Here is a 69,277-nt window from a genome sequence, read left to right as displayed (position 1 = left end):
GACTTATGTGACGGCTTAGACGAAGAGATTGACATCTATCACAAACCTACTAATCCAAATAGCAAGCCAACAAACAATTTGTCAAGACCCAAAGAAACAAAATAATTACCAAAACCAAATTACTCCAATTTCTTATCCAAACACAACTCCCAAATACTCATAGCCACCTCCAAAACCTTAAACCACATACCTTCAAAATATAAATTTTTCTTCGTCCTCTTAATTTAACCCGAATTTTAGAAAAAATCACAGCTAAAATCTTCTCATTAGGATTTCATTTTAAACCAACAGCCCCTAATAAAATCAGATAATTTTACGAATTTATACTCGTAAATTTTGATTCAATTTTAGCGTCAAACAGTATAAAGATTCTAAAGATTCCATAAACACAATCCACTCCACAATCCAAATATTAAAAATCCTTACCCCAACCAAATTTTAAAAAAATCCAAACAATATAACAAAATTTTCTCAACCATTTAACCTAATGGAATATGTAAAACCTGTAAAATTAATAAGTAATTAATCAATAATTAATAATTAATTAGAGAATTTAAAAATATAAATTTTATAGTTTAATAAGATTGAGCTTATTAAAATAAGAATGTTGACACTAATTTTAAAAAATTTGACCCAAAATTGAATCGAACGAACCGAACAAAACGAACGGGTCTATATTGGACCCAAGACTCAACCCAACACATAAAAGTCTATGAGTTTCAGCTCATTTACTCCCCATGCAAGCCAAACACGCTGAATAAGTTTAGCACGGGGAAGAACACCCTTCAAAGACACAAACCCTCACTTGATAATCAAATTCACATAACTTTTGATTTGAAACTCCGATCGCCACACTATTTGCGGCTACATGACTGCAGCATTGAGTTCTACAAAGTCCAGTGGTCAATTTGGTAAGGAAGTCTCAATCTCAATTTTTTCTTCCCTAATTTTTGAAATTAGATGAATTGGATGTTGAAACTTTGTTGATTTTAATGTTTAGCATCAAACTAGCTTAGCGAACTTGCCGAATTTTGACCCAATTCTCTATTGGTGAGGTGAGAACCCTCAAATCGTATTAGATTTCTTGGTTATGTGTGTTGGGTATTAAGTGTGCATGTATGGATATTCATGATATGATATAGGTGAGGTGTATATATGTGAATTAGAGCTTAATTGTGAATATTGGAGGTTTGGTGGAGTTTTGGGTGCCATTATTTTGGAGATTGAGAATTTTGGAGCTGGGTTTTGTGCCAACTGGGGTGCCTTTGACTTAGGAGAGAAATCGGTCAGGTATGATTTTGGTTTCTCGTATTTAATATATAATGTCTTGTGAAAACTTAGGCTAGATGACCATAGGATAAGCGGGAATGCATTAATATGTTAATTGCTTAGTGCCTTGATGATGATTGTTGAAATAAGTTGAGCATCGGCTTAGTGATTGATGTTGGTGATGAAAATAGAATGCAATATGATGATTTAGTGATGATTGACAAGGTGTTAAGAATGAATATGTATATGTGATGAATTATTGATGATCTTATTGGTTAATTGAGGAATTTATGTATGAGATTATGTAATATTGAGGTATGGTTGATTGTGGTAGGATGTGGAGATTGTGGTGCTGTAAATGGTATATTGTGGTGCTAATTGTATGAGTGGAATGTTGGTATTGAATTTGATTTTTGTGAAAATAGAGGTTTATGATCTTTTATAAAAATTTGAATTTTGGCCGAACTTCGGTGAGCCATAACTCAGCTTTCGGACCCCTAAATTGTTTCAAACTTGTTTCACATGAAAATTTGGGTCCGTGAAGTTTATGCCGTTTGAAGAAAAGATGAAAAATATTTTAAAACAAAAAATTTATGCCCGTCGCAAGTTCAGAGTGAAAAATTAAAATTCTACAACTTAAACATTTTTGCTGGGTCTACAGAACTTGAGTACATGGCCACCGCACGCGACGCGACCGTTTCATTTGGGTTGGGTGTCTCGCGTATGCGGGTTGGTGCATGCGTACGTGAGCAAAGGATTTTGAGGGGTTGCGTACGCGACCACCTGCACGCGACTCGCCCAACCCTTTCGGGTTTGGTATCTCGCATACGCGAGCAAGGTGCATGCGTACGCGAGCAAGGCGCGACACCCCTGATTCTAGCAAAGTGAATTTTTGTACTTTAAAACCTAATTTTGAATCTTTAAACCTCTATTTTTACTCTTTTAGCCCTTAGATCTTAGGGGTATGTCTAGTAATAAGATGAAGCTAGGAAAATGTAGTAACTTGGGGGTGAAGTAAGATTTAAAATGATGAATTATGTATGAAAATGCAAAGGTATGAAGTATATGTGTGATGCCATGGCTATACTGAATGATTATGCAATGATTATGAACAAATGTGAAAAGGTAATAATGACGAATTTGAGAATGAATGAACATGATGATGGTATGGATATGTTGGATGTGGGGAAGGCGGTAGGGCATAATCTCTCGATTCTTTACCCCTACATTCCTTGTGATTGTGCTTTGTGGGATGTGAGGAAGGTGGTAGGGTACTAATCCCCGAAGTCTTCCCTCACGTTCTTTCTCTCTCTGTCTGCAAGCTTGTAGGGCACTAATCCCTCGATCAGTATGACACGGCCTCACTAGGGAAAGGTGGCAGGGCACTAATCTCCCAATTTATTTCTCCCTGGTGTATGCCTTCAGGAGAAGGTGGTAGGGCACTGATCCCTCGATTTTATGCCTCCTGGAGATGCGCAGTCGAGAGACAGTATCCGGGTTAGCTACCGGGTGTGTTGAGTTCTGGCAGTTAACTGACACATGAGCTCACGGCCAGTAGGATAGACATACATCATATGCATATGTTTGAATTGCTTGCTTATGCTTTAATTGGGAATGCCTATGTGAATTTAATATGCTTAACTGTTATACATGCTATTTGTATTACTTGTATTCTAATTGTGTTTGCCATTGTCTGCTTGCTTATTTGTGTGTTTCCATCGATGTTGGGGGATTGGAGGAAAGGCAGAGGATTTGAGGATTTTAGTACGGTTTTGGTTAAGTTTAGAACCTTAGAGAACCACCTGGTTTATGGTTTCTATTTTAGTTCTTTAAGTTTTATAATCTAAGTATCAGAGTCCTAGGATCGCCTCTTGCTTTTCCGAGACCTTATATCTTATGTATGCGATACCATTACCATGCTGAGAATTTCTGGTTCTCATTCCATAAATATTTTGTGGTTTTCAGATGCAGGTCGTGAGACACCTCGTTGAAACATACTAGGAGCTTCTGAAGGCGAAGATCTTTGTGTTTTGGGATTTTATTTTGAATTTGATGTATATATAGATACTTGTATACCTCTACTATATATATATATATATATATATATATATATATATATATATATATATATATATATATATATATTGCTTTATCCCGCCTAGAAGTTAATTTGGAGAAACAGATTTTGTAAACTGTCTTTTGGGTCTTTTGTGTTTCATATGTATATATGTATGTATGATTATATGCTCATGGCCGGTTTAAACTCCGCGAGCCGAGTCAGAAGTTTTGTTATTTGTATCTTTCGAATTCTTTTCCTATGTATCTATATATATATGTCGCTTTACTCTTACCCTATCCGGTTTTATGTTTATCATTTTTTTCGAGAGTGATGCGCTCTTCTGTTTAACGTGTTTGTTTAATACCTATCTTCAAAGGCTCCGAGATAAAACAAATTTTCATCTATATTATATATAATTTTACTTTTAGAGGTCGCAGTGCCACGCTACCTCTGTTTTACATCCTAGATGTAAAGCTCTATGTGGTAGGGTGTTACAGAATACCTTTATTAGATTTACCTGGATACATGAACGAAGATTTTTTGCTTTTAAAATAAACAAAACAGACACTCTTGGCTTATTTACTTCAAAAGATATATCAATTATTATTTTTCAAATTGATTTTCTCAATGGTGGGACTATTTCGTCCCACTACCGGAAATTTTACCCTCAGCTACTGATGAAGGGTTCAAAGTTTTCAAAAACAAATTCGATAAACATGAAGGCTGTGTCCTTGTTGACCTAAAATTTTTTTCTACTTTTGCTTTGATATGGGTATTCTCGTGGAAAACAAGATCATCCAAAGTCACCACCAATACTCTAAAAAAATGCATACATCAAATGGTGGTTCCAATTCGATTCAACCATAGATCATCCCGATGAAGTTAGGAAATGGTTCAAAGAACATTCTAAATTTGTCAAGGTAATTAACCAGGAAACATATGTTTTTCTCAATCAGAAAGCTCAGATTACAGCAGGTTTAATAGGGTCTCAATCCAAGAAATTATTTACAAAAAATCTACAACAAACCCTATAGCTGCTCTAAGCATAAGAAGACTAAGAAGGAAAACAAAATCCTAATTCTTCAACAGCATCTTCAAGCAATTACAATCAAAATGAAGACGATTGTTTTGGAATTAACCTAGAAGAAGATTTGGTGTTATAGATACTGTAGGAGTAGTTTACGAAATGAAAATTGTACTATTTATACAGTAATTTATAACCTGTCAACCGGTACTGTAGCTATAGTTTAGGTCAATATTACATGTACTGTAGAAAAAGTAATCCTTAGGTCTATAAAAGTACGCTTCAACAACATTTTACAGCAGAGTTTTGAGATACACCAATTATAAAAAGATAAATTAAAGAGAGGTTCTGAGACCAGAAGTCCCGAAGTAGATCTAAGAGGGAAATGGGAGTTAGAAGTAAGTTATGTTAAGATATGAAAATATGCAAATGATAATGTAGAGGAGTAATATATAAAAATTAAAGTATAAAAAAAAAAGTTAGATGTGGCGGTAATCCGTTCCAACTAGCTTAAGGGGAGAAGAGAAGAAGACTGGAGTGACAGTAGAACCTGCATAGGACTAGTCAGAGAGAGAGCTAAACCATGGAACAGAGCAGAAAAATCAACTTTAACCTAAAACCCTAAAAACCTTCTAATCAGAAAATCTGCTTTCATCAAATAACAACCATATGAACTACTAATTATACTAAATTCAATCTGAACCCCTAATTCAACTAAATATAAGGTATAACAATAAGAAGACATAAAATCTTTCAATAGCAACATTCATTAATCAAACAAAAATCATGGAACATTGATAAGAAACATACTTAACTTGAACGAAATCAATTAAATTCAGTTACTAACAACTATATATAACACCCTACCACACAGAGCTTTACACCTAAGATGTAAAATAGAGGTGGCGAGGTGCTACGACCTCTAAAATAAAAAGTTATATATATAATATAGTTAAAAAAAATTTATTCTAGGAGCCTTCGAGGAAAAGTTTAAAATCGAAACCGATAAAGCGAAAAGCGCAACACTTACGACACGTAAACGATAAATGGAAAAGGTAAGAGAAACTAACATAGATATAACCAAAAAGAGTTCCAAGGTACAAATAACAAAGCTTCAGACTCATCTCGTAAAGATAAATCGGCCTGAGCACATAAGTATTTATACATAAATATAGGAGAACCCAAAATAAGCCCAAAATACAAAGTTACAGAACCTAATTCTCCAAAATAGCCTTTAAGAGGAAGATAATACAACAAATACATAGGCAATAGAAATAAAAGTATCTATCTATCTATATATATATATATATAAGATAAATCCCCAAAGACAAGGATCTCTACTATCAGAAGCTTCCAGCATGCTTCAGCGAAGTGCTGCCTGTCCTACATCTAAAAACCACAAATATCCGTATGGAATGAGAACCGGGGGTTCTCAGCATGGTAAAGGTGTCACGTACATAAGATATAAGGTCCTGGGAATGCCAGAGGCAATCCTAGAATGCCGGCACTCAGATTATAAAACTTAAGAATTAAAACTGAAACCATAAATAAGGGTGGTTTTCTAAGGACTCCTAAACTTAACCAAATACTTTAACCTAACTCTCCATCATCCTATTTCCTCCAAAACCTCCAACACCAGTAGAATCATACAAACAAGCAAGCAGACAATAACAAACACAATTAGGATACAGGTAATGCAAGTAGCACGTATACAAGTAAGCATATGAACGTCACATAGGCATTCCCAATTAGAGCATGAACAAACAATTCAAATAATATGCATATGATGCATGCCTGTCCTACGGCTGTTGATATTAACTGTCGGTTACTTAGCCAGTCGACATATTCTGGTAGCTAACCGTGGACAGAATACCAAACACAGAGCAAGTGGGACAACGCCGCAATCCTTGCAACTTACCCGCGTAACCGGAGCAGGGGGACAACTTCACCCTGCCTCTTACCCAAGCAGTGTTACATTCTTGACCCGGAGCAAGTGGCAATAGAACACAGCCCTTGCGTCTTACCCGAGCCTTGAAATTTTCTGGAGCAAGTGGATAACACCACTACATCTTACCCGGAGTCACATACGGAAACACACTTTCATTATCATTACCATTCATTCATTCATCCATTCATTCACAATTTATACCCGGAGCAAGTGGATAACACCACTGCATCTTATCTGGCATTCTCGCCTCTTATCCGGAGCAAGCGGATGACACCACTGCATCTTACCCGAAGGCATAACACAATTAATTTCAATTTCATTATCATTATAATTCATTCATAATCCTTCAATTTCACAATCCAATTCAGTTTTCATCATTTTTCAACCTTACTTTACCCCCAAGTTACCACTCTTTCCTAGTTCCATCTTATTATTAGGCATACTATTAAGATCTAGGGTTAAAAGAATGAAAATAGAGGTTTAGAGGTTCAAAATTGAATTTGAAACGCAAAATATTCATTTGCTGAAAAACAGGGCTATGCGTATGCATGTTATATGTATGCGTACACATACGTGTAATTTTGCCCAGGTCACGTATACGCGTGGGCGGATATTTTGGCTCATTTCACGTACGCATAGCCTTATCTGCATACACATATGCTCGAGGCAGAAACGACCCTTCGCAAATGAAGGGTATCCATACGCATATACTGCAGACTGACCAGAAATGGCTAAGTCTGCAGAATTTCAATTTTACCATCCAAACTTCCGACGCGCATAACTTTTTTCTTTTAAAATATTTTTCACCCGTTCTTCAAACGGCATAAATTTTACAGTCTCAATTTTCATATAAAATAAGTTTGAAACAAATTGGGGATTTGGAAGCCAAGTTATGGCTCACCGAAGTTTGGCTAAAAATCAATTTTTTACAAAAATCTCAAACCTCAATTTTCAATAAAAACTAAACTCAAATCCAAACTCCTATGTCTATATATTCAGCTTAACAACACATCATAGCACACCAATACAATACCAAAATTCCTACATCATACTACATTCAAGCATGCTTCAATTTCACACAATTTCACACCTAATTTCCTTAAGTTACTCAACAAGAATATCCACAATCCATCATTTATGCACAATCTCTACTATCAACTTATAAACCATCATTCAATCTCCAACACATACTCAATTCATATCATCACTCATAATCAAAGGTACTAAGCATTTAACATACTTTATTCTTTCAACCTATCCTTTGGTCATCTAGCCTAAGTTTTCACAAGACATTATATATTAAATACGAGAAACATAAACCATACCTTGGCCGATTTCCTCGTATCACCAAGACAACCCACAAGGAAAAATTGCAAGTCTCAAACACCAAAATTCAGTAACTAGATTTCACTTCAAGCTTCCAGCATACCCAATTGCCTCATATCACATATATACATACACCTAACATATTCATCACAAATATATACCCAAAATTCAATACCCAAAACATATAAACAAGGAATTGACTAGGGTTAATAATCCTTACCTTGGATGTGCCTCAATTTAGCAAAAGCCAACTAATCTCTCAAGTCAATTTGATCCTAAAACATCAAATTAACTAAATTTTAATATCCCAAAACCTTGACATTTTCAAACTGAAGAAGAGATATTAGGAACTAGAAATATGATTCCCTCACCTTATAACTTACTGGGCTTTGTAGAGCTCGACGCTGCGGTCGCGTGACTGCAAACGGTGCAGTAATCGGAGCTCGGAGCGGAAAGTTATGTGGGATTGAATTGGATGTTAGGGTTGGAAGCTCTCTTCCCTTGCTCTCCCCTCCATGAACAGATTTCATGTGATTTGGGAACAAATGAGCTGATGCTCATGTGGCTTAGTGAAGTTGGGTTGGGCCTTGGGCCCATTTTGGGTCCGGTTTGACCGGTTCGGCTTAATCTTGGACCAAATTCTTTGAAATTAGTGTCAAAATTCTTATTTTAATTAGTTCTATCACATTTCTAATTCTTTTATTAAAGATTAATTTATTGATTATCTATTCGCTAATTTTACGGGATTTACACTATACATATAATCTGAACAATGGAACAGAACAGAAAACTCAACTTTAACCTAAAACCCTAAAAATCTTCTAATCAGAAAATCTTGTTTCATCAAATAAAAAAGCATATGAACCACTAATTATATGAAAATCAATCTCAACCCCTAATTCAACTAAATCTAATGTACAACAATAAGAAGACATAAAATCTTTTAATAACGACATCCGATCCATTAATCAAACGAAAATCATGGAACATTTATAAGAAACATACCTAACTTGAACGAAATCAATTAAATTCAGTTACTAATAACTATACATATAATCTAAACCATGGAACAGAGAAAAAAAATCAACTTTGACCTAAAACCCTAAAAACCTTTTAATAATAAAATCTACTCTCATCAAATAACATCCATATGAATCATAATTACACTAAAATCAACGATCACATGTAAATAACTACTAACCAATAAGTTGAATCAAGAGCAACTGCGTGTGATGGTAAAGGAAAAAACTCGACGCGACGTGCGTTGAGACAGAGCAGGGGATGCGCAATCGAATGGTCCAACGTAGATGGCGACACGACTTCAATAGAGCGGCAACGATGACCTATGTCAGCAGCAGTGGTGGTGCTGAGCTGCTGTTCCGAAGACCCGCGGTTGCTTGCGAACTGAAGTGACGGCGAAGCTTATCAATGTTGTCCTCAGCGATGGAAACGATGCTCGAAGAAGGCTGTTCGGTGGCGCAACCTTGGGGGGTGAAAATAATCGGCAACGGTGAAAATGGGATTAATCAGAAGTTAATAATAATTCCTAAAATAGGGTAAATTAGGGTTATTATAGGTATAATTGGAGATGTGTTTTTTAAAGTAATAGAATATGGAGTCTAACCCAATAGAAGTTGGCAGGAGTTGGCTTAACCCCTTTTGATTACCTAGCAAAATTGAAATATATATCATAAAAACTTTATTATATGTTAGACACCTCAGGAATACGGCATTAATTTGATTCTCATTTAACATATATGTGTTTTGTATTTAACTAATGGAAAAGTTTAGAAGACCAACAACTTTATTAATAATTTCACATTATTAGATAAAATTTCATACCATTAAAAACATCATTAATAACTATTTGATGGTTACAAATCATAAAAATTGCTGGCCCCTAGCACTCCTTTAAATTATGTGTTAACAAATTAAAGGAGAAAAAATCGTTGGACATATTTTAATACTTAAATTCTATCATATTGGTATATTCAACTTAATATATATTCTTAGTACAATTTTTAAAATAAATTTAAAAATAGTATATATATTATTATTTTTAAATTTAAAAATAATTTTAAATGTTTTTATTTATATAATTAAAAAAGATATTGAAAATTAAGTTGTACTTTAATATCCTTAATATATCACAACATTATTATAATTTATCTTATATATATATATGTGTGTGTGTCAGTGTGTGTGCGCGCGTGTGTGTCGTTTTTATATGTCTCATAATTAAAAAGATAAAATTAGTATGAGTATGTGTACGTCATGTGTTGTGTATACGAGCTTTAAACGATAAATTGAATTGCTTAGCTTGATATGAGCTTCTTGCCTGTTTCTTTCAAGATTTGTTTGGAAAAATAAGAGGTTTAGTTAATTAAATTTTTTACTTGACCAAGCACTGAGATCATTTTTTATTTTATCTTTTATTTTGACGCGCTAAGATAATCGTCTTTTGTGTATATTAGTTTAAAACGGTGGGTGGGGCAAGACATAGTTAATATATTTAAGAGTAAAATCTCTCTCCGGTCCCTAACCATTTACAAAATTGACCTGGCGCCCCTTAACCATTGGAAAATAACAACGTGGTCCTCATCGATTTTCTCCGTATGACCAATAGGTCCCTCTCCGTGAAATGTAACCGAGAAATCCTACGTGTAACGGTAATTATCTGACGTGGATTCAAACGATTTGATGGGACAATTGGGTCCTTGCACAATCATAAAAAACGTTGCCGTTTTGAATCACGATGGAATCAGATTCTAACATACATTCCTCATTCTCTCCCTGAAGTATCACACACTCTCACTCTTTGCCCTCATACACACAAAGAATTACCGTAAACCCTAAAGACTGTCAAGCTTCCCATCAGATAACGACGAAGAAGGAGAGCCGGCGAGGACGACGTAACTGTGCAGTAACGTGGCGTTTGCTGACGGAGGTGGTGACGTGCTACTGACGGAGCTGCACTTCCGTTTTAAGAGGTGAGTTTGTACAACCGTTTGTAAACGACATCAATGTGGTCCTTCATTTGTTTATCTGAATGAAGTATTGTTACCATGGACCACCATAAAGTACGATATGCATACTTTGTTTACATTTGTGAAGAACAGTCACTTTCACTAGGGTTGGGTCATCACTTGGAGTAAAGTTTTTTTTATCTGTTTTGAGTATATTAATGTCTGTTAACAATAATTTAGTTATGGGTTATTGAGTAAAGTTTATATATTGCAGATGGCTGTTGAGATTATACCAGTATTTCACCATGGGGGTGGTTTAATAGAGACGATAATCTAATGCTCAGTTACCTTGGTGGTAAAGTAGAGAGATTCCCCAAGTTGGACATTGACTTTGTTAATTTTAAGGATTTTGAGGAGATGTTCAAAGGGTTAGGATATACAGAGTACAAGGCTATGTATTGGCTAGACCCCGGTGCCCCTTATCTAGAGGCTGGACTACACATTTTAAAAGGTGACAAAGAAATTAACCAAATGTGTGATAACAAGATGGCAAATTTAGAAACTAATGAGTTGCATGTGTATTTTGAGCATCATGTGAGGCAGGCAGATGTGGATGAAGCAAGGGTTGTTCCTGTAGACTTGAATTATTCCTCCACTGATGAGGGCTATGAGAGTGCTGAAGATGAGGCTTATAAGCCTCCCCCACCTGGTTATGAGACACTAAGCAGCAGTAGTAGTGAGGAGTTAAGGCCAAGGAATAAGAGTAAGAAGGACACACCGAATAAAAAGAAAATGACACATAAGAAGAAGAGAGCAACACCTAAAAAGAAAACTGTGACACCTGTGAAGGAAAAAGTTAATGATGATGATGGCCTATCCCCTAAAACGAAGAAGAAAAAGAATAAGAGATAATAGGAAATGAAAGAGGTTGTAAGATTGTAATGCGTTGAAGGAGTCTACAATTATGAACAATTATTTTACCACCGTATAGCCAGACTCATTTATCAAGTCATCCAGCCACTTAAAATATTTGCAATACGTTGAAGGAATCTACAATAATGAACAATTATTTTTTAATCAATCTAATTACAGAAAAGATTGTAAAATGGAATAAACCCTAATGTACCTTGAAATAACTGCAACCAAAGAACAACCTATTTGGATTACTTGATGTGGTTGACTCAAAGAGAATCGCATGAGCTCCACAATAACATATTGGATGTGTGAACTTCTTCCTTGCCATGCCAACATTGCCAGAGTTATTGCTTGAAGCTCCCATCGACTTCTCTTTCCATGAATGACGGATTGAATCTGATGAATGTTCTTCCGTCTTCATCACTGAAGGCAAGGTCAGATTTGATAACTAGGGTTCACATTAACATTTGGGATTGCTCTTATTAAGAACTGGAATCAAAACTGCAGCGTTTTTGATGATTGTGTACATGGCTTCTATCCTATTCACAACACTCAGTCCACGTATAACAGCTACCGGTACAGGTAGGATCTTCCGGTTAATTTTTACCTGTAAACCGACGAGAGGGACCTATTGGTCACACGGAGAAAATCGATGAGGGCCGCGTTGTTATTTTCCAATGGTTAGGGGGCGCCAGGTCAATTTTGTAAATGGTTAGGGACCGTGGAGGGATTTTACTCTATATTTAAGCGCACTATAAAACTTATCTAATAATATAAAACACACTAGTGCTAGGAAGTAGTTAAAATTGCCTTCTACTACGATATAATTTCAACAGGTTTTCCATTGAGCAAAAGGTATGTTAGTTTTTAGAGGATGTACACGAAACAATAATGATAATGGTAAATAATAGATAAAAAAATAAATTTAAAATTAAAAATAAATTATTAATTAATTATTTAATTTTATATATTAACATTAAAAAAAATTAGGATTAATAATTAAATACATTTACATTATATATGGTTATTCTTAATTTTATTATAATCTCTCAATTTCTGATACACGTCTAAAACTCGTTGTTATCGATATTCGGTCAACGACAAAAATTTGCCGTCGTTGTTAGTTACAACCGTTTCGACGGAGTATAAAGCCGTCGTTCCCCCTCAAGCCGGTCAGACGCAATCAAAACACCATAGTTCGTGTATGTCGCCGTAATCTCACTCCGTGCCGCTACACTCCCGTCGGGCATACCGACGCCACCGCAACCTTTCGCTGACACCGCCGAAGCCTCACCTCGCATGGCTGTCCCTCCGATCCATAGCAAAGACAGATCCTTCCACAGCCGCTCCCATGCATCCCCTTTGCCGCTGCAACCCCTCGGACCCTGCCGGATGTTCAATTCACTAGGTTGGCGGATGGTTATTGTAATTCTTACAAGGATGGTTAGTTTAAGTAAATACAAGTAAAATATATTGGATGTTCAATTCACTAGGTATGCAGATGGTTATTTTAATTTTTAATTAGATGATTGTTTTGTTCCATTCACTCAACCAAATGCATTTCATGAACACCCATTTGAACATTAAAATCTTGGCCATCAACTAACCTATTGAAGCAGCGATTAGGGAGAGTGCGACCCTGATGATGGTGTCTACCGTGCCAACCAGCAAGTCAGCGACGGATGCAGGAAGGAGTGTAGCAATAGTTTCTTCGTTGATGGGGGGTGCTGATGACAGTGGATGGTGAGCAAAGCAGCGTCGGCGAGGGGGAGTATGGACGCGTCGTTCGTTTCTAGTGTGGTGGTGTTAGAATTTGGTTGAATTAATCCCACACTGCTTAGGATAGCAAATGGAGTGGGTGGCCTAGGCTATAAATATGAGGCTAAGTTCTCCATATTTTTTGCACCAGTCGGAAACACTTAAAGCTTGTATCTGACTTTTCTTTTCCTCTATACCTTTTGATTAGAGAGTGTTGTGAGGTGTAGTTAAATATTTGCTTTGAGAGTGTGGGTGTACTGGGGTGCCGGTGTTAGAGAGAAAGGAGTCTATGTGTTGTAACAATTTTCACATAGTGATATTCTATGGTTGTCATTTGACAATGGTCGTGGTTTTTTTCTCTAGTAATTGGAGTTTCCACGTTAAATTCTTGTGTTGTGATTGTGTCTATTTTATTTCTCTGTGAAAGGTATTTTCTCAAGGGGGAATGGTGTATTATTCCCAACAAGTGGTATCAGAGCTTCGGTTCGGTGGGATTTATTCTTAGTATACTCTGTAGTTGCAGCCTAGTCTGACCTTTCACATCAGAAAAGAATTTTATCCTGTGGCTTGAGGTTGATCTTTGGTTGCTGTTGTTGTTGCTAGAAGGCAGTGTGACACTGTGAGAGTGCAGTTTGGGAAGGTTCTGGCTAAGGAAAGACTTAGTATTTAAGTGTGTCCATTGTGACCCACCTCTCTTTCCTGGGAACTCTTCCTAGTGCACGGTCTACAATTGAGTTATACTATTCTAGTATACGGTTGCAACAATGTCAGGATATTCAAGTGCTGTGAAGCTTGAAATAGAGAAATTTGATGGAAGAATCAATTTTAGCTTGTGACAAATACAAGTCAAGGATGTATTGATACAATCAGGTTTGCATAAGGCGTTGAAGGAGAAGACAAGAAGTATCCTCATGGTATTACCGCACTACCATGGATAAGGATAAGTTGTGGCAATCGGGTCCACAATTGCACACGGGCATTGGTTGGCGTTGAGATGCAAGGTGTGTGGTGGAGTTATGTCGATGGCTGAAGAACTTTCAGGAAAAGCCAATTCGGAAGTTGCACCATGAATTTTCAGTAAGGTTTCAATCTGTACCAAGGCGAAATGCTTGGAGTGGTCTAATTCCAAGTGAGTATACTTTCATGGTGGAGTATGATAGTTCTCTGAACTATGATTGTCGGTATAGACAATGGCAGCAAAGAATTGTCGGTGTTGACTATGGAAGATGAAGATGTGTGACTATTTCAATCAAGGTGGAGATTGTTAGAATTTGGTTGAATTAGTCCCACATTGCTTAGGATAGCAAATGGAGTGGGTGACCTATGCTATAAATATGGGGCTAAGTTCTCCATATTTTTTGCACCAGTCGGAAATACTTAAAGCTTGTATCTGACTTTTCTTTTCCTCTATACCTTTTGACTAGAGAGTGTTGTGAGGTGTAGTTAAATATTTGCTTTGAGAGTGTGGGTGTACTAGGGTGCTGGTGTTAGAGAAAAAGAAGTCTATGTGTTGTAACAATTTTCACATAGTGATATTCTCTGGTTGTCATTTGACAACGGCCGTGGTTTTTTTCTCTAATAATTGGAGTTTTCACGTTAAATTCTTGTGTTGTGATTGTGTCTATTTTATTTCTTTGTGAAAGGTATTTTCTCAAGGAAAAATAATGTATTATTCCCAACAGGTGGAGACCGGCGCTGAGAAGGGGCTTGGTTGACGATCCCACGACGGTGAGGAGACGACCTACGCAACTTCGGTTTCTGGTGAGGGAGAGAGTGATGTCGACAAATGGGGTGGTTGATGAAGCGGTGACGGCGTGATGGACCCAAGAGGCGATGATGATGTTCGGTAAAAGAAAAATTGACATCGGTAAAAGGGCTAGTTGATGAAAGGATGGCGACAAAAGATTTAAAAAAAAAAGATGTTGATTTAACAAATTAGATTATAAAAGATCGTTAAAATTTTAAAATAACTGAATAGAATTTTTGGTTGGAATAATTTAAATAATATTTTTTTTATTTTTGTTGAATCAAATTCTCAGTCCATTATTATTTATATTATTCATAATTTTCATTGTTTACCAAGCACAACTATAATTTTTATCAGCGGCATGCAGGAGGACGTTTTAAGAGAACGAAACAAACAAATTAAATTAAAATACTACCAACGGGATACTAGTAGCTACAGTAATAAAAAATTTAAAATGAAAATGATAGATATAAGGAAGAATTTTTATTTAAATAAGCATTTATTATATGCTACAGTATCTGTCGTTAGCTGCTGTGACTTGTGAGAATTTTCTACACAAATAAAAGAAAGTTGATAATTTTCTTCAATTTTTTCCATATCGTGGAATAATATTCTTGTTTTGTAATTATGGACCATTAACGACGTTACATCAAAGTAATTATAATTAATGCACGGTTGAGAATGGACCTACAGATTTTGTTGTTTTGCATGAATCTTAAACTATACTTAGCTGTGGGTGTGGCCCAAACTTGTCCATATGCAGAATTAATTGAAGGCCATCTTAAGCACTAAGGAAAACAAAATTATATGAGAGAATTCCGAGTACTGCTCACCACAGAATGATAAATGAAACTAATTATTAAACAAATTCATTAATTAATGTGGTCAAACTTATTCATATACAATATGTCTGATGTATTCCAAATGTTGGGAGGAAAAAAAAATATTTTTGGCTTTTTTTTATTTCTAAATCAAATGGAAATAAGATCTTATGTTTATTGAAGTGTTATTAAAAAACTATGCTACGCCGATGTCATATGATTTTTTTAGCACATCAAATCTCATGTTTAGAACGTTTCATTATTAAAAAAATTGAAAAAAAAATTCAAGATTCAACAGAAATTATTATTTTTAATTGTTATTTTAATTTTTTTAATTTTTTTAATTTAGTAATTTAATAAAATATTTTTAATTTATATTTTTAAACATTATTCGTTAATTACTAATTAAAAATAATAAATTCTGTTAATTCTTTAATATTTAAAAAAAATATTAATCAGATTGATCTAAAGCTACAATATACTAATTAAAAAGCCGAAGCAACGAATCCAAAATAAGTTCTTAATAAACAAATAATTTAAATCAGTTAAAATAATTTAAATTTTTAATAATAAAAGTTGAAACGTAATAAAACTTGATTATATTCTTCTAACATCAGATACAATCATTTTCTTCAAGCACAGTCTTTTGATATACCAAATGTAATAGTGAGAGTGAAATGTTGTAAATAAAATTATTGGGATCATCACATATGAATCAATAATCATTAATGAACGGTAGATCAGATCATATCATAGCTAAGTTGGGCACATATGCATCTCAACAAGGAAGTCAATCAAAATGCATCAAGGATCGGAAATCATAATATAAATTTCATATTCTTGTTGAGTAATTATTTCTGAGAAACAATAATGACTGACTAGAGAAAACGAATTAATATATGAGTTCTTCAATGATGAACATTTCAACAGAAATGGACTCAACAGCAAGTATAACGGAGGAGAATGAATCTTTTCAATTTTTTCAATTGATTTTGTAAATGTTAGAATATAATTAAGATTAATTAGCATTATTTAGTATATGAATATTTATTATAGGATATTACGTTTTTATTATTACAATTCTCTTAGCACTTATAAATACATTTTTATATTGTATCATTCTAAACAACTTGAATACACGAAATAATACACAAGTTCTTTCTCTAATTTAGTCTCTTGTTTCTAACAGTAAATTATAATCTTATAATTTACTCTTTAAATAAGATTAAAGAGAGAAAAAAAATTTTAATTCATAATATCATATATGAAAATTCATCAAAACATGAGAAAATTTAAATAAATGACAGATATAAAAAATTAAATATTAAATAGATTCTAACTAACTTGGAAGTAGTTATTGTTTTGGGTACCATGGAAACTTAAAATTTTTTGGATCCTTGGATAGATGTAAATAATTAAGTAAAAGCATAAATATTAATAAGGTGTGTATATTGGAGATAAGATTGAAGTGGTGGGAGTACACTGATGTGTTGAACCAATGAAAGTAGAGACATGTGATACATCTATCTATGTCGTCTTTCTGTATACATACATACTCCTCCAACCGTGTGAAACACATTGCATACATATTAATTAGCAGTCAAAAAAGGAGTATTAGTGTGCAATTGGAAAACCTACATGCTTCTTTAATTTACATCACTAATCTTACTTTTTAGCAACCTCATCATCATATCATATCATATATATATTATATCTGTTCACACTCCTGTACTAGCTACTTAATTAGTTTGAACGTTACTACGGATATACACATGCTTCGAAGAGAGTGGTATATATAGTTTTGTCTTGGTTGGAATTAATTAGGACTGGTGGTGGCGGTTTAGATGGGCTTGCATGGATTATTAAAATGGTGGGACGTGATGAGTGGAAGGGTTTTGATTATTGCTTTTTTTCTCCTTGTTTCTTCTCCTTCTTCGTCTTCTCAACAAAATAACACAGCACCACCATCATCCAATGAAATAAAAGGGTTTCATCATGATCCACAATCATCATTTTACAAACACAAATGGCCGGTACGGTAACTACTATTATGAAATTGTGTAGAATTAATGCATAATAACAATTTGTTGTGTTGATATGTATGTATCAGGGGATGGAAATTGGGTGGAGAATAGTAGTAGGGAGCATAATAGGGTTCCTTGGATCAGCATTTGGTACAGTGGGAGGTGTCGGTGGGGGTGGCATCTTTGTTCCCATGCTAACCCTTATTATTGGATTTGATGCTAAATCGGCCACAGCTATATCCAAATGTAAGCAACCATCTATCTATCTCAAATATCATATTTAATTAACATCTATTATACCGTTCATCATTCATTTCTTCTTCTTCAACAATTCAGTACTATTGTTATAGTACTTCTACCTACCTACCTAGGTTGCTTAGTGAGAATTTTTAAATAAAAAGGACAATTTTTTGTATTAACATTATCTTAATCTTCTTCTTTGCCTCATTAAGACTGATAAGTACATAACTACATATGCTACATGCTGGTAAACAATTCTAGTCTCCTAACTAAGCGGCAGTTAGATAGGTTCGAAAGTGAATTTTGTTTTTTACTTTGAAAACTTACAGAATTAATGTTTAGTATAATTGTTACAATTAATTTCTGATTCTTTTAAAATTATTTAAAGTATTTATGAAAAAATAAAAAAATTGTCTTTTCTTTTATATTTTAATTTTTTTAAAAAATTAATTAAATTATTTATTCAAATTGGTCGTAATAATGCTTTTATTTTTTTTCGCTTTTTATTAATCCTCTTATCTCTTACTTAGGGCTAGTGTAGTAATACTATTATGTATTCTAATAATAAAAAAATTTGTGAAAACTCAGGTGAAATTGACTTTTAAGTATAACTTCACGTAAAATTAACTACACCTTAGTTTCCACAAAAAAAAATTATTTTTCGATCTCCAATAAAGTTATCCCATAAAAGTGATGGACTAGTGAGGGCTGTGAGACACTCTCAAAAATTATATTTTTATTTTTTTTAACCAACAATGCTAATTTATAAAAATAATTATCTTACGTATATATAAAAAAATTAATTAATAATAAAATTAATTATTCATATAAAATATATACATTAAAATATAAAATATAAAATATAAATTAAAAATATATAAAACAATACATATAATTACACATAGTGACTAATTTTTTTATGTATTTCATTATAAAAATTTAGGAGAATATATAATAGTTGAAATAAATAATAATTTGCTGTTATCGTTTTTCTTATTATTTTCAAGAACTTAATTTAATTTAAATCTTAATTCTACACCACTAAAATGAACCATTAACATTAATTATATGGAAAAAAAAATTTGAAGTACAAGTGTTTACGTAATTAAACTTTTTTCCCTTCTTAACAAATCAAGTACCACTACTATACAAATTAAACTTTTAATTTTACAGGATAATTAAGCATTCTCTTTATCCCAAAAAATTGAAAAATAACTACACGTACGTTTGCATTATTAGTAGTGTCCTACTGTCATACGTATGTTAATTTGTTGTATATATGTTCACCATGTATATATAATTTCAACGACATAAATTAACATTATTGATTAATTAGTAATTAATAGACGAGCACATACATGCATGCATGGTCTACTTTTTTTTTTATCATGATATGCTGATTAATCCCTTTGATTAACTTAATTAATATATGTATATTCATGGTGATGAAGGCATGATTACTGGTGGAGCAGGAGCAACAGTTTTCTACAATCTAAGGCAAAGACATCCAACACTTGATTTGCCTGTGATTGATTATGATTTAGCACTTCTTTTCCAACCAATGTTGATGCTTGGAATCAGTATTGGAGTTGCTTTCAATGTCACTTTCCCTGATTGGATGCTAACTACTTTGTTGATTATAGTTTTCATAGGTAATTAATTAATTAACAATTTCATTATTAATTATGAACATCTATATATCTTCCATGATATTAATTCTAGTAGTCTTGAATTATTATTTCATTGATGAAACAGGCATTTCAACTAATGCATTTCTAAAGGGTGTTGATACATGGAAAAAAGAAACCCGTCTTAAGCAGGTTTAATTTTTTTTCTTAAGAAACTTAGATCATCCTTTTATATTATTGAATCATTTTACTAATTTGCACTTGATGCTCTGGTTTAGTTTAATGCATTATTATTCTTGTTATGATTCCAGGAGGCTAAGCAGAAATCACAACTGAATGGTAAGTAATTAAGTTGGTCTGGTATTTATTCTGTCGTTAATATATAAAAACGATTTATCAATATATATGGAACAACGAGATTAATTAAGCTAATTAATTCTGTGTCTAATCAGATATTGGGAGGGCTGAAAATGCTGCAAATGATCCTCAAACAGGAGTAGGCTTGGTCAATGAAAATCTCACTAACAACATTAATAAACAATCTAAGAAAAAGGTAGTAAGAAAATCAAGCTATGAGCGAGGTTGTTGCTTGCTTCATTCCATGCATGCATGTTTAGTACAATTTGTATTCTTCTTTTGCAGGTTTCGGTTATAGAGAACATTTATTGGAGGGAGCTTGGACTTCTTGTCTCTGTGTGGATCATGATTCTTGCATTAGAGATAGGAAAAGTGAGATATTATTGAATTCTTAATTAATTAACTTGTGTAGATAGAAGATTGATCCCTGTTGATTATATATTAATGTTAATATGATGATGTGCCTTTATTGTGAAACAGAACTATACAACAAATTGCTCAGTGTTATATTGGGCATTGAATATACTGCAGGTAATAGAATTTTCTTTCTAGAAGAGTAGAGTGACAATAATTGAATCCTCAAGGATTTCGACCTCGAACTAATTAACCCTTAAAGAAAAAAATTTACTAATTAAGTTCTTCACGAACATGTATGTTCTTCCTTCCATCCATAGATAGTGCAAAACAAAATGTGTGTGTTCTGATGCTGCTACATGAGTATGACAACCATGTAGATTTAGATAATAAAACTTCATTATTTTTTAAGTTTTTATATAACTTTTATCAACTGTTCTTTATTTACCATGAATCCTATATAAAAAATAAGTGGAGTTTTATTTCAAACATTATTATCTACACGATGATTTTTCATAAAATAGACACGTCACAATAGTTAATGCTATATACAAGCACCATCATTAAGTTTTATGTGATGAATTGATAGAAAGACATAATGTCCATTATTTGCTATCTTAAAAGATCAAATTGGCATTTTTTTCCCCTTTAGTAAGACTAATTAATCCAAAGGCAAAATTTTCAGGAACCTAATTATCACTTTACTCTTCTTTTTCTAACCATGAACAAATGGTTAATGTTGATGAATGTGATGGTGATTAATTTGACTTGGTCCATGTCCCTTAAGGTGCCGATAACAGTAGGAGTGAGTTCATATGAGGCAGTACTTCTATACAAAGGGAAGAAAGGAATAGCCTCAAAGGGAGACAAAGAGACACATTGGAGAGTGCATCAGATAATTCTATACATGGCTTGTGGCATTCTTGCTGGCATAATTGGTGGCTTGCTTGGCCTTGGTGGTGGTTTCATCTTGGGTCCACTCTTCCTTGGCCTTGGAATTCCACCTCAGGTAACTAAACACTATGTTTTATCTGTTTTGGAACTCACTCTGATGATTATGTATGTGGAATATAATATTAACTTCCCATGATGATGATGATGAAGGTGGCAAGTGCTACATCCACTTTTGCAATGACATTCTCAGCATCTATGTCTGTGGTCGAATATTACCTTCTTAAACGTTTTCCTGTTCCTTATGGTAAGTGTCGCGGAATATAATTGGAAAATAACTCGCTTACACCCCCCTAAAGAAGAGATAATCATATATATGGTTGAGCTTGTTATTTATGTTTGCATGGCAGCCCTGTATTTTGTAGCTGTAGCAACTGTTGCTGCACTTATTGGACAACATTTGGTGAGAAAGCTCATTGCATTTCTAGGGAGAGCATCTCTTATTATTTTCATCCTATCACTTACAGTTTTTGTCAGTGCAATATCATTAGGTAAGTCTACTATTATTGTAATTAATATGCTTTAGTTTATATCAAAATATACAAATTATTATTCTAAATAAATAAACTACATGTGCAGGTGGAGTAGGCATAGCAAACCTGATTCACAATATTGAACAAAAGAAGTACATGGGATTCGGAAACCTTTGCACTCTAAGGGTTAGAAATTAGAAAAGAAAAATTAAACTTCCATGTCTCTGATCTTGGACTGCGGTGCTCTTTGCTAGTTAGTGTTGTTAGGGATTGAATCAATAATCAAACTTCCTTTTTGTGTTTGCTCTACTCCTTTCTCTTCTCAGTTTGATCATATTGTAACACATATAAAGGGACAATGCTATAATATTAATGTATGTATTGTATACTTAGGTATACTAAGGTAATCTAATGGTATAAATTTGAATTATAAAAAAAATAGAATTAGATTTAAACCACTAGATTACCTTAGTGTTTGATGTACTAGTTCAATCTGGTACATGTAAAATGTTGCTTTTTTTGGCCTTGATGTAAAATGATGCTTAAATCATCATGACATTCGAGATTTTATTTAAATAATACAAAAAAAAAATCTTCAACAGGTCAATCATGTTGTGGTCCTTATTTTATTTTCCTTGCTCTAAAGGATTGTTTACATTGTTTTTTCTTTTTGGTTTTGTTATCCAATTACGCTCATGAAAGTGGCTAGACGATACATTAACCAGTGAATTGGGTCTACGCAGATGATCTTTCTTTGAGTAAATTCTCATAATAGACTCTGAGCTAGATTCACGAAATTACTTAATTTGATCATCGAAATTTCAATTTCCCCATAGTAATAATCTTCCAGATTGAGTTCCGGGCTCCGCCTCCTCACTCCTGACTCCTCCGCCACTGTGGCCGCAGCACCACCACCTCCACAAAACAAAACTCCGGTTATAAAGCAAACAAATACTTCAAACATGCATGCTTACAGCACTATGCATTTTCAAGAACGGGTCTTTGAATCATTACTGGCCTGTAGTACCGCCAACGCCCTTAGATTCTAACAATAACAATTCAGTTTTATTGGCCAATACTTTACCATTACCGCCACCGCCATAGCCACCACAAGAGAAGCCACCTCAGCAACCTGAAGAAGATCTTGTTACAGCACTGGCAACCACCACGAGCACCACCACAGAAATGGTGAGCTCTTGCTTCGGAATCTACGCAACGCTTCCAATCGTTCCTCATAGCCAGAAAGTCCTTTCCGCCTTCCAAGTCTTCAACGGAATCAATATTAAACGGAAATGCCGAGCTCCTGTTATAATTATATTGCTTTCAAATTAAATGAGTCAATATTAAACGATGTTAGGCTGGCTCCAAATTTGTAAAAACATATTCGGTTAATTCTAATATATTTTACATAAAATTTAATTATAAAATTAAAAATAATGTAAGTCTTTAATTAAAAGAGAAAAAATATAAAAATTTAATTATAAATTTTATAATTTTATAAATTTATATAAATTAACAGAATAATTAAACTTACAATATTTTATATTTTTACTTACTAATTATTCTGGATCTGACTTTCGAATCTTGAATCGGAGCAATTACAACTCAGTTAGACGGGCCGGGCCACTAATATAGCTCAGATCGGCTTAGTAACTTCAAATAATTCTTAACTGAACATTCCAATTCAAATACTTTTTTTAGTCCACAAGATAAAGATAAGATAAAGACACAAACTATATAAAGGAAGGCTCCCTCAGGTATGGTACACATTCCTAACCCCTTCCTATACCTCTCAGATCCATTCTGACTTGAGTATTGGAAGTGTCTTTACAGGTACCACCCTCGCCGCTCCAAGAAGATCTGATCCCGTCACCACCCAAGGCCGGCGAGTCCCTGATCTATCTCACAACCCGTACCAACAACTTCCAGTACAATCGCGCCATCTGTGGAGACTTGCCAAGCCTCAGCGACATGACGGAAGAATTCGATGAGCGATCCTCAAACCATCACCATGAGTCAGACCCACGCAACTCGACGAACGAGTCATGGAATGACATCCCCCCGCCGACCCATGGGAGGATATCCAGTGTCGTACACTGCCAGCCGACTCCTAACAAGCAACAACCAAAAAAAGGTAATCACCAACTCAATAAAACCAGAGCAATCGACGGCCTAGGAGAGAAAGCAGTCCAAATTATCCAAGAGCTCTATTAAAGGGTACAAACCTTTGAAAGCCGGGTCACTTCCAAGGAACGATACCAGCCAGAACATACAAGCCAAGCGACCTCCAGAAGCCGTTCATGGCGAGAAACCCATAACAAAAGGTTTCCCGAACGACGACATGGGAAATGGTGGGACCGCAATGTTTCCCGAGAGCCAGAGCATCGACACACGACGATGGTATAAGGCACCAGCGGGACTCCAAACGAATAAGGAGCGAGCACATGATAATGGGAGCCACCCTATTCACTGAGAGAATTCTAAATGCCAAGCTACCGAAGGGTTTCTACAAGGCAACCGACATGAAATACAACGGGACGAAGGACCCACAAGAAAATTTCACGACTTTTGAGGCCAGGATAAATTTAGAAGGGGCTGCCGATGTAGCTCGATGTAGGGCCTTCTCGGTAACCCTAGTCGTCCCCGCAATCAAATGGTTCAATGCTCTCCCCAATTACTCAATAGGAAATTTCAACGACGTCTCCAAAAAATTTATGGTACAATTTACTACCAGGATTACAAAAGCGAAGCACCGGATCAACCTGGTCGGAGTCATGTAAAAGCAAGACAAACCCACAAGGAAATACCTCGACAAGTTCAACGATGAGTGCTTAACGGTGGACAAGCTAAGCTTACGAACTCCGTAGTCAGCCTCTACCTAACCAACAGACTCATGAATGAAGATTTTCGAAAGTATCTCATCACCAAACCAGTCTGGATTATACATGAAATCCGGAACGTTGCAAGGAAATACATAAATGACGAAGAGGTAAGCTAAGTCGTAGTAGCCAATAAACGGTAGCACAATAATACGGCACCTCGAAGTAATCCACCGTCCAAAGACAACCCAAAGTATCACTACAAATCCACTAGTCCCAACCAACCACCCATGGTGGGGAAGTTTAAGAACTACACCCCCTACCAGCCCCGATCACGAAGATCTACCACTAGATAGTGGAACGAGGCATCCTCCCGAAGGCCCGACAACTGAAAGAGTGGACATGCAGTAATAAAATCTTGTACTGTGGCTATCACAGAGGATACAGACACAAATCAAGAAGACTGCTTTGACTTAAAAGACGCTCTCGAACAAGTCATCCGAGACAACAAATTCCAAGAGTTTGCCAACCAGAAAAACCAAAAGGGAGAGATCACAGGAATGGAAAGATTGTAATCCCAAGATGATAAGGCAGGCCCAACAGGAGAGCCCGGAAACCGACTCGACGATCATAATGAATATCATCACCAGAAAAAATGCAATCGAAAAATCCAAGTCAGCGCTAAAAAAGGATCTCCGAGTACTGGCAGTAAAAGACGAACAAAGAACCCCTCCCCTCCCGACGACAATGTTCTCCCCCAATGACTGCCAGAACATCACGTCGAAGGAAGACACCCCTTTCATCATATCAGCCAAGGTTGGAATCGGTATAATTAAGCGGATACTCGTGGACATCAGAGTCGACTCCAACATCCTTTTTCGAGGAGTTTTTGACAAGATAGGACTTCGAAACGAAAACTTGCAAAGCCACCAAAATGGAGTAACCGGTCTCAAAGATAATTTTCTCAATCCAGGCGTTTCCATAGTACTACCAGTCACCATTGGATCTGGTAACCAAAAAAGACCATACTCTCAAAGTTCGTGGTCTTAAAGGATTCCACGGCATAAAACATTATCCTAGGGCGAAAAACCATCAATGACCTCTCCACCACCATATTTACCAAGTTCCTCATCATAAAGTTTCAAGCCAAGAATGGAACCATCGGAACAATTCACGGCGACCGAGAAACCGTAGCAAAATACGACAACACCAGCCTAGCCCTGCGGAAATAATCCCGAGCCGTAATAGGGATCTTTCTCTCCAACTTGGATGCACGCCAGGATGACCAACCCAAACCGAAAGCAGAGGGAGGCATGGAAAAGCTATAGATAGGGCAAACCAAAGACGAATTCACATTCATCAACAAGAGATGTCCTTCAACCTAAAAAGCGATCTCGTAGAGCTCCTAAACAAAATAGGGACTTATTCTCATTGACTAGGCATGGATCCCAAAGCCAAGCCAATAGCGTAAAAAAGAAGGAAAATATCCATGGACCGAGCATCTGAGGTTAGCAAGTAGGTAAAAAGCCTGCTTCATCCGAAAATTCCCCTACACGACCTGGCTGGCCAACGTTATGTTGGTCAAAAAGGCAAATGGCAAATGGCGAATGTGCGTTGACTATATGGACTTGAACAAATCTTGTCCAAAAGACACCTTCCCTCTGCCAAATATTGACGGGCTAGTAGACGCCGCCTTGGGACACCAGTACCTCAGCTTCATGGATGCGTACTCCGGGTACAACCAGATACCCAAGCACCGACTAGACGAAGAAAAAATCGAGTTCTTAACCCTCGAAGAAACGTACCTGTACACAGCCATGCCCTTCGGGTTAAAGAACGTTGGGATCACCTACCAAAGGCTTGTCACCAAGATCTTTAAAGACCTCTCAGGGACCAAACTGGAGGTCTATATTGATGACATGCTTTCCTAGGCACAAACAAGCGAGGAGTTCATTAGCAACCTCAAACTCATACTAGACACCCTAAGGAAGCTCCGAATGCGCCTCAACCCGATAAAGTGCGCCTTCAAAATGTAGGCTGAGAAGTTATTGGGATTCACGATCACGCAATACGGAATAGAAGCAAACCCAAAAAAGTACAAGGCCATCCTTGAGATTAGTAGCCCCGCAAACCTCAAGGATATCTAAAGGCTAATCGGCTGAGTTGCCACCCTTCACGTTTTCTCAGAGCCTCGGCCCAAAAGGTCATCCCCATTCTTCAGACTCATGAATAGGAAAAACATTGTACCTCTACTTGTCCATAACAGAAGAAGCACTAACGGCAGCGTTAATCCAGGAAGACAAGCAAAAGACGCAGAGTCCAATCTACTTCATAAGTAAGGTTTTCCAAGATGCGGAGACGTGCTACTCCAGACTCGAAAAGCTCGCCTACGCACTACTAACGGTGTTTTGACGTCTTCGGCAGTACTTCCAGAGCCACCCCATTGCAGTTCGGACAGACCAGACTGTCAGGAAAGTACAGCAGAAGCCAGACCTGGCAGGACAAACGCTCACTTGGTCGGCCAAGCTATCACAATACGAGATCAGATTCAAATCCAGAAACACAATCAAAGCCCAATCCAGCGCGGACTTCATCGCTAAAATGACCACAGGAAATGAGTCAACGAGCTATGAAAATTGAACGTTGACGGCTCATCAAACACCAGCTCCAAGGTCAAAGAGCTAACCCCAAATACAACGAAGTGACCGTTCGGCACATTTCCTGAGAACAAAACGCCAGAGTTGATTTGCTCTCTAAACTAACAAGTACCAAGTCGGTCCTCGGGAACCGATCACTGATCCAGGAAGTCATTATGACCCCATTTGTCGTTACCACAACCTTGGCAAACCTTTCTATGATGAATCAGCACTCCTGAACCTTCCCAATCCTTCGGTACCTCAACGACGGGAACCTACCAAAGACCTAAAGGAAGCAAAACATGTAAAATGGGAAGCTGCAAAGTATACCACAATAGCGGGACAACTATACAAAGAGGGTTGTCCCAGCCCCTCCTCAAAGGCGTAGAGCTCGACGACACCGGCTTCGTACTTCATAAAATCCACAAAGGATGCTGTGACCATTACATCGGGAAAAAAAATCCTAACTCAGAAAGTCTTCGAGCCGGGTACTTCTAGCCCACCATCATCAGAGACTCTCTCTAATTGGTCAAAAGCTGCAAGAAATGCCAAGTTCGCCGACCTACACCAAGCAGTCCCCGTTAACTCAGCGTAATAACGGAGGATCACACCTTCAGAACTTGGGAAATCGACGTCGTCTATCTGTTTCCCATGGCTCCCAGGCAACTCCGATTTCTTATAGTCGCCATTGACTACTACACCAAATGGATTGAAGCTGAAGTGTTGGCCACGATCACGGCCACTCAATGCCAAAAGTTCTTTTGGAGGCAAGTCATAGCCTAATTCGGAATACCAGAGATCGTAATCTCCAATAACAGGACCCAGTTCGCAGACAAGCGATTCCGAAAATTTTTAGAGGGACTCGGCATCTCCCAGAGATTCAGCTCGGTGGAACGTCTGCAAACCAACGGTCAGGTAGAAGCGGCCAACAAAGTCATCATAAAAGGGCTCAAGAAATGGCTAGACAAAGCCAAAGGCCTATGGGCCAACGAACTCGGGTTAGTACTCTGGTCGTATCGAACATCACCCCAAACCTTCATCGTGGAATCCCCGTTCTGGCTAACATACGGCCTGGAAGCCATTATTCCCATAGAAAACTGGGAACTAAGCCCTCAGAGGACCATTGGGGGACACAATGAAAATGCATAATGGGACCTTGTAGACTAGGTCAGAAGCATAGCCCACCTGTTAGAACTAGCCTTGAAACAATGGGTGAGCCTAAGGTACAATTAGGGCATAGTGAAACGAGACTTCAGGGAGGGAGACTTAGTCTTACAACGCAACGACATCGGCCCTTTTACCCCAGAAAAAAGGTAAACTTACACCTAACTGGGAAGAGCCTTATCTAATCAAGTTGGTAATCGGGAAAGGAGCCTATAAGCTGGAACGACTTATCGGGCACGAGATAGCTACCCTGGGGCCGAAACCTACTGCGTTTCTACTCATAAGAAAGCTCTACCGATTTGGTAACTTTGTCAAAATGTTTTGTTTAGTTATTTTGCAAAGTCACTCTTAGTTCTTAAATGTTTCTTTTTCTTTTATTTTGTATTTCCATTTTTTCAGATACTCTTTCCTACCCAGGTAACAACGGGAGGTTTTAACGAGGTCTACCATTTAATAAAAGTCATTTTTTCTATTTTAAACAACCCCCCCAAACAAAATGGTACGAACTAAAAAATATTTCATCCGCGTTCTAACCAAGCAAACGATACGAATAGAATAAACTAGATAGCTACCCTGGGGCCGATCTCTCCCGAGGCTAACAAATGGATATCCATAAATAAACACAAGTACTTTAAATGGCCCACCAAGGGGCCTGCTATTCATATAAAACTGTGCACCAAACCAGGTCACAAAAAAGTAGTTCAACGAGCAGAGAAAAGGGCTTACAAACTTCACAACATAAATTGTTCCACAAAAGTAATAGTATGAAATGCCGAACAGATGGCTTACAAACTTATGAAAGGAAAAAAAAATAGCAACAAACTACTACAAATCTATTATCTGACCATCCTTCACGGTCCAGAATGCTCCCATCATGGACACGTCCATATCCGAAGCCAGAACTTAGACTTGGGACTTCAAAACCCTCTCAGTAGTTGCAACGACTGCCCAATCATCATCCAGCAGGGTGGCATTTCACTTTTTTAAATTTTCCACCTCGGCTTTTGAATCCTCTGCCTCGGCACGGGCAGCAGCAGCAACACTCTCAGCATTAGCAGCCGGTTTTTGGGCCTTACCACCTGGATTGACAACTCAGTCTCCCGCTCTGACAACCTTAGGATCTCGACACCAGCATCTTTGGCATCCTTGGCCGCCTTTACCCTTGCAACCTCAGCCGCCTCCAACTGTCCCTTCAAAATGTCCAAATCTACTAAAGCTAGCTTCAGCTTCCTATCCAGACGGAAAGTTTGCGAAAGTGTGGGATCAGCTTTCCGAATGATGGCAGCAGAGTGAAAGAAGGCACGGTACACTGACTTAGCTTGGCCGAAAAGATCGTAGTCCCTGAAAAACTCATCAGTCCGGGCAGCAGGTGATGGTCGATAAAGCCGGAAGCATCAAAGGAGTGGTCTGTGACACAAGGAGCGGCCACCCCTGTGCTAACCCCTTCCCAACCAGCGCCTTCAACCCGCTTGCAGTCTCGGGAATCGGGATCTCCCTGAGGTCATCATCCTCGATGACCCCCTGTTGGATGTTCTCCTGCGAAACCATTTGCGAACTAGGGATTGAGGTTGCTAGAGGTGTTGACTGAGAGGGCCTCTCAACCCCAGCTTCCGGACTTTCCACGAAAGCATCCTTCAAACGCTGCAGAGTTGTCAATCCATCAGCCATGCCAACTACAAAAGCGAAGAAGACAGGAGAATTAACAAGTTATAAGATCGAAAGACAGATACATAAAACTCAAAAACAAACAAAAAAGACCTACCAACATAAGACCTACCCACCTCGGGATCCCCCATCACGTCGTGAGGATTCAAAGGTCGGTCCCCGAAAAGTGCCAACAAGACGTCGCCAATTTTCCTATTTTTGGAAGGTAGCCCCTCATAGGTCACTTTCATCATATAAGAATCCCTGGCCTCAAAGTTCCAATATGGGCAAATCTGGCGCTCCCCTTCAGGCAAAAGCCAAAAGGGATGATAACCCTTGACGGGACAAACCTTGAAATACTCCGTCTTGAAACTATAAATGAATCTTTAAACAAGTCGAAGAGTCGGTAGTTCATTTGGGCTTGGAAAGAGATGTGTCATTTCCTATGTTTTTCCTCCTTATGCGGAATGGTCAACATGAAGAAAAATAAGAAGACTTTGACCTGAGCCGGAAACACTAAAAAGTCACAAACCAGCTCAAAGGTCTAAATACCTGCCCAGCTGATCGGAAGTAGTTGAGACGGTGCTGCCAAAACCCGGTTCAAGAAAGCCATCTGGAATTTAGAAAAGTGTAGCCGACTCCCTAACTTAGTAAACAGAGGTTTGTGCACCCAAATCCAGTCCGGGACACGAGGGGAATGCAAGCTGAGATAGCAAACCCTCTCATTTTCGTCGGCAAGCACTAACTCGTACTGTCCTGCTGCCTCACCACATAACACGACCCCTTCATCACGGAGCCTCTGGAGGTCCCCTTCATCCAATCGAGAGGGCGTGCCCGAAACGTCGACGTTACCCAATGGTAACGATTTGGCACACCCTTGTCGAGAAGATAGGACCCGAGTTTCCCTGAATTCCCTTCTGTCTCACCATACCTATATCCAAATAGGATTTTTCACTGTCAACCCACTACCCAGAAATGCAAAAATACAGAAAATTCCTAAACCGTACTAAAACTACAATCAAAGCACCCTACCAAAATCCTTAAAACTTCACTAAACACAATACACCAATCAACATTTTCCCATTGATAAACACAGAAGCATGCAAAAACACAGAAACAGTAAACAAAACAAAAATGCAGAAGCAAAATATAGCAATCAAAGTGACAGAACACACCAACCTGGTTCTCAGAAAGCGAGTGAAAGAAACGAAGCAACAATGAGCAAAGAGGCACAACACGAAAAGCCCAGCGAACGTTCAAGTGGAGCACGGTACCAAAGAAATTTGCAGAGAGTGTTTTTAGAAAGTAAAAGAATGAAGAAGGAGAAAAAGCAGTTGCAAATAAATAAAACACTCCAGCGTTTCAAAAAAAAAAATATACGAAAGTGTGGAGGGCAAAAAGGAAAAAAAGAAAGGAAAACTTCTCTCCTCCCACTAAGCGTCATTATGACACATTGGGAATCGCAACAGACGAAAACCCTTAGAAGAAATGCGATGACTAAGCAAACCAGACATGCGCGAACCCTCGATCTTAGCTGTAAAACACGAGACCTCATCATCCCGTTTCCGATAAACATGAGGAACTTCAGGACCTAAAGAGCGGTCCCTAAAACGGTTGAAAACTCGGCCCGGTTCTCCGATCTTGGCCAAGACAACTCGGATAGGACTCCATGCTAGACTCACGACAAGACGAATCCTTACAAGCAACGAGATTGAGCAAGCACACTCTCTCGTTCCGAGACAATTGTTCCAGACCCGATTTTCGGATCCCAAATCGGAGTAGTTACAACTCGGTTATACAAGTCGGGCCACCAATACGGCCCAGACCGACCTAGTGGTCACAAATCCCTAACTAAACATTCAAATTCAAATACTTTCTTATTTTAGTCCACAAGATAAAAATAAGACAACGACACAAACTATATAAAAGGAGCCAGAGGCTCTCTTAGATACGTTACACATTCCTTACTCTCTCCTGTACCTTTTAAATCCATTCTGACTTGAGCGTCGAAGTGTCATTGTAAATATCAACTTCCGCTGCTTTAAGAAGATTGGATTCCGTTATCACCAAAAGTCGGCGAGTTCCTGATCTACTCATAATCCGTACTAATAACTTTCAGTACACTAATCTATCCGCTCATTAAAATAGAAGATTACCTATTGTTTTTTTTTTGTTATTTTATTTTTTACATACTGTTTTCAAAACTCTGACCTTTTATGACGACGATACCATTTTTTGATATATGACAATTATATAAGGATTTATTATGGAATGTACACAGCTTTTCGCTTATAGAAACTAACTAATAAGGTCATCTTAGGTTGCTTGTGTTTATGGGAACAGCATATGAAGATTCAAAGCTAATTTTCCTCAGCGATTTACCTTTTAAGGAAAATGTTCTAAGGCACATCACACAACACAGCACAAGGAACCTCCAAACTTCAGCGGAGTTGTCCTAAAACTTTATTTATTTCGATGGAGAATTTTTGGATAAATTTAATACAGAGTTTGAGTTTCTTTACTTCTAAGGAGTTTGTGGTTCTATTGGACAATAGTACAATTAGAGAAAATTGATAAGATCTAACATTTTTAATAGAAAAAGAATTTATTGAATCAGTTAGTATCAATTTAAATACAAAATAAAATCTAATCTTTAATATTTTTCAATACTAAAAAAAGATATATATTTTATATTTACAAAAATATATTAACTTAATACTCAAGATGGATTCTGAACTTTAACCTCGATTTAATTTGACCTCTCAATTTCCAATCAATTTAATTTGTAGCCTAAAATTCTAAGGCATGACTCAAGTTAGTTATTTCGTCTATTTTCGTCATTGAAAAAAAAAAACGTAGCACATTTAATTGATACTTAGTTCATCTTCTCACTAGTTCTAAAGCACATTCCCGACACCCTGATTTTTTGCACTCTCAGTATTTCACAAATGGCTGGGAGCTCACTACTCAACCCCAAACACCATCACACCATCAGAGATCACCTTAGCGACTCGTCCCACTCCGTTCACCGCCAACGCATGCTCGCTGTCATCGCCCCACCTCTCGCCAAATCCTCTGCGTCGTGTGCTTGCGTGTCGCGCTCTCTCCTACGTATGTGATCGACTAATCGTGCTTTTCGAGGCCTCGAGTTGTGCTTCCTAGTTCCTGTAGCGTGTCGTCATCGTCCACTAGCACCCTATCCAACGCCTTATTTGCTTGCCAAAATCATCTCTATCCTCCATCTCTGCTTGCCTCAGCTGCTCATATTTTGCCGCGTTTCCGTTCGTCGGTGAGTGCTTGAACTGTGTGTGGTTGTTATTGTTTATCGTCTATGGGTGTTGCTGTCTGCACTGTATTATTTGATTTAACCGCTACAATAATAGCCAACAGATAATTTCTCTTTTTTTTTTTCAAGTATACTAATATTTTATATTAATTTTTAATAGTTAATTTATTGATATCATTTCCATTAATTGTATTATTGATTGATTTATGAATATGATTAAAATATAATAAAAAAAGTATTTAAGTGAAGATTTTTGGAAGTTTATATTAAAGATCAATAAAAAACACTAAAATTTCATTGTTAAAACTTGATTTAACATATTCAACAAGTTCAACTAGATGAATTAAAAGTAAATCATATGTTGTATGACCATTACTCTAACATGCTAGAAAATTGAGGATTTTTTGTGAATAAGTTGGAGGAGGTGTGAGAAATGGGCTCAAGTTAAGACATGATTGCAATTTCCATTATAGTCCACGGGACTTCAATTTTGTGGAGAGTGCTATTATATATGCACATAAATTAAATTCACAAATTAAAAAAGTAATAAATTAATCGGAAGAAAAAAGAGAGTAATCTAATTGAAGACGACATTTTGAAAAAGGTTTGAGACGAATTAAGTTATCTTTTTAATGATAAAAAAATAAATAATTTAAGCTATGCTTTAAAATTTTAGAAGTCATTTTTGAGTGTAGCTCCTGGATATATACCATAATGAATTCCATTAAATCCGCTTGATATGAATTTGGATATGATTAATGAGATTAGTACTATATAATATAGTAGTATTAAGTATTACCCTGACCTTATCTTTATCCTGAATCCAAATGTGAATTCTCTCTCTCTCTCTCTCTCTCTCTCTCACACACACACACACACAATCATTGTCTGCTCCTTTTTATTCAGCGGTGTGGCCCAATCATCATCAGCACGATCTTCCTCTGCAACTCGCTCTCTCTTCCCCATTCTGCCACCGTCCCCAAAAGTGCCAAAACTGTGTTGTTGGTTGCTTTGTTTCTTCTTCTTCTGATTACAAGTGGCTTCTCCCCATTCAGTTACATTAACATAACCAAATTATTTGCCTTTTTGGTCCCAACCCACCAAGTTCTTTGTGTCCCTGCAGTTGCCTCCTTCAAGAAGGAAAAAAAAAGGTAACTTTTTTTGTTACTAGTACTTGACTTAAATTGGGCTTCCTTTGATTTCACTGTTTATGAATTTCGCAATGCCAAAGTTTGAGCCTTTTAGTGTTTTGTTTTCTGGGTTTGATCAAGTTGATCAGGAATTATTTATTTTATTTTCATTTTTTCTTGGTGGAATTTCTCTGCTTTGAGAGTATCATTGAGTGCAGCAGTTATGGTGGTTGATCACTCAACTTTCTTTTCTGGGATTTTTGCAGTTATGGTATTCTCAAGTTTCTCAATTGCTAGTATTGGTTTATTGTTTTTCTTTCCCTCCCCCCCCCCCCCCCCCCCCCCCCCCGGGCAACCGTTATTATCATTGTTATCGTTAATATGGTTAGTATATTATTCTTTTTTTCTCTTCTTCAAATGTAAATGAGTAAAAACTGTGTGGCAGGTTGATTTATTATTTTCAAGTGCTTGCAGTGTTGGATATGTTGATTTGTACTAACGGAGAATATAGGCTTGATTTGTCAGTTTCACTTTTATGCGATGCATGGACACATTTTTTATTTGCCTTATTTAGGGAAATATCTGCATTGATTTACTTTTCCTGAACTTAAAAGAGAAAACCGTAGATGAAAATATTGCCAGAGGCTTATTATGTGTATAGATGAAGATTTTCTTAGTATTTCAAAATGCCGGTATAATTGGCAGTTTTGTGAGTTGTTTAATAGTAATAATTTACTTGCACTGTATCTGTTGATAGCAAAAGCAAAAATACTTACATATTCTTATCCATGAATGAGGCAGAAGGGTGTTGCAAACTTGCAATGAAGGAGTCTGTAGACCATTCTTATCCTGGTAAGATTTCAAACATATTTTATTACTTTTTCCTATTTTGGTTATCAAGATGCCTTGCCATATCAAATTGAATGATGTTTCGGTATTGCTAGTAGGTCCAACCAAGATTCCATCAGAAAATACACCTAAAGAAGTGCAACAAGGTGCATGGGAGGATTTATCTAGATCTGATCTATACCATGTTTCATCTCATACTGGCTTCTTTTCTAGGTCATTGCCTGTTCCGTTACATGAAAATTGTAAGTGTTGATTGATTAGCTCTAGCTGTTTTTTAATCTGTTAGCACTTTTTTTTTAAATATAATTAGTTGACCGGTTTTTTCATTAACCTCTAGTGAACTTAAGCGGTGCTGATGGCTTTAAAAAGTCCCATCAAGATGTAGATGGGAATGGTTTACTTGAGGATGCTGATACTTGTGTGATAGGAACCATGCTTCCAGATGATGAGGAGGACCTTTTAGCTGATTTTGACCTAAGTGGTTTGCCAAACTCTCTTGAGGATTTGGAGGAGTATGATGTTTTTGGTAGTGGTGGAGGTATGGAACTGGAAGCTGATCCTCAGGAAAGTCTTAATGTGGGTCTGTCAAAATTAAGCTTCTCTGATGGTCATGCTGCCAATGGTTTGCCCTATAATTCTTTTCTTAATGGTGTGGGGATTGTTGCTGGAGAACATCCATATGGAGAGCATCCTTCTCGGACATTATTTGTTCGAAATATTAATAATAATGTGGAGGATTCAGAGTTGAGAGCTCTTTTCGAGGTCATTTAAAAAATTAACATGAACTCTCTTCCAATAACTTTCATATCTTTCATTATACAACTTGTTAGTTCTCTTAATTCACCATCTTCTCTGCTCTATCTTGGCATGTCACTGTTTAGGAAAAAAATTATGTGGAACAAGACATGCAGATTTTGGAAATTTAAAAAACATATTTAGATTAAAACAGTACATGATTATTTAATTACCATTACATGTGCTATACAAATTATTAATTCTGTTTTTTATATCAGCAATATGGTCACATTAGGACTCTATATACTGCATGTAAACATCGTGGGTTTGTTATGGTATCCTATTATGACATCCGTGCTGCTCGAACAGCCATGCACGCATTACAAAACAAACCTTTACGACGCCGGAAACTTGACATTCACTTCTCAATACCAAAGGTTCCTGAGCAGCTCCAAAGTTCTCTGGTTTATCAATTTATTGATTGAATGCCTCTGCCCATCTTATTCTTTTTTCATTTTGATCCCAGGATAATCCATCTGACAAGGACATCAACCAAGGAACCTTGGTAGTTTTCAATTTGGACCCATCTGTTTCGAATGAGGACCTCCGTACAATATTTGGGGCATATGGGGAGGTCAAAGAGGTGACAATTTATCCTTCTTTATCTGTTTACACCCTTGTCATATATTTTTTGAATATCACATAATGACCTAAAATAACTGCAGATACGGGAAACGTCTCAAAAAGGCCATCACAAGTTTATTGAATTTTATGATGTGAGGGCTGCAGAAGCAGCACTAAAATCATTAAACAGGAGTAACATAGCTGGGAGGCGAATAAAGGTGGAGCTTAGCCGGCCTGGCGGAACTCGTCGAAAGTAATTTCACTGTTAATTATATTTTGAGTTTCTTTATCTTGATCTTTGGACTGATTTGCATCCATTGTTAATTTAAGAAAAGATTCATGAAGTCATCTAACTTGAACAATTTTACCATTGAATAGAGTAGCACAAGTAATATGCTTATGTATATATTTTTTTTTCTAGCATCTTTTATTGATGCATGAATAGATAAATGATATTAGCTTATACCTTTCAGTTTAGTGCTTCAAACAAATCAAGAGCTTGATCATGATGAAAAGCTAAGTTTCCGACATCAGATGGGTTCACCTGTGGCCAATTCTCCACCCGGTAGGTTTCTAAGCTATTGAATATCCTTCATGATGTTGGTGTCTCTGGCCACCACCGCTTTGATTTACACTATTGATTGTTATTATTATTACTTTTATTATTTAAGCTTTTTGTTCTTATTATTTTTGACATGACACAATCGTGGTTTATAACAGGTTACTGGTTGCGGTTCAACAGCACTGTTGAAAATAACTCATTTCAAACTATAAGCGATTCTCCTGGTTCTGGGATCATGAGTCCATCAATAGGAAACCATTTACCTGGATTAGCTTCTGTTTTGCACCCTCCACTATCCAATGCCATGAAGGGTGTAGCTATTGGGAAAGATTTAGCAGGGAGTCAGCATGCAGAGCATATATTTGCTAGTAGTAATTCATCGCATGGAGAGACATTTCAATCTCATTCTCTTCCAGAACCAAAATTCATCCCATATAGTGGAGCTTTGTCTTCTTTTGGTTCATCTCCTTCAAATGGATCCTCGGTGGAAACCTTGTCAGGGTCACAATTTTTATGGGGAAGTCCGAACTTGTACTCACAGGACATCAAACCTTCAGCTTGGCCAACACCATCTGTGAGGCATTCATTTACAGCAAATGGAAATAGCCATGCCTTCCAAAACCCTGCTCAAGAGAGTTCTTTTATTGGTTTGTCCCAGAATCGTCACCATAATCATGTTGGCTCTGCTCCATCAGGTTTTCCTTTTGAGAGAAACTTTGGAGTCCTTTCGAAGTCACCTGAAACGTCGTTCGTGAACCATGTTGGTTATGGAGGCATAGGTCTGGGTCACAGTAAGGGGAATTACATGGTTAATATGGGTGAATCTGTTAATGCCGGCATCACTATACCAAGAAATATGTCTGAACATGGTTCGCCAAACATTGGAATGAGATCATCTCCCAGACTTAGTCTTGTGTTTTCAGGTAATGGTCCATACCCAGGATTGCCACCTACTACTACTACTACTACTACTACTACTACTTCAGTGTTTGGTTTCGTGGACCCTGGGCGGAATAGGCGCATAGAGAACAATGGGGGCCAAGCTGATAGCAGCAAGAAGCAATTTCATCTTGACTTGGATAGGATTAAAAACAGTGAAGACAGAAGGACTACCTTAATGATAAAAAACATCCCAAATAAGTATGGCTAACTTTTACAAGGATGTTTAGTTATCAATGATGACTTTATTCTTTTCGTTGAAGGATCATACTTTGTTGTTGATGACCTGCAGATACACCTCAAAAATGTTATTAGCTGCTATTGATGAAAAGCACAAGGGTACCTATGACTTTTTCTATCTACCAATCGACTTTAAGGTAGAGCGCGCATTTTCTATAGTCTCCATTTAAACCAGTGAAGCTTAGTTAATCCTTTTCCCCTTTTGATTTCAGAATAAATGCAATGTGGGATACGCATTTATCAACATGCTGTCGGCATCACACATTATTCCATTCTATGAGGTTATTAGTTTTTTGTGCATATTTCTCATTGTAGCTAATGTGTTTGATTATAACGAATGTGTCTGATTTTGCAGACATTTAATGGGAAGAAGTGGGAGAAGTTTAATAGTGAAAAAGTTGCTTCCCTGGCATATGCACGAATCCAAGGAAAGGCTGCATTGGTGAACCATTTCCAGAATTCAAGTCTGATGAACGAAGATGAGCGGTGCCGCCCAGTCGTCTTCCATTCACAGGATCCTGAAGGTGGTGATAAGGTAACAATATCTATCATTGATGCTTGGAGGATCATACAAAGATTTACTTGTAAAATAATGTCCTAACTACTGTGTGTTTCTAGATCATACAAGATCATACAAGTGATTCGACCTCGGAGACAAAATAACATTTGCCAGATGTAGAGTTGCATGTATATTTATTTATTTTGCCAGGAAGCTTTCAAAAGAAAAAAGCTCTGAGCATTTTGGTTGATTGATTTGGACAGGAGGTAACAAAGGATTAAAGAGTTGAATATTTAGGTGGTTTATTAAAATGTTGATATGGTAAATTTAGAATTGACTAGTTGATGGAACAAGCCAACCAAGTTGTATAGAGGATTAGTGTATCAGCATTAAAATGCATATACATTTTCTACATTACTTGTATATTTGACTCTGGATTGCTCTGTTGTTTGGATAATGCCATTTATAATTTATTTTATTTTGTTTTCTTTTTAGAAGTTTGAAGTCATTTTTCCTTTTTTTTTTTTTTATCTCAGTTACCTATTATCACTTTTTTATTAAAGAGAAAAAATTATATTTATAAATTTGTCAAGATAGACACCAAAAAAAATGTCAAGCAACAGAGATTAATTTCATATTTTATCTTATATGTATACTCAGATCTTATTTATCGAGTAAATAAGATAAGTATCAGAGATTTGTCATAACCATGTTTACATTTTAAAAGACATTTTTTTTGGTGACTATTTTAAAAGACATATGTGTATAGTGTATACCTAAAAGATGAGATATCAAATGAAATTGCTAAAAGAAATGATATTTGTAATATGATTTGGATCGATTTAAATTTAAAAGATAATATTAATATAATTTATTGTGATTTGAATTAAATTAATTTTGTTTTATTTTTTAATCTGATTTTATTTGATTCAAATAACTGTAATTTGTGTAGTATCACTTTGAATTTTTTTTAATCTAATCCTTATTATTCGAATTGTGTTATATAATTTATAATTTATATCCATCTGAAATTTAAATTTTATATTTTTAATTTTTAATTATTATTCTTTTAAAAATTAAATTACATTCAATTTAAATTTTAAATTTTATAATTTAAATTATATCTATTTAAATTTTGAAGTAAGTTCAAACATTAAGAGGTCATATATGAGAGCACTTTTTAATTTAGCTATGGAAGTGAGAAGGGCTTTTTTTGCAGCTATAGTGTCAGAAGTTAAAATTAGACTGTCAGAAATTAAAATTAGACCATCAATTTGTAAGAGGTATAAAAAATCAGACAATTTGATATTTTGGTACACAAATCGAAGAGTGTGTTTAAAAATTGGGATACACAACTCCATTTGTGTATTCTAAATTTTTAAATTTTTTTAAATATAAATAAGAGAGTCCGATTTGAGTTGGTTTAAATTTTTAAAATTTTTTAAACATAAATTGAAGAGTCTAATTTGTGTACATCTTACAATTTTAAAAAATACTCAAAATTATAATATTAAAGCATATCACACATCTCACTTCAATATCTAAATTTTGTAGTCAGATGAGAGTGGTGATCTCAATATTGAACCAGTACATAATATATGAGAGTTTCTGCAATTCTTATAATGTAAATTTAATACATTAAAAAATAAAATAAAATAATATACTTTAAATTATAATAAATTATATTATATTAATTTATATTTTAAATAAATTAAATAATATTATAAATATTTTTTAATTATTTAATATTTTTATATTAAAATATATATGTAAAAAATACGTGTATATATAAATATTAGATTTAATTTATTTATTTTAAAAATAAAATGTATAAATACATTATTTCCTAAATTATAGGGATTTTTTTTCTCTCCAAATCCCCAAATTATAGGCCTTTCCTATAACTGTCTTACTAAAAAAAAAATACAAAAAATATTGCAAAAAAGTGCTAATTAGAATACTGGAAGCTACTTAAACCACAAGCTACCTCTCTCTGCTCTTCATTTATCCGTGGAGCATGGTGATTGATACGCGCCACTTAGCGCGTGAATATAAGGCAAACGCCCGCCAACAGCATACGTCACGCACACACTCACAGAACCACAGAGACTTTCTCTCTTTCGAGGAAGCAGCACGTGTCAGTGTGTGAGGCTGAGCTGGTAGGGAGTACACGTGTCACACAACGAGTGGGTGAAAGCGGTTGCCGCAGATCCCATCGGAGCCGTCCGAAGCCCCCAATGGAAGCTAACATCAACAACGCACACAACACATTCACTTGCGTTTTCGTTTTTGTGTGCGCTCTCTCTCTCTCTCTGTATTTGTGTTTTTGTTTGTGTGCGCTGACTACAACAACAAACCCCTCCCCTTCGCTTTTCTTTTCTTTTCTTCTTTTAGGAGAGAGAAACACAACTTGTAGAGAGAGATACAAGAGAAGAAAAGAAGAAGAGAAGAGAAGGGCTTTGTGAGGGGTCTTCCTTCTTTTTCTTTCTCCCCTTATAGGGTTCAATTCCATTCATTCAGCTCTAATTTAAGGTTAATCTCTCTCGAATTATCATAATTCTCACTCTATTCATCTTCTTTTGTTCTGACCTTTTTTTTTCTGTTATCCTTGGACTTTGTGTTTCCTTGTTCGTTATACAACTGCTTAACTATAACAGTTTTCTTTTTTGAAAGTTACTTCTTTCTTTAAAAAAGATTAAAAAAAAAACTAAAGGAATTATCTTTTTTAGTGTAATTTTTCTGGTTTTGATCTTTTTTCTTTTCAATTCGCACTGCGTCAAGACGACGTCTATTTGCTTAATTTTGGAATTCTTGGATGGCGTAGATTTGTATGGTTGACTCGGGAGTACGAGCTTCGAACTAGATAAAGTTTGGGTCTTTGGGGTACAATCACGGGTTTTAGTTCAGGTGGGTAAGATTCATCGTCTTCTCTGTGCCTAATTCTGGGATATATAATTGTCTTTGTGGATGTTTAGGTTGATTTATTATGTTCAAGTTGAAATTTATCTATTTTGCCCTCTGTCTATAATCTTGATAATGACTTGGGTATCCTTTTAGCTAAGCCAAGTTTCTTTGCTAATCAGCAAGAATTTATATTCATATGAAATTTCTTTATTGCTTTTGAGATGTGCTTCTTTTTTTTCTTCTTCAAATAAGTGCTAACATTTTGTTTTGTTTTTGTTGTGTATAAATATAGGAGTTGATTAAAGATAGTTTTAGTCACTTCTGTGTCTCTTATTAGTCTCCGGTCTTCTTTATTGTTGTTCTTTTGGGGAAGTGTTTCAAAAAGTTTATTGATTTGATAGATATGAAGAAATATTGCTTGCTTAAAGATATAACTTCAATTTTGGTAAAAAATCTGCTTTTCCCCTTAACCTCTATGTAACATATGTCAATTTTCCTCTCTCTGTCTGCAGGACAGCCCCTGCTGGTTTGAGTTTCTAGAGGAATATTGTTCTCCATATGTGCCCAAAACCAGAATGCAGTGTTTGTCTCGAGCACATATCAAATGCCATCTGTAAATATGAAGAGTGAAGTAAGCACGACTTGTTTAACAGAAACCAAGGATATTCACGTCTGTTCAAAATCAAAAGTAATTTCCAAAAAGACATGCTCCAAAGTCATTATTTCTGCTGAAGTTGCTGGAATAGACACAACTATCCAAAATTTCTTAGATGGTAAGCAGCTTAACTTTAAGTTGGAGTTCATCCTATTTTCTGTCCCGGAATCACTATCGTGATTTGTGCCAACTGCCAACACTTCCCATCATGTTCTTTTTGTTTTTCTTTTCTATTCTGTTAACATATGGAAATACCTACGTAGTGGATATTGAGATTTCGTGTGAATCTTATAAAAGCTCGAGATATTTTGGAACTTCCGTTTTTATGCTTTAGATATACTTCTATATATGTGTTGTAACGATATTTTACACTATTCCATATTTTATGGGTTTGTGGTTAAATTTATGCTAAGATGTATTTAAATTTCTACAATTTGATGGTTGTTTACTGTTCTTAAATAGTTTCCTCGGTGACACTGGTATCCCCCAAGGACATTGCAAGTGGTGAATTTATTGATAAAAAGGAAATTCTAACTAAAGAAAAATCTGAGTCTCAGCTGCTGCAGTCATTTTCTCTTGATTCCTCTTCCCTGGTAAGAATGGTGGAGTTTGATTTTATTTAACTTTACTTTGGGGTAATTTACTTTTTCTTGGTGGTTATTGCAATGCTCAATATAGCTAAGCTCTGCAAAAAATAGAGTAGTCTCTTTCTCTAGATTGACCCATTGTTAACACTTGGCTGCACCTAGTAAATTCATTCTACCTCTTTTTGCAACATTCAAGGCTGAGTAATGGAAGTAAACGAGGAGGAATAGCATTTGGCTTCTTACTTCCATGATCTATTGCCTTAGTACAAAAAAAGGTGTTGATTTTGAGTTTGATATCACGTTGGAGCTAGTTACAGATGACACTTGAAAATTTTCATAATAGAGAGGAAAATGAGAAACTTCTCTATAGTCAATCTTACTCTCCTTACCTTTGAACTTCCCCACAGCACACCATTGACAGAATTCACCTTTTTTTTTAAATAGGAACCAATCAATCCCTGTGCAGCAAACATGGAAGCAATTTTTTCTACTGCGTTTGAGCCCATTGAAGTCAATTCTCAACATTTTGATGAAGATGCAGGTATGGAAATTCCCTCTCACTCACACACAGACTAGTTACATTAAAAAAGAAAGGGGTAGAAGTATAAAAGCATTTCACTGTCCCACTTGACATGAAATTTGTTTAAATCATTGAGATTTATAGTGTAGTTTAATTACAAAGCTAAATGACTCCGTGTTAGTGCGTGTGTGTGTGTTGAAGCTTATGCCTTCTGGATTGAAATTCCTGCACCAAATATCATATTGCTTAGTGCTTATATGTGTGTTCTGTTGACTGAACTCTACTAGGGAGCATTGGTGGTACTGGCATGTCTGCAGTGAGAGATGATGAAAGTGATGATAAAAGAATCATTTGTGGTTATGAAACATTGGATGTATCAGACTTCAGCATTTCTGATATGATCATCACAAGCTTACCCCTTGACAGAGATTCTTTTGATCATGATATCTGTGAGATCAACTCCTTGTCTGATTATAGATCGTCTGAGCCACCTATGCTTGATGCATCTGATCAGTACATGATCCTGCCTGCTCTTGAAGATGATATTAAAATTGGCAGTACTTCTGATGTATCCTATAAAGAATCCATCACAGTTCAGGAAAATGCTAGCTTGTATTCAGCATTGTGTCAGATAAGATCTTGCAATCAGGATTCTGATGTTAAAGACTACTTGGATAAGACAGAGTGGTTTGATCCACAATTGTTCATAAAGAATTTACCAGAACTATCGGATGCAGAGTCCAATGATCTGCCCACCCAGATACCAAGATCATCTCAGAGAAGAAAGTCAGTGACACTAGCGCTTGATTTAGACGGTAAGAATTAAACATGTTTTATGGTGATTGTTAATAGTACACATATTCATTATGGCATTAAATGAGTTCATGAGCTTAAAATTCCATTTTTATCAAAGCTCCAATCTACTTTGTCATACTACTTTGTCTTACAATTTTATATCAATTATTATACCAACTAAGTTGTCAGTGCATATAGAGCTTACAAAGATTATTGATGTGCTAAAGCATGATTTTAGGGCAGAAGTTTTAAGAGTTAAAATGTTTCATAGTATGCCTTGTACCAGAGTGCTTGGCTGTAGGCATAATTTCATAGTATGCCTTCAACTTGTAGACACCAAATATTGAACAAGACAGCTAAACTAGATGAGAGTAATTGCTCAAAATTCACGTAGTTTGAGTAGTCTTTGAATATCTCAAGGAAGTTGAGTTTCATTCATCATAGTTCAGTTTTTTGTTTTTGTTTTTTTTTTTTGGGGTCTAGAATATCATTTCTGGAGCATTTGCAGCAGTAATCCAATGAATCTTAACCACACATGCTTGCTTTTGTGCAGAGACACTTGTTCATTCTACTCTAGAACACTGTGATGATGCTGATTTCACATTTACTGTCTTCTTCAATATGAAGGAGCACACGGTATATGTAAGAAAGAGGCCTAATCTCTGCACGTTCTTGGAGAGAGTGTCAGAGATGTTTGAAGTTGTAATTTTTACTGCCAGCCAAAGCATATATGCCAAACAATTGCTTGATATATTGGATCCTGAAGGAAGACTTATTTCACGTCGAGTATATAGAGAATCATGCATTTTTTCAGATGGAAATTACACTAAGGATCTGACTGTATTAGGTGTTGATCTTGCTAAAGTTGTCATAGTTGATAATTCCCCTCAGGTACTGACCCTGCCACTTTCTTTTGGTGGTTCTTTTTCTTTAACCTCTCTAATTTAAGCAGTTTATATTTTCTGTTCAAGTTCCAAATTCTTTCCCTTGAAGTTACTTTTATGTGTCACTCACCTATCTCCCTTCTCTGGGATTTTCATATATTTCTGACTAACACTGTATATTAGGGGATTCTCATAAATATGTACAAGACTTGGTATAGAAGCTTCCCAACATTATTTTAGGGAATCCATAAGCTTTTAGTAGATTAGCAGTTAACCTTAACAATAATCAGTTGAAATTAAAAAAAAAAAAGTAGGTTCCACCTTAAGGCTGCCTTGAGGCCAAGGGAGAATTTCTTGGATTTTCTTTTACGATACTAATCCTTGCTCTTTTATTGCACACTTCAGGTTTTCCGGTTGCAAGTGAACAATGGTATTCCTATTAAGAGTTGGTTTGATGATCCATTGGATTGTGCACTAATGTCATTACTCCCCTTTCTGGAGACTCTGGCTGATGCAGATGATGTCCGTCCTATCATTGCACAGAGATTTGGTAACAAAGAATAAGTATATTATTGACCAAAGTTGGCAGCTTTTGTCATTTTTTAAACATAGATTTAGGAAAAAGCCCTCTAAGTAGGTTCTAAATTCTCCTTTTCATTTGAGTTCTTAATATGAATTAACCTATGCAATAAACTATTGGTTATCCTATTGTGTCCACGATTGGCTCCCTTATTCTGTCTCAGTTGGCAAGTCCAGAGTGCTCTGTTTATCCTGAAAGGCAGTTGCAGCAACCATCTCTCTTTCTCTCCACTTCCTCTCTTTCCCTAGTCCTTGTACAGTTGAGGTTGGTATTGTGCTGCAGGGGGTGTATATGAAATGCTATCATATTATGAAAATATAGTTTGTGAGGTTATATAATTTCATCTTTTGCTTTCCATGTGAACTGGCAGTCTGGCAATCAATTTTATGTGTTAATTGAAATAGAATCAACTCCATAGTTAGTTTTACTTGGTATTTGTTATATAAAATATGTTGATTCAGCTTCCAATAATTTCTTTGCTGTATATGCTCATATAGGATTGAAATCAACCTCTGCTTGTTGGGGTAAGGCTGTGTACTGTGTGCATCTGCCCTTGGGAGTCTCGTGCACTAGGTTGTATGTGTGTAGTTAGTTATCATGGATCATTGATGCTGTATATAGTGTCTAGGAACAAAAAGTTGAAAAAACCAAAAAATAAAACATAAAAAAATAAAAGAAGAAAGAAGTTAAGTTCAACAAATAACTTGATTGGTAAAATTTTACTATTTCTGTGAGAAAATAAAATAAATTAAATAGAGGATATGATAAATTTATTGGCATTGCCATTGAACATACCACTGCTAGCTTAAGATTGAATAGTAACATGTTTCAACCAACATTTGAAATGCATAGTGAATAGTTTTGAAACACATACCCCAAATGTTGCCCAAATATGACATATGCATCAACGTCCTATCAGCTGAAAGTAGCAGGACTCCTTTAATGATTTCCTGTCAACCTTTACTTGGGATAGGATTATTTATTTATTTATTTATTTATTTATTGGTGCTCAAGCCTCAACTGATGTTCTGTTTTAAAGGTGTTCTTCTAGCTGTTTAACTTGCATCTTCTAATGGAATTGCAACAAATGCTAACCTATTGAAAATCTTATTTGTAACTTATTAATGATGTTATCATTATATTTGGTGGATTTTGTGACATGAGAAGTTAGTTAAAATCTTGATGTTTTAGACCCCATGTGCTTTAGAGAGCTTTAGTTTTCATTTTGGCCAAGGTATTTATCCTTTTCAGCCAGCAGGTTGACAAAGATGCCATTAAGGAACTTGCCTATCAAAGAACGGGCACTCTCCTATTCGGTAGTTACCATAGTTTCATTACTTGTGAAAAATATTTGTTTTATCACATTAATGTTACACAATTTCCTCCTGTTCACTGTATATATCTGTCTGACTTCTGCATTGCAGAACTGTAACCATGACTCGGAGTTTTACATTGGTACATTGGTAGACCTAAAACATTTATACATCAATTGTGGAATAAATCCACATACCTGTTTTGTCCTTTATCTTAATTGAGTATTTTGGTCGTCTATCAGGTATTGGTTGGAAGTCTACATACATACAACATTAATTATTTTATTAGGTTTCCAGGACTTGAGAGGTAATAAACTAGCTTTATTTTTGTGCCTATTATTCTGTGTTTAAATATTCTCTTCAAGATGATTAGAGTTCTCTCTCCATAGGAATCATTTCATACATTAGTTAAATTCTGTTTAAAGCTTTCAAGTGGTCTGCCTCAATCTTTTCTTTCTCAATGTGTTACTCTTTCTCTTTGTAGACCTTGATAATTAGACATAACATATCTATCCCCTTCTTGATATATATATTTCTTGTCATTGACCCATGACCTTTTAATGATACTCTTGTTAGTAAGGCAAAGTAGGAGATTAAATAATTCATAACCATCGTAGATAAATTTACCTCCAGTCCTCTATCCATTATCCATCCTCATTGGTGTTTATTAGGTGATAACCTTTGTTGATGCTACTATTAGAAAAGGTACAATGTTCAGATTGAATTTAACTGTGTGAGAAATCATTTGGCATAGGAACTGAATAGATTTGGGTTAGATTTCAAGTTTAAAGAGTTCAATTTGACAATTCATTTGGAGTAGTATCATTTTGGCCTGCCTTAAGTAGTTTTTTAAGTATAAATAACCTTTTGCAGACATGATAACGTAATAGGGCACAATGACTTTATTTAATCCATATAACCATACCTTTCTTAAAGGTTTTGTTGTTTGTTCTGCTGCTGATGATTCTGTTATTAAGTGGCTGACTATTGCACAATTGACAATTGTCTGCTATATATCTTGTAAATATGGGTAAAATAGATTCCGCCATTTTGAACCATTGTATGCAGGTCTATGAAGAAAAGTTGATATATTATGCCGTTAATGGCTGACTGATAGCTTTGTAAATTTGGATTACATAATATTTTGCCAATGCTTCATCTTTGTCACTGTATGCAAGGTGATGCCAGTGTGTAAAGTTCCACTTTAAACACATTGCTAGTTCATTTCTTTATATTTAGCACTCAAGCAAGAATTGTTGGATGGACTATTTATATTCATGCAAAATGTACCTAGGTGAATAAAACAAGTTGAAGACAGTGAATTGCTTTATCCATTTTATTCTTGCCTTTTGTTTGATTTTGCTATGTTGATTGCAACGTTGTAAGCTAGTCCATAGTTATTCCATGGATTAGTTCAAAGTTACCAACTGTGCTCCCATTTTTACTTAAACTGGATAGCAACTTCTGATTCTTTTTGTTGTATCTGTAACACTAAAATAGCATGTTCAGCATATGAGCCTTCTACGTTTATAATTTTTGATATCTGACTAGACATTTACCCTAATGTAGTGTGTTTAACAAAGAGATGTTGGCAACCGTTCTAAACCGGAAAAGAAGAGGGAGTTAATAAGTTATATATATGGCAAAATAAATACATAAAGCACGAGACTCCTAAAAATCTACTCACTACTATCGTAGAGTTCCCATCTACCACTGCTATGCATAACCAAAAACCAATAATCAAGATGATACAAAATTCTAACAATATCAACAGTAAATTCAATAATATTTAAAAAAGAAAAGGAAGACGACAATAAAGACAGGTGAATGTGGCAACATAGAGTTAGAGCCAGAAGGTGATGCGGTAGCGGAGGTAGAGGTAGCAACTCGGTAGACGAAGATGGGAAGTTGGAGATGCGGCGGCAAACCAGAAGGTGACGCAAAGGTAAATCCATTTGGCGTCTTCAGTGTCTCTGACTGCCGAGAGAAGGGAGGGATATAAAACACATGGAGAAGGGTGAGAACTGTGTCTGTGAATCAGAGATAAGTAGAGGCAAAGTTGAAAATAGATTGAAGATAAAATTATCAAAATAATGGTATATTTGACTAAATTGTTATCTACTATTCACCGTCAATTTATGTGCCCACCGTGTCCGTCAAAATTTTATGGGTCACCATATCTATGTATTGAATAGAGTAGACCTTGGTAGCATGTGTTAGAAATCCGTCGCTAAGATTATGAGGTAGTAAAAGACCTTGCTCAATTTCCCTTGTACATGACATTGAACTTATTTCGCGTATATCATGTCAGAAAACCACCTTTTTCTGGCAAAACAGGCATGTAAATTATCACAAAAAAGAAAAAAAATGTACACATTATTATAAACAGTTTTCATTTCGTTCCTTTGGTTGGGAGCTACAAATATTCTCACATTCGAATGAAGTGTGGTCTAATTCCTTGCACAGTGAAAACTGAAAACTGAAGTTTAAAACTTAAAAACCAGTCAAACTACATGGAACTATGACTATTCTGGGGTAGATTTTTCTTCGGAATTCAGTGGAACAGGAGAAGAAACCACTCCAGGTTTGCATGCTTGCGGTGATTGTGTTGATTCATGGTCCTGCATCATGAGACGACCCAAATCAGAGATAGGTTATGTTTCGAAGAGCTAGAGATTAAGCCATTTATGTAGCCAATCAAGCCCAAAAAGGAATCCAACGAAGCAAGAACAAACTCTCTCGCCAAGATGCCAAACTACTTTTTTTCGTTATTTTACTCACCTGCGACTGAGCTGTCACCATTGCCAGCCCTTGCTCAGCTACAGGATTGCTACTACTCTGACTCTGCCATTGCAAAGAAACTTCATTAGTTGTCAAAAGAAAGATTATCAACAAAATAACGGACTCATAAATACTAGATCTGAAAATTGGCTAGAGTTCGAGCTGTTATAATTAAGATATTACTATTCAAGAGAAACTAAAGTGAGAAATGCCAATCACCCTGGGAAATCGCATTCTAATGCGTCATTCATTAGTATGCAAATTACCTAAACCCTATAATTCCAAAATTTATTGTACCTGTCTTGATGGCTGCAGCTGCTGTATATAAACAGGATGATGATCTTGCTGCTGCTGTTGAAAGTTTTGCTGCTGCTGCAGAACCTGCTGTTGCAACTGAGATTGCAATTGTTGCAGTTGCTGTGGTTCAAGATGTCCCAGCTGACTTTGTTGTTGTTGGGACTGTTCTTGCTGAAATGGTTGTTGTTGCAATTGAAGATAATGTTGTTGTAGTTGCAACTGCTGCTGCTGTTGGTAGTAATAGTATTGCCACATCTGGTTATATTCTTGGCTATTTTGCATATATCCATACTGTCCATTGCCTTGCATTGCATGTAATATTTGTGACGGGGCATTGGCTGGTGGTTGAGACTGGGATGAGGAGTTTTGTAAGGGCCAACTATAAGCCGCCGTAGAATCAGCAGGAGCAACAGTACTTTTAAACTGATTTTGTGCTTGACTGCAATGCTGAACTTGCAATACAGATTGTGAAGAGTAACCTGGTTGTGAAGGCAGTTGTGCTCCCCCTTCAGCTGGATGGATCTGTTGTGGAGTAGGTTGCTGCCTTTGGAAATGTTTCCTATGCATATGTCCACGATTACCATTTTTGGGACCTTTGCGAAATTTTCCAGCATTTTTCATCTGATGCAAGTTTCCACCATGATTTCTCGACAACCGAGGTGGTAGAAGTGGTCTTCTTGCTCTATGGCCTTGCCAGGATGCTGAATATGAACCGTCATCTACTTCAATGCATGTTTGGGCAGACTCGGAATCTTGAGTGCTTACAAGATTGCCTCGGTGTCCCGTAAGACCATCAACTACCACCCCTGCAGTATAATCCTCCTCCCGAGACACCATTGGTCCTGAATCATGAATCCTTTCCTGGCTGTTTGGTGACATGCTTTTCTGAGAAAGTGGCTTCAGTTCTTCATGCCCAAGTTCACACTTCCCCTGAGAATAATTATCTACTTTTGGGGATGATTGCAAAGCTTGTGAGGGTTGATTTCCACTAGCTGTTTGATGTAATAAAGTTTCTGATGAAACATCAGATTCATAACTATTTGGTTTGGAATGCTTAGGAACTTTGGCAGGTTCCTCTTTCACTTCCACTAAATCTGCAGATAATATATTTTCAGGATAATTATTTCTTGGTTCCTTGGAATCTGGGAAAGGATATTTTTGTGGTGACATTTTCTCCTCTTGGGAATGCAAAGAAGCATGCATGTCAGAACTAGAATCTTTGGATAGCTGATTACATATATCAATGGAAGTCTCCTTACTCCTATCCTGGATCAAATTCAGTGACCTTCTACATTTAGTTGATTGCTGATGTGTATCTGCCCTGGAAGATGCCCGAAACAATTTTATATGCCGATTCCATGCCTTCCTTAAATCACGTATAGTTCCACAATAATCAACAAACTGGCATTACCATAGATGTGTCAGTATCAAATTAGTAGGCCATTAAATGTTAAATTTTCAAATATTTTATTTTTAATTACTCAATAACATGACAAATTATAAGCTTGTTTTGGGAGGAAAGGTTCTTTATTACTCCAAAAAGAAAAAAGATGTAAGGCAACCAGTTGATTTTTGTTTTTCAAAATTAGCAGCACCCTATTATGCTCAAATACACACTTATTACTAAACAAGCACAAGGTTTCAGCACCGGTTGAATCATCAGAAAAATAAGACATAGCAACCACCTCATAAGTTACAATACTCCTATATCATAATGATTAGCTCAATTTTAATTGCGTTGATACTTCATAGGAGATATATAACCTTTAGGTATAAGTTTGATATATCCTCAGCGTCTTCTACACCCAGACCTTGAGATCCATCAGGTCTTGGAGATATTGCTTCTGCAATAATTGTGTCTATTACAGCCATGGACATTGACCCTCCATGCACCATTGAGAACTTTAGCAACTCCTGCAAAATACATCAAAAGAACTGAATTAAAGTTGTCAACACTTGCACTAGGCAAGGGGAAGAAGTCTCATTAGACATACAAGCCAGTGGCAACTAAGTTGTTTCACTCATTGTGACATGACAAGTTGCCCCCTGCTCATTCTAATTAAGAGCAAGTAATTTGAAGTTTTCCGTATCTATCTATAAATGCATACTAATGAAAAGTTTCAGCTTAGGTCTCTCCACTTCTACTAGGGTTACATAAATAATATGGAAAAGATAGACCTACCTCCAGAAGCTGTTTGTTTTGAGGCAAATTCTTTATGCCATCTATCAAGATGTCTCTAGCAGCATCCATATTGTTTGAACTCTTGAAACAAAGAAAGGAACATGGAAGAAAAAGGATTGGTTAACTACACCTCACATCAGCATGCAAAATGAGAAGGGTCAATATTTACTCTGTTTATGATTATGATATGTTAGCTGCAACAATTTTTCAGGCACTTCATACAGAAAACCTTGTAGCTACTAATTCCTGGTAGTAACTATAGCCTAAAAACTTCATTTACTGCTTTTATAGAATGATGCTTAGCCTTTTAGAATGAAAATTCAACAAAAAATGTTAAATATGCCACGAACCATATATTTTAGGTGAGAGAAATGGACATATAAATTAGGGAGGGCATGCTGTAAATTCTCTTCAGCTACAGCCATCTCTATTGCTTCTTTGTATATACCACAAGCTGACTCCATATTTCCCTGCAATAAAAATGTAACAGGTAGCACATGTAGTCATCTTTTCTGTATCAGCTTATCATCAAAGAGTACAGCTTTCTTCAATTGTAGCGAAGGCTGATTGCATACCAAACGTTTCTCCATATTGGCTCTTGATATAACATTCTGCACAAAATCAGAATCTGACTCTTTACCAGTCTGCTGAATATATGCAGCGCGAGCAGCTAAAACATCTCCTATTTGTTCTTTAAACCTGGCATTAAAGAAATGGATTTCTGGTACACTCTGCAATGAACATATGATGGAGCTATGTCAAACCCTAGAGAAGAAAGGAATAAAGCAAGTTTCAGTACAGTACAACCTAGTCATGGATTTAGAATAAAAATAATGGTCTAGGAGCCTAGAATTAGTAAATAAAGATAACAACACTCAACCTAAGATAAATTATACTGAATAAATCTAGGAATACCCATGAAATTGTTACACCATCATTGTTTATCTTCCCCCTTCTAATTCATTAAGCATGGCTTACAATACATGTTGAACTCGACTTCTGTCGTAGATTTCACTTCTGCCATTTAACTTATAAATTTCTATTAAAAATTTAGTCTCTGCATCTTGGACATCTAATCCTGCCATTTGACATTGATTCTAATGCTTCATATTTTCATTCTTTAAAAAGCCTTATCTTTTGCAATTGTTTGTCAGACACTTTAGAGATGCTCAGGTAAAAAGAAAAAAGCAGAAGCACATGGAGAGCTGAGCATTAACATGAAATTCAATCAGCTAAATAAATGTGGTTTATGAAGAATACCTTCAAATAAATTTCTGTTGCTCGGTCTAGAGAGTAGTTTGCAATTTCTCTTCCTCCCCTGGTTTCCATGAACTCCACATAACGCATCCAGTACTCAGGGTAGTTGGCACACACAATCAAACATCGTTCATAAAGTTTCACAGCCTATGCAGCGTCATAGAAATGGCAGATTGTTTAGCCAGCAATTTTAAGCAATAAATAAATAAAATTAAGAAACTGGCAAATTTTATTGAGAATACTGTGCATAAAATTACCCAGTCAAAATCCTCTTGAAGTTCAATAAAATCAAGATAATCATGCCAATTCTGCAATTGACTGTCATCCAGTGGCCAGACATGAAAGTAATTTCTCTGTATATTAGCCTCAAAAGGACTAATCTTCAAATCCAACTCATGAGCCCTTTGATAAAACTGTTCTCCAATGATCCTGTACTTTTTTAGGGCGATGGAACGAGTCAATCCAGCGGATGAATCCATCATATCTTTGATAACACAATAAATCTTGTCATGCTTGCAATCTACAGGAATTTCACCATCAAAACTTGGTTCAGATTGTAATTCCTTTGGGGAACTATCCAGGCTTGCTACACCCCCTTCCAAAAGGTTTAATAACTTTTTAAAACTGGACAAGTATAGAAATAATATCTGATAAGCATACTATTCAGGTATACACACACAGTCGACAAAATCATACACATGTTACAGAAGTACATTCCAACTGCCAGCCATGTCAAGCACATATATGAAGATGATGACCAACAAAGGGGCTTTAAAGACTCAGACATCTTTCACAGAACAAGGCATACCTATCATAATACTGGTGCAACTTTTTGGTTGGGAACTCAAGAGTCTGGATATAAATTTGAGCAAGAGAAACCCACTGCTGCTGGGAAAACTCAAACTGAATATACTTGTCCCACAACGTATGGCATAAATAGTCCTTCCCAACAAAGGAAACCGCTCTCTTGAACAATCTGGGGGGAAAAACATATCAAGAAAAGCATTTTATTGCTTTCCAGAACAACCAAAAGTTAAGAAGCATGCATGGAGTGTGGAAGCATACTCCACCGAAATCATTTATCCAAACAGCTTCTGTATCAACATTTACCTCCGAACATCAGATGGGTCTTCAAAAGCCGACATGGAGAAGCTACAGTAATCGACCCACATCCCTACTGAATACGTTGCAGCCAAAACAGCTTTTTCAAAGACTTCCAAAACCTTATCTGCAGTGGATAAGCGTGCCATGTGAGCAGCATACTTCCTCCAATACCCAAAACACAATGGGAAGTTGGATAAGAAATTTTCATATGTCAGACATATTTTCTCCATGTCATCCTGCATCAATGTCAAGTTCAAGCTTCTCTGTACTTCCTTACATGTTAATTAAATCACAAAATATAGCATTTACAGCTCTGATTCTCAATTTCTCTTTTCACCTAACAAAAAGTCACATGTCATCAACAATGAGAACTAAAACCATCCAACTTCAAACCTTCCTCAAAATCAACCATATGTTTTGTTTAGCTATGCTTATCTAACAAATAACTGATAAATTTTTTCTAAAAAAAATATTTAAAAAAAGGTGAGTTCCGAATCTTTGAATTATTGGAATTAAACTTACTTACAGGATAGATTTTCTCAACATCAGAGATGAGTGAAGTCCATTGTTCGAAATCAAGTGAACCCTCAGATATAAATTCTCGAAGTTTAAGAGCGTCAAAGCAACCTGAGGCGGAAGTACAGAGAGAGAGAGAGAGAAAGGAACCATAATGAGATTAACAATGAAATTTGATGAAGGTAAACAACATTATAATGACTTACGGGTAGAATCTGTGAGCGTCGCTGCCATGTTCCGATGCCTCTCTTTCCTTTTCTCCCTCCCTGCTACATCAAATTCTTGAAGACAAATGAAAAAGCGAAAATAAAAAGGTTAGTTTTGATGTGAATAATTATAGCAGATATCATTTTTTTATATATTAAAATCAAATTTAAATAAAAATGCTTATAACATACTAATTCTAAAAAGCATGTAATTAAATGATAGAATTACTAAATTGATCTATTTTATTTTCTAAAACTGAATTTGTTTGAAAGGTTAAAAATTAAAATTTATTTAAGAGTTAAATTTTTTTTATTTTGGAACAACTAAAAATAAATGATTTAATTTTTTTAATTTTTAATTTTATTTATAAATTAAACCAAAAAATATAATTTTCAAATTAATTCTCATATTTTTTATATTTAATATGTTAAATATTAAAAATATCCTTATTTATAATTAAGAAAATAATTTTATCAAAAATAAAATTATAAAATTATTTTAAATTAAAATATTAAATTATATTTTATTAATACATTATAATCATTTTAAATTATAAAATTAAATTTTAAATAAAAATAAACTTTTTTTTATAAAAAAAAATAGAATTCTTTTCTCTTCCAAAAATAAGTTTAGAGAAGTCTTAGACGGTAGTTTTAGTTGTGACGTGTTTGGCAATTCGGAATTTGCGCTTGTGTGTGTTTTATCCAGAAGGAGGAGGATGCAGGTTGTGCCATTGCCACTGCCCACTGCCACTCTCAGAACCTCTCAGCGACCATCCAGTGCTCTTCTTCCTTCCCTTCATTTACCTTTCTACCCTTATTCTCTCCCTACCAACACCACGCGCCTTCTCCTCCCTCCTCTCCATTCCGCCACTGCTACGCCTACACCTACCCAAGAGCCTCTTCTTGACACCCCCACCAATGAATCCACCTTCATCGATATTGGATACATTTCAAGTGTTCATGGTCTTCATGGCGAGCTTCGCGTCAAACCCACCACCGATTTCCCTCAACTCCGCTTCTCCACTGTACCAAAATTCCTTCCTTTTATCATCATTATTATATCATATATTGTTTGTTTATTTATTTATTCATATGTTCGTAGTATTGTGTAGCCCGGGAGAAGATGGTTGAGGCAGAAGGTTTTGAGTGCCGAAACCCTTCGAGAGGTCGAGCTTGAGGAAGGTAGAGAGCACCCTGCACTCAAGAGTTGGATACTTAAATTCAAAGGGATTGACTCTGTCGACCAGGTATTTGATTTTTTTACTCACAGGGAAAAATTTCACATGGCGTGTTTCGTTATATCATATTCATATGCATGTTTTCTTGGTCCTGACTAATCAATATGTCACACAGGCTAAGATGCTTATTGGTGCTACGTTGCTTGTCACGGAAGAAGACAAGCCAGACTTAGAGGAGGGTGAATTTTACACTCATGATCTTGTTGGGATGAGAGTTTTTTTGAAGGTTAGTGATAATCATGAATTTTTTCTTGTTATTATTTATTTATTTTTTCAAAATATCAACTGTTTTAACAAAATAAAAGTACCCTTGTGCTATTATTCAGCTGCCTATTTATCGAATTTTAGAGGTCTATTATCACCTTGGTGATTCTAACTGATGAAATCGTAATAGAAATATTAACTTAAGGATGTTTCTGCTTATATTTTCGTCACCTAGTTGTTAGTTTTGGTTCCTTAATGCGATATGTTAAGGTGCTGACTGTATTTCTTTCTATCAGGAAAGTAGAGAACTTGTGGGAACTGTTATTAATGTTTTCAATAGTGGAGCCAATGACCTACTACAAGTGTCACTTGATTCGTCTTTTGACATACTTGATAAAAGTGGCAAGCCAAGGTCAGCGGGAACAGAAGCATCTGATCAGCTTGTTTTGGTGCCTTTTGTCGAAGCAATTGTTCCAGATGTTGATATGGAAAGAAGAGAAATGCATATTACGCCCCCGAAAGGACTCCTTGAATTAAACCTACGATATGATGAAAGGTCCAAAAAAGAAAGGCGCCAACTTGTGAGGCACACTTTCCTATACTTTACTGCTAACTTGTTATTCTTGTTGTCTTGTCCTCTTTTTTTTTTTTTTTTGACAATTATGAAAGTTTTGTAGTTATTGATGATGCTGGATTACCTTTCTTAGTTTCTACCTGTTAATGTTCACTTTGAGATTTGGTTGGTTCATTGGTTATTTTGCTGTGATAGTAAAGCACAATAATCTATCTTTTAGTATAATTTGTCGTACCTTTTTACCACTTGTATGATAACCTGGCCAACAAACTCACATAATTTAACATATAGTTCTTGGATTTTGATAATGTGCACTACCTTTTGGGTTTGAAATTGCATTTTATGTATTATTTTCGGTTTTGATCTAATTATTTGACTGGATGCTTTTACTATGTATAGCTGATGCAAGGATGTTATCTAGTATGGATAGTTCACTTTTTGCTATATTTTAGGAATGGAAGGAGAGGAAAAAGTTTTCAAAGCAGCTCATAGCAGTGAAAAAGAAACTTGTTGAAATGGAGCAACAGCATGTATTTCATGGACTTCGATATGGAGAGAAAGAACAGAGGAGATTGCTTAGTGAGCAGATTGTGGATGTCAACTCCAAATTGTTACAGGAGGCTTTACAAAGTCTTGAACAACCAATCAAGAGGTAAGTTAATTTAACAAGAGTTGTTTTGAATTATGACAAGTTCAATCCCATCCTCACAAATAGCAAAAACAGAAACTATGTATTAGCTAACATGACCTAACATTGTTTCTGACCTTTTATTATTTAATTCACATTAGATGTGGTTGAAGGATTACAATTGTGATGTAACTTTTCATTCTTACTGATGAAAAATGACAGGATACAATAGTATCTCTTATTTAATTATCTTTTCTTTTTTCTTGAACTTTATCCATCATCATTATATTTTTCTATGACTTATATGTCGCCACTTCCCTGTCCCTTATCCCTGCAAAAGAACATTTCGTTATATTTATGCTGTTTTGACTATTTTAAAGCAGATGGAACATGGCTGAGTTGGTCCGCTCCCTAGAAGCAAAGCTTATAAGTTCTCTGGAAATATCGGCAGAATCTTTCGTAGATAGAAGTAAGAAGTTGGTTGGAGATATGAGGATGCAGGAAAAGGGACTTACGCTCATGAGCAAAGGCAAAATGGCTATTGTCCTGCTTTTGAGTGAAATAGAGAATCAGGATTGCATTAGGAACCCTGGCAATGTTGAAACTGAAGCAACTGAAGGTTCACCACTTACCTTGCACCAAAAGTTACTCTGCAATCATGAAACTTTTGTAAGTTGTTGCAAACTTGCGTTTTATTTTCTTATTTTTGAGGTATTATAGAAATGAAGCTGATTTCTGAGGTATTTATCCAACTAGGTGAATGTTTTTGGAGTGACTTCACTAAGATATACTACATACTACACAACTTCTCTTATCTAATACATTTCCATTTTTTACAGGTCGAAGATCGTGTATCTGTGCCTTTAATTTTGGTCTCTTCAGCAGAACAAATCCAGCCTTTAACAACATTGTTTACAAACAATAATCATTTTGGATTTGACTCTGAAAAGGTTCACATCATGCATGCAAAGGATCTCCTTTAGTTTTTTTGTATTATTATGTCACATATATCTTGAAGTGTGTCGCATTTATTAGTTCCCACTTCTTTTAACATACAAAATGAAATATTATCAAACTAGAATGGAAAATAGTAAGAGAGGATAAAGGTATTCTCCAGAAATAATGATAGCAGTTTCAACTCAAGTATCTAATTTATGATTGTTGTGTAGGTATGGTTTTTGGAAGAAGAGAAGCTACCGGTTATTAGCAGTTTGCCGGAAGGAGAGAACAAGTATAAGATCTTGATGAAATCGCCTTGGGAAATACTCCAAGCTCCTGCTGGATCTGGAGGATTTATTAGCTTGTTTTCAAAGCATAACATCATGGATAATCTTATCAACATGGGTGTTGAGTACATTGAGGTTAGGTTCTTTTCTCGTTTCTACTTGCCGAGTAGTTTTGCCATTGAATTCTCTTGGGCTTCATTCCTTTTGCTAACTGGTTTGATGAAGTTCAGATGCTCAATCATTGATAGCCTTTGAATTTCTCTGGGTTTTCCTATTTCAAATGACGATCCTGGAGATTTCATAGGACTTGCTTCTGTTAGTTACATAATATATCAAAATTAAACATTTTGCAATCAGTATTTGATAAGGCCTTAATTCCATATTTTGTGTGATTCATAAGCTTACATATTTGGAAACAATAGCTATGTTTCATTGTTAAAATGGTATATGTTTTCCCTGATTCATGTGTCTTGAACGTTCTTGAAGGTATGCTGTCCAAGTGGAAGAATTGCTGGTGGCAACTCTCTACTACTTGGGTTGGTTAGATCAAGGGGAGCCAATATTGGGATACAAATTTCACATGCAAATGCAAATGCACTAGCGGATTCGGATAAAAATGTTGACATGATATTCTCCGTGGATTTCGTGAATAAGTTATTGAAGGAGAGCAACATACTCCAGTTTGATGCAACAGAAAAGGCAAATTCCTATGTTGAGAAGGTTGACAAAGAGTGGGTTACTGTCACATCGTCCACCCCCAACTCATTTGAGCTATCGTGTAATATATATAGTTCCTTAAACGCGTGTCCTTTGGACAAGGTTTGTGTACTGCAGGTTAGAGAATAGGGTAGGTGAAAACATATTTGTTTTGCACGTATATAATGCATAACAGGAAAGGGTATTTGTGTAAAAGACGTCAAAACCGGTAGCTAATAGTGTTATAGCAAAATAAAGAGAATCGCCTGCTCTGTTGGAGGGGTAATGAAAATGTGTTCTGAAGTTGATTTCCGGTACCAGACTCGAGGTTTTGGTGCTTCTTGGCCAGGACAGAAGCGGATAACGCTTACATGAACACTTAAGTTCTATGGCAAAATCTAAACTAAATACATGTAAAATTCTCTCTCTTTTGGTTGAGACATATGAGTTCCTTTGATAGACTAAGGATTTTGTTAGGTGAATTTTGAAGAAAAGATTTTTTTGTGTGTTTTTTTTTTAAATATTTTATAAAAAAAAAAGTAAAAATAATTTTGTTTGGGCGTACTTCTGAAAAAAAAAATTTAAATGATATTTTTTTAAATGATTTTTTATAAAAATAAAAGTGATTTTATGTTTGGATATTTTATGTAAAAAATTTTTTTTCATCTATTAATTATGTTTGGATAAAATAAAATAAAAATATTTTTTTGATCATTTATTATGTAAAAAATATTTTTAAAAAAAAAAAGATTTTTTTAAAAAAAATGTAAATTGTAACTTTAAAAAAAGATGTTTTTTTAATTTTTTTAATACTTTTATTTTTATTATTACAAAAAAATAAAAAAAATATTTTTCATTGAAAGAAAAAATTATCGATCTAATGAAACTCAAACAAACATATAATGGAGTAACGAAATCCAAAAGAAGAATTTTTGGTTGGATGAATGAATGGGCCTGAAGCTCAAATAAAAGGTGATGGCCCGACCCAATGTAGTTACGAAAACCCAGGAATTGTTGTTTGAGGGGAAAACGGTGGCGAGGAGAGGTTTGATGAGAAGAAATGGGATCCCAAACGGCCAAGATCTATCGCGATCTTGTGAGAGCTGTGAAGAACCATATTGTGAATGGGAAGGAACACACCAATCCCCACTTTCTAGATTTCGTATCGTCTGAGTTCCATAAGAACCCTAATCTGCTTGATACTGCAGCTCTCGAGCAGAAATTAAAGCTTGCGCGCGATTACACTCTCATGCTTAACAGTGTCCACCATCACAAGGTATCTATCTATTTATATATACTTCAATACATACATATATGTATTATCCCTTATTTCATTCATGTTTTTCGTGTTTTCAGGAATTGTTGTTCTCCTACAATATAGCGGTGGATAGGTCAGATGAAGTGAGAAGAACTCTTGGAAAATCTGCTGCCAGCGTCGGTCTTCGCCTCCCTGAGGTTTATCAGCCTTGATCATCATTGCTACTACTCTTAGTTCAATTTTTCATCCATGGAACCAATCATAAATTAGGTCACCTGAACTCATTAGCAGATTTTAGATGCTTGACACAATTCATCTATGTACTGGCTTTGGATATTGTTGCATTTTGGAATAATACAGGCTTATATGGAACGATTGAACGATTGAATTGTTATCAAGTCAAATACAATGAATTAAGAAACTTATTTTCTGTCTCAAGCCTTAGGACATGTAGATCCGTTGAAACGTTGCGAGAACAATGTGATTTCATTTGAGGATATGCGAGGCGAGTGTGAATAACATACGGATTCGTTAGTTCTTTATTATTAATTAAATGATCAAAACGTAAGGTGCTCCATCGTGTAACTTTCTACTTGTTTCTAAGTAATTACTTTATCGTAGAACATTTTTCTTGAAAATGATTTTATCTTAGTATCTTAATACATCAGATTTTAGAAGAAATCTTTTTATACCGATATCTTTTATTCTAAATGAATTGCTTTAATATATAAGAGAATTCAAGTGAAAAGAGCTATTGGGATTTGGGACCGTTGTACTGTGAATGAGAAGAGTCTACTAGTGGAAACGAATATCTCTTTCCCCAGCCAACAAACAAGCACTTAGCTGTTTATACAAGCTATATTATGGTTAAACAAATCTTAGAAAATGCATGGCAAGTAAGAATAACGCATATTTGGCATTGCCTTGAATGTGAAGTATGATGCATCATCATCTTTACAACCTTGAATGAAGAGCTTTTGAACTATCGGCAAGAAAAGAACCCCAACGTTCTTTTCATCCATTTCTCATTGGGAAGTCATTGCTGTATATAAAACTATCACTTGCACAAGAAAGCACATGCATATCCTTGTTCTGGTATTAGAGACATTATTCATTCACTACATTTTACCTTCTTGAAGTCCCCTAGTGCTTTCCTTTATCCACCCTTATCCAACACCACATAGTGCAAGATGGCCAATGAGCAAATGAAGCCTATTGCCACCCTTCTTTTGTTGCTGAACTTCTGCATGTATGTCATAATTCTGGGCATTGGTGGATGGGCCATGAATAGAGCAATAGATCATGGTTTTATCATAGGTAAAAATAAAACAAAACTATAGTTATATTTTCAGGAATGATTCTTTCGTGTGAAAAGGTTACATAACCTTATCAATAGATATTTATTTAGGTCCCATTCTTGATTCCACCTTGTTGATCATTCACCTTTATGCAATAGCTAAGCTTTTCTGTGTGTTTCTTCAGCATGCTAATGTTGTAAAGAGATTGTTGCAGGTCCAGAATTGGCACTACCAGCTCATTTTTCACCCATATACTTCCCTATGGGAAATGCTGCCACTGGCTTCTTTGTAGCATTTGCTCTGCTTGCTGGAGTAGTTGGTGCTGCATCAACGATTTCAGGATTCAATCATATTCGTTCATGGACTTCTGAGAGCTTGCCGTCTGCAGCTTCAGTTGCTACCATTGCTTGGACCCTTACACTCTTGGCCATGGGGTAATCCATCCTCTATGAACTCCCTGACTTCTTTTTTTTTATTATTCTTTTAGGAAATTATTTTGACTCTCTAGTTACTTGTGATTCTATTGCTCTAACTCTTGATTTATTTTCTGCAGCTTTGCATGCAAAGAGATTGAGCTTCAAATCAGAAATGCACGCTTGGTAAGACAGGGAAACTTCATATACAAAATTTTCTATGAACTTTCTTATATTCTTGTATACTTTTAAGTGCTTTGCTTTTTCCTCTTTACATCAACTCTGAATCTGAAATATCAATTTTTTGCAGAGAACAATGGAGGCTTTTCTAATTATCCTGTCAGCCACACAACTTTTCTACATTGCTGCTATTCATGGTGCTGCTGCATACAGGAGATGAACTTGAAACTTGACAAAAGTTCTTTTTGTTGAGCATGAGGGAATGAATTTGTGTCTGCGTGCGTGCGTGCTTTTTTTTTTTGGCGTATTCTTTTCCTTCATCTTTATTCTTTGGTTTATTTTATTTTATTTTTCCTGTTTCTCTAATTAAGACTTCCAATTTGCAAGACATCAATTAAGAATTGGCAGATTGTGTTGGGATTTGAAATCAATGGTTGGATTTGTACAAACTATGAATTAAGAATAATAAATCATGTTCAAAGCATTGAAGGAGAACACTATCTTATACCCTTCTATTTTCCTTCTAACTTTCTTCAGTAACTCATTCGAGCAATTATGGGTTATTTAGCCGTAATCATTGATCGTGGAAAATCTCATAAACTGCTCTAAGGTGCCAAGAACATTAGAAAACTGACAAGTTAAATATAAATGCAAGAGTTAAATTGAATATCCTTCTAGATACTTTCTGAAAGGTCATGTATCTTTATTGATTTAAAGAACACTGACAAGTTTCCTAACACGAAATGCACAGAATCCCACAGGATGGAATTATTCCGCATTCATTGCTAGTGGATGATTGTAAAAAAATGCCAGAAGGCATAAAAGAATAAAAAAAAAAAATATTTATAAGAACCACAAATACAGAAAACGAAAAATAAAATCTCATATGGATTATAGTTAGGCCTCAATGCTCAATATTATAGAATACAATTTAGAAAGGAATATCACAAAATTTTTGGACGAAGTCCTTTGAATTCTTCATATGTTAGATCCATCTGTTGAGATCCTCATGAACTCATCGATCCGAGGCTCGCAGAACCTCAAACAATCCACAGCAACTCCACCAGGAGGTCTTTTGAATCATCTGTATAGATGCTACAAGTGGCTGCATGTCAATTCAGCAAAGGAAAATTATATTTAAATGAACCATAATTTGATAATTTTCTTATGAGGCTTATATAGGTGAGAAAAGTGCAAAACCTGATTTTCAGAGCATGCTGGATTCTTGGAATCATCAGAATGTTCTTCATTATCATATTCATTTGTCTTAGGTTCCTCCAAACTTATATTTTCAGCCTCAGAACTCTCATTGGATTGCGAATCGCTCTCTATCACAATAGCACAAGCCTCCTCCTCCTCATTTCCTTCTTTGACTTGATCATTGTTAACATTGCTAGATTCTTGTTTCATGGACTCAGCATCGGAGGCAGGTTGTCGAGCATTTTCATGATGTGTAGGTGAATCTCCATTTTGAATATCTTCGGATTTCAATTCACCATTCCCTAGAGGTGGAGAGTTGATAATGGCGTTATCCTGTGCCTTCTTTTTCTTGGCAGCAGCCCTTCTTCTCTTAGAAGCTGATGGCATGATTGTGATGGTGGGGTTTTCCTTCTCTCTCTGTCTCTCTCTGTGGTGTTTGTGGGAACTCTAAAAGCCACAAACTTGGAACAGAGAGAGAGAGAGAGAGAGAGATAAGAGACTCAAATATACAACAATGAAGAAAACAATTTTGTATATAAACTTGAGTTTATATGAACACAAGAATGGGATCCGCCAATCAATATTTGATGTGTTATTATACACTATCTAGCTGGAGCTTCCCTTGAATGAATTGAAATCTTTCCTAATAATAACAGAATATAATATAGGACAAGATTCAAACATAGTTACAAGGTTGTCCTCCAGTTTACCTTTGCTAATAATAAGTATAATGTGCTATTTTGCCTTTTTTTTAATTAGAATTTGATTAAATTACTAATTGCACTCATTTTCCGTTTTTTTTTTTTTTAAAAGAGAAGATTTAATTCCATTGTAAACCTGCTGGTCCAGTCGTTGCTTCTGTTGGCCATGAAGTAAGCGATGGGTTTTTCTTTTCTTTTGGTAGACTAAGAGTAAAGAAATTTAAGTTCAAGTTATGGTTACTTGTTTAATTATGGCTTGGTTCTTATAGTTTATCAAATTTTTAATTAGGTCTTTATACTTTTTTTTTTTAATTGAGTTCTATATTATTTTTAATTTTGTAATTAATTTTTTTTGATAAAAATATTAAAATTAACAGAATATTTTTTTTAAAAAATATGTGGTTAAATATTTAGTTAGATTCTTAATTGTAAATACTTTCAATTTGTAAAAAAAATATTTATTTAACTCTAATATTTTTTATATTAAAAAAAATTAATTATAAAATTAAAAATAATATAAAAATCTAACTTAAAAAAATATAAAAACCAATAGAATAATTAAACCTTAAATTATTCCATCTATAAATTTTTGAAATATTAGTCATTTTCATTCTTTTAAATTCTAGTTGCTTTCGCTATAAATAAGAGTGTGTAATGAGTTAGCATTAGACTTGCTAGAAAGGTGGTGGAAAAAGGGTATACAATATTTAGAAACAAAGAAATATAATGTGGCGTTCATGAAAAATTGACTTAAAAGTAAAATGTCATGATGCTTTGTATACAAGATTCAGTTATCTAACCGTTATCCTCTTATTTTGTTACCAATATTGTTAGTTGCAATTTGCAAATCTTGAAATAGATGTATTTGCATCTTTTAGCGTTTAAATAATTACTAATATTAGTTCGGATGTATTTAACTATTACTAATATTTGCATTTTCAATTTTTCTTACTATATTATACTAATTTATTTTTTTAAATGTATTAACATAGTCCCTATTTTTTTCATCGATTTAATCCTTAAAAAAAAACATATATAATGTCCGTTATTTGATGTCACATATATTTTTAATAAGCTAAATATATTAATTTTTATTCAATCCAAAAAGTAAAAGCGATAGTTATTTTAAAATAGAAGAAGTAATAAAAATATATTTAGAAATCAAATTATATTTTAAAGAACATTTCTTTATTCTAATTTATTTTCATAAAAATAATAATTAAAATATTGATATTATTATATTAAAAATAAAATTTTCTTTTGAGACAGGTTTGATTGAAAAAGAGGAACACAAAGAGGATAGTAGATAGCTATGCTACAGTCAAAATCAAATACTAAACCCCTCCAATCAACATTACATTATTACAAATTTACAATATTACATACACTCTTTAATTTATTTAATTAAAATCGTTTGTCAAAAGAAACAACATTTGAGCTTCTCTTACATTAGATCTCATCTTATTCATACTTTGATTGTTGTTATTGGCGACTCTCTTTCTTCTTCTGCCATGGACGCTCTGAGGAAACAGGCCACCAAGTTTAGGGACCAAGTTGCCAAACAACAGCAGGTACCGTTCTTCCCTTACCCACCCATTACCCAAGATTGTATCTTTCTGTGTTCTTGTGCAATTATCCTTCATTTTCTTCTCCAATCTTCATCTGGGTATGCCCAAGATTTCACAAATTCATGATTATTGAGCGGTGAAGTTAAATTTTAATGGTATTTTTTCTCCAGTTTCACGGTTTAATAAAGCAGTTCAGCAGCAGTGGATATGAGAGCTCAGATGTTGTTGTCATTGATGAGGTTGAAATGCAGAGACATCAACAACTTGAAAAGCTCTATAGGGCCACTCGTTCTGGCAAGGTATACAATAAAGATCACCTTTTTCTCAATTCTTTGGGGTAACCATTGCTAGTTCTGATATGTTTGAGCAGCATGGGCTTTCCCACTTTATAAGCTTAATCTAGTTGTGTGGATATGTATTTTAGGTAATGTGTAAGAAAAAAAAAGGAAGGATGTTATTGTCAGTGATTTGCCTCCATTTTCTTTTTTTCTTCTTTTAATTGATGTGTGTGGAACTATCTTCTCACTCAGGACTTCCAGAAGGAAATTGTTAAAGCGGCAGAAACATTTACAGCCATAGGTTTTAAGCATATTGAAGCAGGTGAGAAATTAGTTTTTGTTTCTCTTTTTTCCCTGAAAATTTTACTTTAGTCTCACGAGACATTATAATTTACAAGGTGTTTTGGAATAATGCTTATCAACAATATCTGTGGTAGACAGGAACAAAACTTTCTGAGGATTGCTGTAAATATGGAGCAGAGAACAACAACACTGACAACATATTGGCCAAGGCAGCATCAGTATATGGTGATGCTCGCAAACATGTCGAAAAGGAGCAAGATGAATTAAATCGGCTTTTATCTTCCCAGGTTGGCTTTCGATACCTTGTGCAGTTGTACAAGATGAAATTGAACCCCTAACCTAACATTAAGTCTCAAATAGATCATGCTAGCCAGTTTTGAGCATAGAATTTCCATTTTTTCCCCCTAAATAAGTCAAATATGAGTAAATTTCATTGATCTCTCCCTTTCAAAGCACTTTTTTTACTTTTCATCAAATACATATGCCACTCCTTTTGCCCTTCCCACATGTGTATGTTTTGATACTATATCAAGATGTCTATGGAAAATTGCATACTTTGGAATTTGTGAAGGAGATCTATGTAATTTATATTTACATTCTTTTTAAATGTATGAGGAGAGTATTGTGAATATGGTGATTTCAATTTCCAGGTTTTGGATCCTTTGAGATCAATGGTCAATGGTGCACCTTTGGAGGATGCTCGCCATCTTGCTCAACGGTATAGTAAGATGAGGCAAGAAGCGGAGACAATGGTAAGCCAAAATTTGGAATAGATTAGCAATCCCTACACCAGGTCAAATACTAGTACGAGTATATAGTTTATCATTGTTCTGCTATATCATTCACTTCATTATTTGGTGTTCCTATGGGATTTCTTCTTAATTTGTGTGTTAAATTCGGTTAGAGGGAGGAAATTTCTAGAAGACAAGCACGGATTAGGGAATCTCCTACTGCTGAACAAGTTGCAAAACTCCATGCTACTGAAGCAAAGATGCAAGAGCTGAAAGCAAACATGGCAATTCTGGGTAAAGAAGCTGCAGCTGCACTGGCAGCTGTTGAGGCACAGCAGCAGAGACTGACATTTCAAAGGCTCGTTGCTATGGTATGATAAGACGTGACTGGTATTATACCAATCGATGCCGAGGTGGGAAATATTTTGGCCTTTTATATCAAAGATTTTGTTTATGATTTTATAGGTTGAAGGAGAAAAGACCTTTCATTTAAGAGTTGGTGCTATTCTAAGTGAAATTGAAGCTGAGGTGAGAACTGGCAGTTTTATTAGTGCTATTCCATATATTCCTATTTCTTATTGGCTCTACGACTTGTTGTCATTCTCTTAGTAGCAATGAATTTTTTCTCAGATGGTCTCAGAGAGACAGAAGAAAGAATCTGCCCCTCCAGTGGTTATACCCGAGAATGGCACAGAGAAAACAATGTACTTCTTGGCTGAAGTATGCTAATTATTCCTATTATTTCTCTCTATTTCATTTCCTTGTTTCTAATTGCTTAACATATTGAAAACTGAATAATTACTTCAGTCATGGAAATCAAACATTACCATGAAAATCTGGCTTACTTATTATTACATTACTGAAATAGAAACTAGAACTATTGAGCATTAATGAAAATTTGTGGCATGTAATATCACAAAACAATGAGTAAATCCCCATTGTGGTTCTTGAATTTTTATTTTATCTTAATTTTTATTTTATTTTAATTTTGTTTTTGAAGTATCAATTTGATTCTTGAGGATTAATTTGATGTCACTAACATTTAATAATCTTGAAGGCAATGCATTCTTTTAGTGCTGAATCAGAAAAGGAGTTGAGCTTTTCAAAGGGTGATTTCATTGTTGTGCGAAAGGTTTGTTTTCTCGGTTAATGTCATTGTACTGTTATACTTTGTTTTCTATGTGAATATCCTCAAACATGCCAGGTGGCA

The 69,277-nt window shown here is 35.6% G+C and overlaps 9 protein-coding genes across 15 annotated transcripts in view; 7 read left to right on the top strand and 2 right to left on the bottom strand.

The window, feature by feature from the left end:
- The first annotated feature begins 17,387 nt into the window (after positions 1-17,387).
- On the top strand, positions 17,388-22,467 carry LOC130966061 (sulfite exporter TauE/SafE family protein 3-like). Its single transcript, XM_057890821.1, has 12 exons — positions 17,388-17,866; positions 17,944-18,103; positions 19,549-19,749; positions 19,853-19,917; positions 20,037-20,064; positions 20,178-20,278; positions 20,368-20,454; positions 20,563-20,613; positions 21,224-21,445; positions 21,541-21,634; positions 21,738-21,878; positions 21,967-22,467. Exons 1-12 carry the CDS (start codon positions 17,678-17,680, stop codon positions 22,056-22,058), a joined length of 1,431 nt encoding a protein of 476 aa, XP_057746804.1. The 5' UTR covers positions 17,388-17,677; the 3' UTR covers positions 22,059-22,467.
- An 11,758-nt stretch (positions 22,468-34,225) lies between these two features.
- Positions 34,226-39,443, top strand: LOC130968973 (protein MEI2-like 3). Of its 2 annotated transcripts, none has more exons than XM_057894507.1 (13): positions 34,226-34,560; positions 35,341-35,391; positions 35,487-35,630; positions 35,726-36,150; positions 36,402-36,560; positions 36,650-36,766; positions 36,849-37,000; positions 37,221-37,312; positions 37,468-38,449; positions 38,541-38,625; positions 38,701-38,769; positions 38,844-39,023; positions 39,107-39,443. In XM_057894507.1, exons 2-13 carry the CDS (start codon positions 35,361-35,363, stop codon positions 39,149-39,151), a joined length of 2,481 nt encoding a protein of 826 aa, XP_057750490.1. In that variant the 5' UTR covers positions 34,226-34,560; positions 35,341-35,360; the 3' UTR covers positions 39,152-39,443. The 2 variants fall into 2 exon arrangements, with proteins under 2 accessions (XP_057750490.1, XP_057750489.1); XM_057894506.1 differs by having other exon boundaries at positions 35,484-35,630.
- Positions 39,444-41,269: 1,826 nt separating this feature from the next.
- LOC130968974 (uncharacterized) lies at positions 41,270-46,040 on the top strand. Of its 4 annotated transcripts, none has more exons than XM_057894510.1 (8): positions 41,274-41,519; positions 41,812-41,894; positions 42,409-42,664; positions 43,009-43,139; positions 43,578-43,674; positions 43,941-44,468; positions 45,002-45,339; positions 45,738-46,040. In XM_057894510.1, the coding sequence occupies exons 3-8, from the start codon at positions 42,496-42,498 to the stop codon at positions 45,894-45,896; spliced, it is 1,422 nt and encodes a 473-aa protein (XP_057750493.1). In that variant the 5' UTR covers positions 41,274-41,519; positions 41,812-41,894; positions 42,409-42,495; the 3' UTR covers positions 45,897-46,040. The 4 variants fall into 4 exon arrangements, with proteins under 4 accessions (XP_057750492.1, XP_057750493.1, XP_057750491.1 ...); XM_057894508.1 differs by having other exon boundaries at positions 42,404-42,664; XM_057894509.1 differs by lacking the exon at positions 41,812-41,894 and having other exon boundaries at positions 41,270-41,519; positions 42,404-42,664.
- Positions 46,041-49,364: 3,324 nt separating this feature from the next.
- Positions 49,365-55,669, bottom strand: LOC130969589 (pre-mRNA-processing factor 39-2). Of its 2 annotated transcripts, XM_057895378.1 has the most exons (13): positions 55,569-55,669; positions 55,373-55,473; positions 54,853-55,082; positions 54,551-54,718; positions 54,000-54,366; positions 53,746-53,889; positions 53,061-53,216; positions 52,836-52,955; positions 52,486-52,566; positions 52,068-52,217; positions 50,304-51,704; positions 50,007-50,069; positions 49,365-49,846 (listed from the first exon to the last, which is right to left on the bottom strand). In XM_057895378.1, exons 1-13 carry the CDS (start codon positions 55,594-55,596, stop codon positions 49,751-49,753), a joined length of 3,105 nt encoding a protein of 1,034 aa, XP_057751361.1. In that variant the 5' UTR covers positions 55,597-55,669; the 3' UTR covers positions 49,365-49,750. The 2 variants fall into 2 exon arrangements, with proteins under 2 accessions (XP_057751361.1, XP_057751362.1); XM_057895379.1 differs by lacking the exons at positions 55,373-55,473; positions 55,569-55,669 and having other exon boundaries at positions 49,366-49,846; positions 54,000-54,262.
- Positions 55,670-56,238: 569 nt separating this feature from the next.
- On the top strand, positions 56,239-60,547 carry LOC130965541 (uncharacterized). Of its 2 annotated transcripts, none has more exons than XM_057890300.1 (9): positions 56,239-56,596; positions 56,684-56,818; positions 56,925-57,035; positions 57,310-57,594; positions 58,040-58,239; positions 58,599-58,884; positions 59,055-59,165; positions 59,385-59,576; positions 59,928-60,547. In XM_057890300.1, exons 1-9 carry the CDS (start codon positions 56,288-56,290, stop codon positions 60,285-60,287), a joined length of 1,989 nt encoding a protein of 662 aa, XP_057746283.1. In that variant the 5' UTR covers positions 56,239-56,287; the 3' UTR covers positions 60,288-60,547. The 2 variants fall into 2 exon arrangements, with proteins under 2 accessions (XP_057746283.1, XP_057746282.1); XM_057890299.1 differs by having other exon boundaries at positions 58,596-58,884.
- Positions 60,548-61,130: 583 nt separating this feature from the next.
- LOC130967760 (uncharacterized) lies at positions 61,131-61,820 on the top strand. The gene is made up of 2 exons (XM_057892761.1): positions 61,131-61,413; positions 61,494-61,820. The coding sequence occupies exons 1-2, from the start codon at positions 61,198-61,200 to the stop codon at positions 61,605-61,607; spliced, it is 330 nt and encodes a 109-aa protein (XP_057748744.1). The 5' UTR covers positions 61,131-61,197; the 3' UTR covers positions 61,608-61,820.
- Positions 61,821-62,050: 230 nt separating this feature from the next.
- On the top strand, positions 62,051-63,781 carry LOC130967759 (membrane protein PM19L-like). The gene is made up of 4 exons (XM_057892760.1): positions 62,051-62,712; positions 62,908-63,127; positions 63,247-63,292; positions 63,417-63,781. Exons 1-4 carry the CDS (start codon positions 62,586-62,588, stop codon positions 63,504-63,506), a joined length of 483 nt encoding a protein of 160 aa, XP_057748743.1. The 5' UTR covers positions 62,051-62,585; the 3' UTR covers positions 63,507-63,781.
- Positions 63,782-64,185: 404 nt separating this feature from the next.
- On the bottom strand, positions 64,186-64,967 carry LOC130967445 (uncharacterized). The gene is made up of 2 exons (XM_057892300.1): positions 64,487-64,967; positions 64,186-64,391 (listed from the first exon to the last, which is right to left on the bottom strand). Exons 1-2 carry the CDS (start codon positions 64,871-64,873, stop codon positions 64,302-64,304), a joined length of 477 nt encoding a protein of 158 aa, XP_057748283.1. The 5' UTR covers positions 64,874-64,967; the 3' UTR covers positions 64,186-64,301.
- Positions 64,968-66,560: 1,593 nt separating this feature from the next.
- Positions 66,561-69,277, top strand: part of LOC130966169 (SH3 domain-containing protein 3) — a 3,735-nt gene continuing 1,018 nt past the window's right edge. The window contains exons 1-9 of the mRNA XM_057890938.1: positions 66,561-66,758; positions 66,926-67,054; positions 67,286-67,355; positions 67,475-67,623; positions 67,987-68,088; positions 68,241-68,438; positions 68,533-68,595; positions 68,698-68,787; positions 69,125-69,199. Coding sequence (XP_057746921.1) covers positions 66,699-66,758; positions 66,926-67,054; positions 67,286-67,355; positions 67,475-67,623; positions 67,987-68,088; positions 68,241-68,438; positions 68,533-68,595; positions 68,698-68,787; positions 69,125-69,199 — 936 coding nt within the window. The 5' untranslated portion in view covers positions 66,561-66,698. The remainder of the gene's footprint in view (positions 66,759-66,925; positions 67,055-67,285; positions 67,356-67,474; positions 67,624-67,986; positions 68,089-68,240; positions 68,439-68,532; positions 68,596-68,697; positions 68,788-69,124; positions 69,200-69,277) is intronic.

Source organism: Arachis stenosperma, chromosome 3 (assembly GCF_014773155.1).
Source record: "Arachis stenosperma cultivar V10309 chromosome 3, arast.V10309.gnm1.PFL2, whole genome shotgun sequence".
Lineage (NCBI taxonomy): Eukaryota > Viridiplantae > Streptophyta > Magnoliopsida > Fabales > Fabaceae > Arachis > Arachis stenosperma.
The sequence above is the reverse complement of the archived record's forward strand: the minus strand, read 5'-3'. Positions and strand labels throughout refer to the sequence as shown.

Coding starts and splice junctions, on each gene's coding strand:
- LOC130966061 (XM_057890821.1), top strand. CDS start 17,678: ATGGGCTTGCATGGATTATTAAAATGGTGGGACGTGATGAGTGGAAGG. Junction 21,446..21,540: donor GCCTTGGAATTCCACCTCAG/GTAACTAAACAC, acceptor ATGATGATGAAG/GTGGCAAGTGCTACATCCAC. Junction 21,635..21,737: donor ACGTTTTCCTGTTCCTTATG/GTAAGTGTCGCG, acceptor TTTGCATGGCAG/CCCTGTATTTTGTAGCTGTA.
- LOC130968973 (XM_057894506.1), top strand. CDS start 35,361: ATGAAGGAGTCTGTAGACCATTCTTATCCTG. Junction 36,151..36,401: donor AGTTGAGAGCTCTTTTCGAG/GTCATTTAAAAA, acceptor TTTTTATATCAG/CAATATGGTCACATTAGGAC. Junction 38,770..38,843: donor ACATTATTCCATTCTATGAG/GTTATTAGTTTT, acceptor CTGATTTTGCAG/ACATTTAATGGGAAGAAGTG.
- LOC130968974 (XM_057894509.1), top strand. CDS start 42,496: ATGCCATCTGTAAATATGAAGAGTGAAGTAAGCACGACTTGTTTAACA. Junction 43,140..43,577: donor CTCTTGATTCCTCTTCCCTG/GTAAGAATGGTG, acceptor TTTTTTAAATAG/GAACCAATCAATCCCTGTGC. Junction 43,675..43,940: donor ACATTTTGATGAAGATGCAG/GTATGGAAATTC, acceptor GAACTCTACTAG/GGAGCATTGGTGGTACTGGC.
- LOC130969589 (XM_057895378.1), bottom strand. CDS start 55,596: ATGGCAGCGACGCTCACAGATTCTACCC. Junction 54,719..54,852: donor GACCCATCTGATGTTCGGAG/GTAAATGTTGAT, acceptor TTTTCCCCCCAG/ATTGTTCAAGAGAGCGGTTT. Junction 50,070..50,303: donor AGCTGCAGCCATCAAGACAG/GTACAATAAATT, acceptor TTGCAATGGCAG/AGTCAGAGTAGTAGCAATCC.
- LOC130965541 (XM_057890299.1), top strand. CDS start 56,288: ATGCAGGTTGTGCCATTGCCACTGCCCACTGCCACTCTCAGAACCTCT. Junction 56,597..56,683: donor CTCAACTCCGCTTCTCCACT/GTACCAAAATTC, acceptor AGTATTGTGTAG/CCCGGGAGAAGATGGTTGAG. Junction 56,819..56,924: donor GGATTGACTCTGTCGACCAG/GTATTTGATTTT, acceptor TATGTCACACAG/GCTAAGATGCTTATTGGTGC.
- LOC130967760 (XM_057892761.1), top strand. CDS start 61,198: ATGGGATCCCAAACGGCCAAGATCTATCGCGATCTTGTGAGAGCTGTG. Junction 61,414..61,493: donor ACAGTGTCCACCATCACAAG/GTATCTATCTAT, acceptor TCGTGTTTTCAG/GAATTGTTGTTCTCCTACAA.
- LOC130967759 (XM_057892760.1), top strand. CDS start 62,586: ATGGCCAATGAGCAAATGAAGCCTATTGCCACCCTTCTTTTGTTGCTG. Junction 62,713..62,907: donor AGATCATGGTTTTATCATAG/GTAAAAATAAAA, acceptor AGATTGTTGCAG/GTCCAGAATTGGCACTACCA. Junction 63,128..63,246: donor CTTACACTCTTGGCCATGGG/GTAATCCATCCT, acceptor TATTTTCTGCAG/CTTTGCATGCAAAGAGATTG.
- LOC130967445 (XM_057892300.1), bottom strand. CDS start 64,873: ATGCCATCAGCTTCTAAGAGAAGAAGGGCTGCTGCCAAGAAAAAGAAG. Junction 64,392..64,486: donor CAGCATGCTCTGAAAATCAG/GTTTTGCACTTT, acceptor ATTGACATGCAG/CCACTTGTAGCATCTATACA.